Here is a 72,089-nt window from a genome sequence, read left to right on the forward strand (position 1 = left end):
CTAAAAGAATATAATTAAGCTACTTGCCCTTCAATAATTGGTGCCAAATAACAAGGTAATTTAGTGTCTCCAATCGTATTGCCCACATATCTGATTCTTCTATCTAGTGGGTTGTACTTCGTCTGGACACTTGTAGGGCATAAATATTCATACAAATTTCTCTTCTCCATTGATGACATGCATTTGTTATGGAAAAAGCTATCATTGAATTGAAATAAGGTAATTATTAGCATGTGCAAAGTAAGAAATTAAAAGTTTAAGTTAGAAATGAAAAAATAAACTTACATGATTGCTAATTGAAGCCATACTATGTCCAACTCCTTCAAAGATAAGAATTCCCTGATATCTTTGTCAAGTCCAAAGAAATATAATTTTTCTTCACCCATAATCCCTACAGGCATCTTTATGTTGACCTTGTTAAATTTTTTATATTCCTTATATAATTGTGCCAAGCAGGGATATCTATCAACATCTTTCTGGTCCTAATGAAACATCAAATAAACATAATAAGTATTATAAGTATTATGTTAAAAAAATTCACACAATACAGCATGACATTTTCTTATCATCACAGGTATTATCTCCTTATCGACAAGGTGTCGAGGCCAAAGAATGAAAGTTCCAATTGCCTGACCTAACCTCACAACTTCAGTAGTCGGGAATGGCACATCCGTTCCTGTCTCTCCCTCTCGAACAGTCGTAACTGTAACCCTCACTTGGTCCTCTAGAATTTGTTGGTGATGGATGGTGCTCCCGTGATTGTAGAGGAGAGTGTCAGCAACAACACGCATCCTTGGGACCTCTAAATGAAGACAACAAGGTTGTCCAAAGTCTGGCGTAGGACTACTAGGATCATGCTCTCCCAATACCCCTGGTGGATTACAACTGTCTTTAGTGTTAGGAAAGACGGGGGAATCCTAAATGAGAGAAATGCAAGTATTAAATTAAATAAGAAAAACGTTGGTAAAACTCAATATCAATTTAAGTGAAATTGATTACAAACCTGAGGTGTGCATTGTTGTTGAACTGTCCTAAGTTGCATGCTAGAGACCATAGATTTCATCTCATCACGAAGCTCAACCATAAGCTCTTGTCGAAGTGACTGGCGTAACTGGGCCTCAATCTTGACCTCTAGCTCAGATTGGAGCTCATCACGAACTTGGTCTCGAAGTTTAGCTATCATCTCATCAATGGGTTGACTTCGTAGGGAAGCTCGTGAAGTTTGTCCAAAGTATTGGGTAAGACCAATTGTCCTCCCTTCTCCTTTAACACGTCCGGGGTGATCAGGCTTCCCAATCGCCGTCGCTAAAATGTCCATCCTTTCACTTGGATTAAATGAACCTTCACTACTTTGCTCTTCAAGTATCTCCTATAACATTTTAAGTATGATAAAAAATTAATGACAAAGTATAAGGACTATTACTATAAGTTAAAGTTATTTGAATTATAGAACTTACAATTTTTTTAGCAATCTCAGCAACTCTAGATTAATATACTGACCCTTCTTCATCCTTGCTTCCTTCCATTTTCTATGACGTGGAGGAGGAGGTGGGGTTTGAACAACGATGCTAGGATCAGATTTTGTAGCTTCCTGCATCGCCTTCAAGTCATTCTGCATGATCCTCTCCTCAAGCATCTTGTAACCTCCACAAGATAAATAGTGCAGATATAAATTTTTAGCTTGCCTTTCTTTATTCATCGCACTTAATTCCTGTGGAAAAGAAAACAAAGTAAATTGAGTAAGTGAAGTAAATTAAATCAAAATTAAATGTTTTATAAGGCAACGTACCTGAAATTTAGGATCATGTCGTGATGCCACAAACCTCCTCCAATCATCTGGATCAAGGAAGGAGTATTTTTGGCATGGATCATCATCTTTCTTAGGCCCTCGCACATACTGGCTCGTGAGTGTGTGCTTGAAATCTTTCTAGCACTGACGAACTTGCTGCAACAAATGCTTTTTCATTTGCTCAGTACGAGGGATGTCATACGTTTGCTGCAAAAAAAATATATATATATTTGAGTTAAAGATCTCAGTTATAACTATATTTACAAAAAAATAAATCAAATAAAATTAGAAAGTGACAGACCAAAATATATTCCCAAATCATATCCTTCGTTTCCTTAGAAATCGACTTCCAATTAGGCCATAGAATGTTAACTTTGCTTCGAGTAACAGAGCCTATATAGCTAATGAATCTGTCCTTCTCTTCACCAATTGGATTCATATTGACATCAAAATCCACATGCCTCTTCTGAATGCGACCATGACATACTGCTAACTTTGGTAGCCTTGTACTACCTCTACCCTTCCTTCCTTCCTTCCTTCTGGCTCATTGACATCATCGCTGCCACAATCCTCCTCCATATTTCTATTAGAATCATCCTCCATGTGCCTGTTGAAAAACTAAAATTAGATAAATAAGTAAATTATAATGAAATGCATTAACATAAATAATATTAAGTACATTGTAATGAAATAAATGAAAGAAAATAACACAAGGTACATTGCAAAATTACATTACTTAATCTACTTTATGCATTGTCCCATATCCCTTCACAATGATCATCTCTTGCAGCATATTCATCATTATCTACCAATTCTACTTCACTTGGTCTAGGCAGATTTAAAGCAAAAGGTGGTGTCTCCTCAAGATTCATGGTTGGATCACTGTCCTTCTACTTTTTACTTTGAAGGACAATAGACAATTTTTTATTCACTGGATCAGTAACATAAAATACTTGTTTTGCCTGGCTTGCTAAAATGAAGGGCTCATTTGTATAACCAACCTTGCCAAATGTAAATCCAAATTGTTGATCTATTTCAATACCATTGTTGTTGACCCATTTACATTTGAAGACAGGAATCTTGAAATTGGTGTAGTTTACCTCCCATATCTCTTCAATAACTCCATAATAAGCCATAGATGCCAATTTGGGGTTTTTATCTTTCGAACTCAAAAATGCATCGCTTCAGCAACCACCATTACCCCACTATTCTGCACAGTACTTTTGTCATCTTGAGCTTTTGTGTAGAAGGAATATCCATTTATGTCGTATCCACTCCAAGTAATAACTTCAAAACAAGGACCCCAAGCTAACCATTTTATTGTATCAGACACATTGGCCTCTCTCAAAACTTTTTCATTGAACCATGTTATAAATGTTTTGTTATGCTCATTAGCTATCTGCATATCACTTTTCTTTGGATATTTTTCTTTTAAACGTTTTTTGTGATCATCTAAATACGACTGCACTTCTTCCATATTATTCAATATGTATAAGTGTTCTTGTAACACTTCTTCACGACCCATACTCTTTACCTTCAGCCCCCTTATTCCTTTACTTGTACCCTTTTCATATCGAGATGGTGTCTTAGCTATAGATAGATATGTTTTGCAAAATTTCACAACCTCTTCCGCTACATACCTTTCAACAATTGATGCTTCAGGTCGATAAGGATTCTTGGAATAATCTTTTAAGACTTTCATGTATCTCTCAAATGGATACATCCATCTTAGAAAAACAGGGCCGCAAAGCTTTATCTCCCTCACTAAATGAATGATCAAATGCACCATGATATCAAAAAATGCTGGAGGAAAGTGCATTTCTAGTTGAGACAAAATAACATAACCCTCATTTTCCAATTCATCCAATTTCTCTATGTTAATGACTTTGCTACAAATAGCATTGAAGAAGATACATAATCTAGTTATAGTGCTCCTCACATCATCTCTCATTGTGCCTCGAATAGCCACTGGTAATAATTGTTGCATCAATACATGATAATCATGAGACTTCATTCCCACTAACTTCAAATCATGCATTGAGACAAGCCTTTTCACATTAGAAGAATACCCCTGGGGCACCTTGATGTCATGCAAACACCGACACAAGCTTGTCTTTTCGACTTTAGATAATGTGTGGGCCAGGTTCCATATAAGCCCGCTTACCACCCTCTTTCAATTATGGATGTAAGCGCTCTCGTATTCCCATTTCAGCCAGATCAAGTCTTGTGTTAATTCCGTCTTTAGTTTTTCCAGGTATGTGCAAAAGAGTACTGATAAGACTATCACACATATTTTTTTCACATGCATCACATCAATACTGTGTCTTACATCAAGACTGCGCCAATATGGAAGATCAAAGAAAATAGACCTCTTCTTCCATATGTTTTTCTCACTTGCAGCTTTTTGAGTCTTACCAAAGATGACATTGATTCTTTCTACTCACTGGTAAACTTCCTCTCCAGTTAATGCCTTCGGAGCCATGTCATGCTCTGGTGCCATTAAAAACCTTTTTCAATCTCGATATGGGTGGAACTGATCAAGAAAGCTCCTGTGACTGAGGTAAACTGTCTTCCTTCTGTGCTTAAGTTGGTGGAAGTATGTGTCTGCTTCACATATAGGACATGCTTTATGCCCCTTCACACTGTATCCTGATAGATTTCCATATGCAGGAAAGTCATTTATCGTTGTAAAGATCATGGCACGCAACTTAAAGGACTCCTACTTGTATGCATCAAACACATCCATGCCTTCTTCCCACAACATCTTCAAATCTTCAATTAAAGGTGCCAAGTAGATATCAATATTGTTTGCTGGTTGTTTTGGTCCTGAAATCATCATAGAAAGCATCATGTACTTGCGCTTCATACATAACCAGGGAGGTAGGTTGTACATCACCAACAGTACTGGCCATGCACTATGTATGCTATTAAGAGTACCGTAAGGGTTGATTATATCTGTACAAAGCCCAAGGCGAAGATTTCAAGACCAAACTCCGGAAACATTTCATCTATTTTTTGCCATTGAGGAGAATCAGCACGGTGCCAAAGATATCTTCCATCTGATATTCTCTCATCAAAATGCCATCTTAACTTCTTCGCTTCTGTTGCATTAGCAAATAAGCACTTAAATCGTGGTATTATCGAAAGATACCATAACACCTTTAAAGGTTGCCCTTTACTTGTCTCATCACCATCATAGTTACCAGCACAGTCCATGTTCTTTTTCACTTTATATCGTGAAGTTTTACATTTTGGGCACTCACGTAGACCAACATACTCTTTTCTATATAATACACAGTCATTAGGACAAGCACGTATCTTTTCATAGCCCATACCCATCCGAGACAAGATTTTCTTTGCCTCATACACACGATTTGGAAGAACGTTATCAATTGGAAGCATATCACTAATCAATTGAAGCAACTCTGTGAAACTTTTGTCAGTCCACCTATTATTTGCTTTTAAACTGAACAATTTCAATACAGCTGTCAATCGTGTATACTTAGAACACCCAGGGTACAAAGGCATCTCTGCATCACTCTTCAAGTTATCATTTGCATGTGATCGCACAAAGAACTCTACCCCTACATCATGAATCATATCGCTCATTCTATCATTTACATCATCTATAACTTCCTCTTTTTCGAGTATTGAACTTGTTCCTACTTCACCATGCCATATCCATCTTGTATATCAAAGATTTATACCATCACAAAGCAGGTGATCCCTAATATCATCAACACTTAGTCGCCTCTCATTTAAACACTTGACACAGGGGCAAAAATACATTCCGTTATTGCTAGGAGCATTCTTTTTAGCAAATTCAATAAATCGTTCTACTCCGTTCTCATATTCATCACTTGTTCTCAAAGCATTCATCCAACTATGATCCATTCCGTTACTACCTAAGAAATTTTAAACAATTTAATTCCATTCAGCACAGTCCCAATAAACATTAACCAAATTCAAAACTAATGATATCAATTGAATCCGATTCATTCTAATTACAACATAAAACATCTCATAATAACTATATCATCATGCCAATTCCTAAAATTTAAAAAGACATAAAAAATTACTTTTACAAGTAGTGGAGATTCTACATATAACACAACAAAAATCCAAAGATTATGAGAACAAAGCTTTTTAATCTTCAAATCCATTATCCAATTAATAAACATCCAATTTTTAAAGCTTCCTCTTGAATGTAATCAACATCTAATTCAATACATATAGGAAAATTTTCTTTTAGACATTTTGATAAACACTTTTTATGTATTAATTTTCAAACAAGTTAGTTAATAAGGATTTCAAACTTCAAATCCATTACCCAGTCAATGTAAACAAATTTTAACCTATTTAAATGCAATTTTTTCATTAATAATTTAATGTATACCAATCCTTAATCTAAATTCAATACATATAGGAAACTATCTAAATGTAATCCCTCTTAGACATTTTGACAAACACCTTGTATGCATTATTTGTCTAACAAGTATTAACAAGGCTTGAAATCTTTAGATTTTCTATCCAATCAATATATACAAATTTAAAACTATCTAAACACAATTTTCAATAAAAATTTAAACAGTAACCTCAGAAACCAATTCAAAATTCCTCAAGCTACTCAAACCCACGCACAACATACTAAACCCACAATGTAACGGTTGAATGAACTTACCTTCACTGTTCTGGCATGCCTTCGAATCAAAGAGTATCACGACCTAGAGAGAGGAGGAGGACAGTGAGCTGGTATGCGTGTGAACTTCACTGCTTCAGCCTTGGTAATTGACGGCGAGCTGCTGCAACACGAAAAAATCAAGCTGATGCAGAACGCACGACGGCAATGGAGGGAGGGCTATGGCCTTGAGAGAACTAAAATCAGAGGGAAAGTCTTCGAGTAGCTCACGACTGCTGTAGGTAGAAGACGAAAATAAGAGGGAGAGAGCGAAAAATCAGAGTTGCTGCATGAGATAGCTGCATGCTGGAGGTTTGTAGTACTGATGATATGAAGCTGATGCACTAGCTGCGGCCAAATTTTTTTAAAAAATCAAGCCACTTCACGTCTGTTTATTTGAAAACAGACGTGAAGTAACGTCTGTTGCTTCTAAACATATGTGAAGTAACGTCTGTTATGAAACAACAAATGTTAGTTCACGTTTGTTTAGGATCAACAGACATGAATTAATGTTTGTTTTGTTTAAAAGAGACGTGAAGTAACGTCTGTTGTTCCTAAACAGACGGGAACACTAATATTTCTCTTCTGTTTTTTAGAACAGACATAAATGAGGGAGGTAAATAACACATTTTGTTGTAGTGGATGTCACACTCAAAACTACCATGAAACGCTCATTTTAATTGCTATAAAATACCTATTTTGTAGTAGTGTTATAGTGGGTATTACTAATACAGTATATCATGAGAGGTTGCCTAATTAAAAAGCATGTGGAGCAAGTCTAGGATGATCCCAAGATGTTGATTGTAAAATACAAAAAGGAGTACCATCATGTGCAAAGTTGTTCACTATTTGCTTTTACCTTATGTTCTCTTTGGTGTTTGTTTATTATGCGCTTCATGGTCTCTGTCATTTACTTCATTTTGCATCTTCACTAGTTTTTTATTTTTTTTTTCATTTTGTTGTTGAATTTGGGTGACATTTCTCTTTTTTTGATACTTCCTAGGCAACATTGCTCTTCCTTAAAAATGTTTGGAGCAAAAATGCAAAAATGACTAAAGAAGAAATCACAGTCATACTCATGTGGAATCATAAATGGCATAAGATCCAACGTGTTAAATGTGCATTTGGCTAATGTTAAAGTAGGGCTACATTGCTTTTATTTTAATACTTCCAGGATGACATTGAAACTAAAAAGTATTTTTGGATATTCACAAATCGTACGTAAACACTACCAAAGCAAAATTGTACCTTAACCATTTTTTAATTAGTTTAATTTCGTGATTTTTTTTTTTACTTTCATCTTCATGTACGCCTCCAGATTCATTTATATATAAGTATAATTTAATTTTCTTGATTCTTGAATGCATTTTGGCAAGTACTCTTTCATCTAAGCCAAATATGCTCAAGAAGAGCACATTTTGTAATATTCAAATAAATTACACTAGTACAAAATTATTGATATATGTCAATTATTTTTTTCCCATCACGTAGGGACACATAATTTATTCTCGATGAAGAATGCTTGGTGGTTTTAAATCATCATGTATGGAAACAAATACGTGAAGGTTTTTATACCACAATTGTCGCACTAATGAAATAATATGTGATCGCTCTGTAGTTGAGAACCTGTCATGTTTTTGTATTAATACATGATGGTTTGGCATTAGAACCATAACGTATTTTTGAATAATCTTTTTAATCATGGGATACTACTTTTTAAGTAGTCTCTTGCATTACTTACATATATATATGCTGAAGTAACAAATCACAAAATCAATTAATTGACTAAAACAATAGAAACTTATATACACAAGTTTATTTACAATCATTCTCCTAACACATATATACATGCTCATTTGTAGAAGTCCGAACCCATATTATAGGTAGTAAATTGTGTATCTATATATAACATATATATAGCTAAAACAACAAAAACCAAACCCTCTTATGAATTGTATAATTTGTGTATCTATAGCAAATTACTAGAACAACTAAAGCCAAAATTAGCCAAATACCTTTTTTTTTGGCCATCTGGCCAAGTACCTATATAAGAAAATATCAAAACTGAAATTGTCTAATTTAACCAATATATGTACTATACAACTTTCTTTGCATTAGCTACTAATGAAGCATGGCAACAGCCAATTGTTTGAGGACTTATTGCATTTGAGTAGATGAATATTGTTGGCAATACGCATCATCAAAGTACTACATGCAAAAATAAACAAATTCTCAAACTTATAGCTAGATAAATTTTGTAGTATAAATTGAACTTTGAAGATAAGGTTGCCCTTGGTCTCACTGTAAATCTCTTGCTCACACTCCACATTCAAACAATAGTCTTTCCTAATCGCTCTAGTGACCATGGTTGTATGATTCTCAAGATGTTTTAAGACCGTCAAAGACTATGATTTAGACTACTTATTAGTCTTTTAGTCACCTGATACTAAACTGAGATACTTCAATATGCTCTTCTTGGACTTCTTAGTCTAAGCGAACTATCAGTTAGCAAAATAGAATTTGTAGGTATTAACTTATCTTAAATTTTAACTACTATATACCTTTGGTGACTTATTCCAATTGCAACTAGACTGCTAAGCCATGCAACAAAGCTTCCCATAACCTCTCTCACTGTCTTCATCTCCTTGATGGTACCCTCACATACTTGAGAGGAAGAGCCATGCTACGAATCATGGTTTCCCTCGCTAGGTTGTATTAAAGTTTGTTGTAACTGTATGGTGTTGAGGGCTATCAATATGATGTAGGACTCTAATTTGATGTAGGAATTCAAGATAAATTGTGGCTTCTTGGTCTTGGTCTTTCTTAATATGCATAGTTTGAATTCTATAATCACCATACTTTCTAAATCAAGCAAGCTATAACCTGACATGTTATAAACTTCAAGACATCCTCAAGCCACATAAAATCATACTCAACATCAAGCTAGGAAAGGAACACCAACACTCTCACCATAACATAATTCAATGTCTTTGGCTAAAGCATAACCCAAAATCATCCAATCAATCAAGATCACAACACAAGTTCCTCAATCCAAGCAAGTAACAAATCACGTTAAGCAAGCAAGATAAACAATCAAATTATAATTCAATGCTACCTTTTAATACTTGATCGTTTCGATCTCCTCAAGGGATAATGATACTCCTTGATTCCTCCTCACAAAGCCTATTAAATCAAGCATAAATATAGGTCACATTAACCATTAAACAACCCAACACAAAACTTTAACTTCAATCAAACATTCCCCCCCCCTTTTTCTTTGATTTTTAACAAAATGATTCCTCCTTTGGAATCAATAACCTCATGACTCATCACTACACAATTTTTCATGAGGAATCCAAATATGAAATCAGATTTTTAAAAATCAAACTTCTTCCTCTTCAAGTTGAGTTGGTCGAATAGGGGGTATATACTTCCAAAAATTTCATTTTTGATTCTAATAATTTTGAATACTTTCTAATAGTATATCCCTACACAAAAACACATTTTAAACCCATTAGAATCATCAAATCAATGCAAAACAAATTCCTCCAGCATGAACTACCCATGGTCGAATTGAACATATAGAACCTTAGGTGTATTTTCTTCCAAAAATCAATCCATACATCACTTAATCATGCTTATTCCACTTGGTATTTAAGGTTTCTATCCTTCCCTAAGCATCACATGATCTAGTGAAATTTTGGCAGCACTACAACTTGGAATATTCAAGCCAAAACCCTTATTAAACAAGCTTGAAACTTAGGGGTAGGAATGCTTGAACATACGTTAATGTTTCCCTAGTGAAAATTAGATGATTCCTTGCTCAAAACCCTCTAAGTTTTGGTCTCCCTTGGTCTAGAATTGCAGTTACAGCACCTCCCCTCTTTTTCCAATTTTTCCAACATTTTCTTGTATTTTAGGAGGGGGTATTTATAGAAAATTTAATCTGCCTCCTTCTCCCCTCAATTGGCCGAAAATGGGACACCTAATGGGGGGGTTATGTGGCAGCCATTTATAGCAAAATAAATCAGATCAATCCAAGTGGCATATCTAGACTTTTCCAAACATTTATCTCTTAGTTTTGCATTTTTATTTAATTAAATATGGTGGGGTCTGGAAGCTGCACGAAATTGGGCTTGGATTTGGCCTAATGTGGGCCGCACAAATGTTCTAGGCTGGCCTAAAAAGATGGCCCACAATCCAAATCAAAATCCCAAATCGATTTGAAACTTTATCAGTTACTATTCACTGTAACATTCCATAATTTTTCCCAACCTCCAAAAATTCATTTCTCTCTATGATAATTCACTTTTTAATATGAGAACATGATCTAAAAATTTTTAGAATTTTTTGCTTCCTCTTTGGATTTTCTCCGATTAGGCATCTATCAGTGTTACTGCGAAAAAGTAAATTCTCTAAAATTAATTCCTGAGCTTTCAAGGCCTAAAAACAATTTTATAAATTTAAATAAATATTTAAATGATTTTTTCATATTTTTTCCAAATTTATTAACTCCTCAAACCAATTAAAATAATTATTTTCCTCCAATTTCTAATATTTTTTTGAAAAACCTTTGTTTACGGAAAATTTCATAACAATTTATTTTCATAATAATTCCACCTTTCGGGCCTCAACCGAGTTTTCAAATCTTTTGTATTTTTCCCATTTTCTGAAATTTTTCTGAAATTTTTCTGTTTTGCCTTTCCTAGACTGATAATTACAAAAATGCCGGACCGGACCTTATCGGGGTTTCACCTCAAAAGTTGTTTTGTCCTCCCATCTAGTTTATACATTGGTCCTCATCCCAATTTTTAATTCCCTATGTCCAGGTGAGATTTTCTTGGGATGTGACAGAGGATATGAAATTCTTTCATTAAACACACAATATTACAAGATTTTCATCCTTTTCTAGCTCTTAATCATCAAACTAACCTTAAATTATTCTTAGCTTTCTATATGTAAATTTGGACATGATCAAGGCTTAGGATTTCTAAATTCCAAAACTTAATAAAAACCATAATCAAGCTCACCAACAAAAATAACAGCATAAACAACAACTAAGTCCAATCGTTACCTAGAGTTTGAGCTTGATTTACTTGAGGTTCCTAATTCCTTTCCTTTTCTTATTCTTCCTCTTCTCTCTTGGCCAAAAATTCTCAAGTAAATGAAAGAGGAGAGGTATAATATCTTGAAAATTTAACTACATTGGAAGGTTGTCTCAAGTCCACACTTTGCCTCCAAACTTCGTTAAAATTACACAGGTGGGGTGTTATCATCTTAGATTCCACAATTGTCTCTTAATTCCATTGAAATGTGGCTTGAATTCCATTAACTAAATTGTAAGTCATTGGAAATCCAAAATATTATTTTATTCCATTTTCATCACATGTTTCTCTTGAAAAATTCTCACCAATAATCATGCAAAAGGTGGCACCAAGATAAGAAGGAGAAAGGAAGGAAAATAACTTTTTTTGAGCCTCAAGCTATTATACAAAATCAGATAGCAAAATTATCTCGTAATCTTATCTCGTAATCTAAAAATATCTCACCATTAATGAGTTCAAATGGTGTCATAATGAATATTTCTTTATAATAATATAAATTTGACTAATATTTTTTGGATGCTGCCTAAGTCCAAAATTTTATCCCTTTGCTCCATTAATTCTCATTCATTGTGGGAAGTTGTCTAATTTTTTTAAAGTTAAAACTTGGCTAGGAAGTACTACTTTTTAAATTTCTCGAAAATTGCCTCCTTTTGACATAATTAGGCTTTAAATATTTTTTAAAGTCAACCTTCTCATCTCTTGGGGATGGAACAATTTTTATAATCTCATAGAAACTCTATTCTAATTGTTTCCCTTTTTATCCAAATGTCTGAGGCCTACACATATTTAAAACAATTTATTTTGGCTAATTCCTCCTCAAATAACCAAAATTCTCATAATTACATAAATTATTTTCTAAGATATTTTTTAAAACCTTTTAAGCCTCAAATGTTACTTGAGACATCTTTCTCTATTTTTCATAAATTTATGGTACAATTGACAGCACTGTTGGGTGGTGGATGTTTCCTGAAAAAGCATTTTGATGGCTAGAAAAGGGAGTCGAAGTGGTAGGGTTGCCAAGGATTCATGTAAAGACAAAGTCTTGATATGGATTCAAAATGTCAAGAGGTGCCAATTAGCAGGTATTTATAAGACATACATGACAGTTGTGTGCTTAAAACGACATTTATTTTAAAAAAAGATGACATTGTGTTAGCAAAACCATAATTCATGTAACGTAATTAAAATTCTAATACATGATGGTTTGTTTTAAAATAATCGTCATGTATTTTAACTCTTTTCAGCGGCCCCTATTAAAGAATTAAAAAAATGAAAAAAATGAAAAGATAACAACAGAGAATGAAAAGGGAAAAAAAAACCTAAATTTGCTAAACTTCCTTCTTGTCATCATCCTTCTCATCATCGCCAAAAGATGAAAAAAGATCTTAGGAATCATTTTGATCGACTCTAATCTTCTCACTCACTTTTTTCGTCTTCTCGTCTAGAAACTGCACTAACTCGGTGAGTTCATTATGTTTGGCCTTCGTGCATCGAGCCTCTTCATGCACAAACTAATGGACGATCTCATGGAGTTCTCTAATGACATTCACAAGCACCTCGTCATGATGAAGAGTAGTGCTAGTAGTATTGGAAGCCTCATCAGATCTCTAGCATTTGGACAACATGGTTGCTTTGGTGATTGAATGGTAGAAATGAAAATAGACAAAATATAATGAAGAACTGGTCATTAAGATTGGAATCTAAATAGAGTTTTCAAATTCAAAGTAACGATTTCCAAAATTTGAAATTAAAGCAAGGAAGAAGTTTAAGATGCGGGAGCACCAGTCCTTTAAAATGCTATGTATGATAGTTTTATATTGAGAGCCATGATATATTGGTTTCATTTTTCTTTTATTAAAATATGTCAGTGATAAGCAACGGTTGTGTAAGTTAATTGTCATGTACTTGTTCGCACAATCTCCGTCTTACCATATGTGACGGTCCTGTGTTTTAATAACCATGTTTTAGGCATCATATATTTGAAAATATGTAATAATGCTACTAAAGTGGTCTACTAGTTTTAAGAAGCTTATTTATAATGCTTTAAAAGTTAAATTTTCACCAACGGAAGATGAATCTAATGGAAGAGACTCCTTGAGTAGACAATTTCTAATGGCAGAGGAAGTGAATTCTAGGGATACTTAAGTAATTTAAATTTTTCGGATTCCACCTGAGCGTATATTTGATTAGTTTATGATGAACTGAAATAAAATGGAGCCATCATTAACGTGGAATCGGGTAGAATAGAATGGAATGCTTAATTGTTTGGGAGTTTTATTGGGGAAGTGAGCCAAGTAACTTTGAAGTCATCAAGGAAAAGTGATTCTAAAATTCTCAGATTCATGAGTTTACTCATGACAAGCACGTGAACTCAGATCATAACCTAGCAAGAATTTGTTCATTTACCTGTATCAGCAAATAGTTGCTAACAGTATATGATTAAATGATTAAAATACAAAAGAGTAGAGCAATTTGGTTTAAACATATTCCACATTCAAATCATTGAAGAGTAGAGCAATTTGGTTTATAAACATATTCCACATTCAAATCATTGAAATGTTTTTAGATAAAAAAAGCAATTATATTATAAAATAAAAGGTAAAATGTTCAAAATACAAGTTTAATAGGAAAGTCCCATGAAGTGAACCCCTTTAAAAATAAAAAAATATTTTTTTAAAAAATCAAATCATTGAAATGAGATATATTAATATGTTCATAATTTATCATACTCAACATAGAATATTAGCTTCTAAGAAATTCAAAGGTTGTACTAATATTGGTTTCTATTTTTTTATGTTTTTTTACTGCATCCTTAGTTCTACATAGTATATATTTGACTCAATAAAAATGACAAACAAAGTCACTCGCGAATTCAATTGAGTCTGTAATTAGTTTAAGTTAACATGCGAACTGATATGTTTTTTTTTTTTTAAACCAATTGATATACTTTTGTAAGCTTAAAATATTAAAATGGTAAAGTCAAAGAATCAACTCATGAATTTGACTATAATGTTCCATGAACGTTGAAGCTCACTTTCAAATTCTACCCAACCTTTGTTTTTAAAAAAAATTAAAATTTTATATTGCTTCCGTCCTTTATTAGAACTAACCTATCTTTTTTACCCCAAAAAAAAAAAAAAGAACTAACCTATCTTTCTGGTATCAAAGTGTCATTCTGCCTAAGGAAGCGAGACGTTGATAGGAAATCTTTGTTCTTAGACGAAAAATGTAAAGAAGAAGAAACCTTAATTGTAGGTTATATTCATTATTTACTTAGTTTTCCTCTAAATTTGATTTTTTTTTTAAAAAACTCAGTTTACCTTTTAACAATAATCGACACAGTTATGATTCAAACACACCTCTTTTCCAGCATATCAAAAAATGATTCAGACACACCTAGCATGTTTGAAGAGAAAAACACACTCTTTCCAATCCCTTTTATAAGATATGAATAACTAATTTTTAGAGTTCAAAGAATATAATTAAAGATAGTTAAATTAATAAATATGCTAAGAATATAACTTTTTTTTTTAGAAATACCCTCATTTTATAGATGATTTACATATTTTAATAATTGATTTCACTAACAGATTAACAAATACTCTTTTAACGAGGGTGTAACAGGAAAATTTTAATAAATTCTCCGTATAGTAAGTTGTTTCTTATAATTAGAATCAATAGAAATCACAAAAAAATTTCTTAAAAGAAGTAATAAACGTAAAAAAAAAAATGGGAAAAAGATCGTCAGATTTCTCAAAAACCATCTTCAAAATTTGAATGCAACCCAACCACCCCGTCTGTTTTACTCTCTCCTCTCACGCTCAATTCACTTTCATTTTCCATTTCGTTCCCTGACTTGTTAACCATTTCAAAATGCATACAAGTCTTCTATTATATCCAAATTATGTATTCAAATCACTTATCAAATGGGGCATTTCCCCCATTGGTTTCTATTATTCAATTCAAAAAATCAGCAAACGTAGACAATATTCTGTTATATTCTATGGCCACTTTCTTCAGATTTTCTCCCATATTTATTGGCAAATTATATATGTTTTTATATCAAGATAGTGACGTGCGATTATTTTATTTAATTAGAGACACTTGTGTCAATTTTACTTGACGTAATATGAGCTTGACCGTTGACAAGGAACATATTATAAACATTTAGCCAACAAGTTGAGTGCAGCAAAATATATTCATTAAGTGTGCCATCAATAATAAAGACTTTTTCCTGGAAATTACAGCTCAGTAATGGAGGGTATTGTTGAGAAGTTGAAAATGATTGATATAGTTAAGTGAAAAATTTAGGTTTTCTTGACCAAGACGATATGTAGCGTGAAAAATTAGTAACATGTTGGCCACCTTGGAAGATCACGCATATTAGTGGACGGCAGATGGCGGTCAAGGCTGCTATTTGCATTAGATATCCTTTAACTTCCTGACTCTAAGAGATATTATATTATTAATGCATTTTCAAGAAGAGAGATGAAAGAAAAAAGTCAGGTTATTTCCCTTTTCATCATGAAAATAGCAGTCATCGGGAGGCAAGAGACAGACAATGAACCGGTTGAAAAACCAATATATGCTTCATGAACCCGTTTGAAAGGCATAAACCCATGAAGGAAAATTATGACAAGGGAAGAGACAGACAGACAAAATCCTCACTTCATTTCTAACAAAGTACTAATCCAATGGGTGTCACAGTTTATACAGAAGTTTTAGGTATTTTCCTCATATGTGCTTGCTATTTTTCATTTTTAGCCTTTGGCTTAGATACTCTTACAGCATCTGAGAGCATGAGAGATCCCGATACTCTAACCTCTGATAGCACCAACTTTACACTTGGATTTTTTAGCCCTGACAACTCATCCAATCGTTACCTAGGAATTTGGTACATGGTAAAGGCCACAGTGGTATGGGTGGCTAACAGAAACGAACCACTCACAGATTCTTCTGGGATGCTCAAGATATCTGAAAGTGGCAATCTTGTGATACTAGATGGAAAGGAACGTGCTGTTTGGTCATCAGATGGATCAGACAATGACACATCTCATGTCATATTGCAGCTGCAGGATTCTGGAAATCTTGTGCTGCAGAACAATATCACAGGAAAAGTGATATGGCAAAGCTTCCACCATCTTTCTGATACAATGCTGCAACGCACTAATGGTGGTTATAATGCACAAGTAGGTCAGAAATACATGTTGACGTCATGGAAGAGCCCTTCTGATCCATCAATGGGAAGCTTTACAGCTTCTATGGGACCTAGTACAGTTCCTCAAACATTTGTTTGGAACAACAGTCGCCCATATTGGCGTGGAGGTCCGTGGAATGGTCAAATTTTCACTGGCATACCCAATTTGTACGATCAGTATCTCAATGGATTAACTTTGCAAAAAGTAAATGGTACTTTCTATTTATATTTTGTATATATAAACCTCTCTCCTTTATCATTCTATAAGCTGAACTCTGAAGGGAAACTGGTATTTCATAACTGGGATGACAATAAGAAAGAGTGGGTGCCGCAGTGGACAGTGCAGCAATCAGACTGTGACATTTATGGCATTTGTGGATCATTTGGAAGCTGTAATCCACAAAGAAACCCAATTTGTAGCTGTCTGAGAGGTTTTGTTCCAAAAAATGCTGAAGAGTGGAATAAAGGAAACTGGAATAGTGGATGCGCAAGGAGGAAGCCATTGAAGTGTGAAAGACTCAAAAATGAGAACAGAAACGGACATGATGATGATGGGTTTGTGCAGTTAAAGAATACCAAAGTTCCAGACCTACCAAATGGGACTTTCACTGTATCAGCATCACCAGATTGCAGAATCCAGTGCTTGAACAATTGTTCCTGCTTAGCATATGCCCATGATGCGGGCATTGGTTGTATGATGTGGAGTGAAAAACTGATTGACACACAAAGGCTGTCAAGTGGTGGTCTCGACCTGTACATTCGTCTGGCAGATTCAGAACTGAGTAACTTATCAATTTCTTAACTCAATGCTTGAAATCTAATCCCTCAACTTCTCTGCAAAATGAGACTAATGATTTTTGTTTTCATGTGATGCAGAGGAAAAGAGTAGATTAGCAGTGATAATTTTGATTCCATCGGCAGTCGGAATAATTCTAATCGCAGCATGTGCATATGCAATATGGAGACGCTCTGTTAAGCATCAAGGTATTGAGCTCAAGAATCAAGAACAACAAATGATTTGATATAGTAATTTAAACTAAAATGTTGCAGCTCAATCGAAAAAAGTGTCTCTTGTCGATACATTTTATGGTTCAAAACAAGATTAATTCTCATTTGCGTGACATTGCGCAAGGCCCTCAATATGGGATTGACTTCTTATCAATTTAACTATCACTTAAGGATATTTCTCATTTGTATTCTATAACTTAAGCTATGAATGTGGTCTTTCACTTTCAACTATTGAATCTGAAGTAATTTTGGATTCCAAAAGAAAAGCTGATACTATAATATCATAATATGTTATCAAAATGAAACTATGAATGTGGGCTTTCACTTTCAACTACTGAATCTGAAGTAATTTTGGATTCTAAAAGAAAAGCTGATACTATAATATCATAATATGCTATCAAAATGAAACTAAGGATTCACTTAAAAATGACTAAGCAAACACATATTCAAGGTTAATTCAACTTTCAATTTAATTAATTTTGGGTGACATTTTGCTAGGCAAAAAAGGGTGACATTTTGCATTAGTTACTATATTCTCTTTTCATATTGCCATTATATTACATTTCACAGGCCTCCTGCATTTTAATGGGCTTTGCGGGCAAAAATAGTAAAGCCACAAAAAAAGTCATCCAGTAGATATAGATTTTCTGTTTGTTTTTTAAATCTAAAATGAATGCAACTCCTTGTTTTCCCCCATTCTAAATGCAAATGATTATTATTGCCACAAACAGAAGAACCATTGACAATAGCAGAGAACGAAATCAATAGCCAGATGCTGAAGGAACTACAACTGTTTGAATTTGAAAAGCTTGCAGCTGCAACCAACAACTTTCATTCTGCTAATAAGATTGGGCAGGGTGGTTTTGGTCCAGTATACAAAGTATGCCTAGCCTTATAATGCTCATCTTCTATGAACTTTTAAAAGGTTATCAGGAAGTTTTAAAAATATTCCTGCAGGGAAAATTGCAAGACGGACAAGAAGTTGCAGTTAAAAGACTTTCAAGTGTAACAGGACAAGGACGCGAAGAATTTATGACTGAGGTGGTGGTGATTTCTAAACTTCAGCATCGCAATCTCGTGAGACTTCTTGGTTGCTGTGTAGAAGGAGGTGAAAAGATGTTAATTTATGAATACATGCCAAATAAAACTTTGGCTGCCTATCTCTTTGGTTAGTAGGTTTTACCATTTGACTTTTCTCTATTTTTCAAGTGCCCTAAGTTCTATGAAAAAGAGATCTTTGTTAAAAATATGCACATAAATTAGGGAAGCAAGAGCAAATACTTGATTAATCATTGTCGATTCTAGTTTCCTCAACTTCAGCTTTTGGTGATTCAAAAAGCTTTTCTTTCCACTTGGGATATATTGCAGATCCACTCAATGGTGATGTCTTGAATTGGCAAAAGCGTTATCATATAATAGAAGGAACTGCTCGAGGTTTGCTCTATCTTCACAGAGATTCAAGACTAAGAATTATACATAGAGATCTTAAGGCAAGCAACATCTTATTGGATGAAGAGCTAAATCCCAAGATATCAGATTTTGGTACAGCAAGGATCTTTGGAGTTAGCAAAGATGAGGACTATACAAGAAGAGTAGTTGGAACATAGTAAGTTAACATTTTCAATTGTACTTAGTATAAAACTCCAATATTCTCCCAAAGCTAATTGCTTCAATGTTTGAAACTTAAATATGAACGCAGTGGCTATATGCCTCCAGAATATGTAATAGAGGGCATTTTTTCTGAGAAATCAGATGTCTTTAGTTTTGGAGTTTTGCTATTGGAGACAATTAGCGGGAGAAAAAATACAAGCTTCCACAATGATCAGCAACCTTTGAGTCTCCTAGGATTTGTAAGTACTCTGTTTCAAAAATTTAACTTTTCAACATTAGAGTTTGCATCTAAAGATCATGGTTACTTCTGCTTTCAGGCGTGGAAACTATGGAATGAAGAGAATATCAAACCTTTGATAGATCATACGATATATAACCCACAATTTGAAAAGGATATTATGAAATGCATACATATCGGGTTATTGTGTGTGCAAGAACTTGCAAAGGATCGACCTACCATGGATTCTGTGATCTTAATGCTGCAAAGCAAGATTGTCAATTTGCCTTTCCCCAAGCAACCTGCCTTCATCAATTGGCAGGCTGCACTTGCAGAGAGTTCCCAGAATGAACATAAATCTAGCTCGAATAATCATGTCACTATCACAAACATCCAGGGCAGATAGAACTATCCTTTCATTTCATTTCATTTCTAATCATGTTATTGATGACATCTTTTATCATGATTTTATGATGTCTTTAGGACTTGAACAATGTAATGTATGCTCCTGTGCGACACTTTAATTGTAAATGGTGAATTGGCTCCTTGAAATTCACGAACTACCAACTTTTGAAAACTACGGAGGACCAGAGCTGTGTCCTAAAGTTTTTGAGCGCTAGGCGAATTCACTAAAAAAGCCTACGGTGATATTAATTATCAATGACAATATTATTCTTCTAGCTTTTTGAACTGCAAGATCACTTATTAATGATTTATAATCAAGTAATTTAACATCTCATTTTCCAATGATAATACGGCTAATCCACTTAATCTATCTGATCATATAGCTGATTTTAAGTATAATCTAATCAATTTTAATTTTGAAAAACTTCTTTTAGACTTGTTAATAATATTCCTTTTTAATGACCTCTACCCACACCCCACTAATCTAATCTTTTGATATAGTTTAACACTTCTATAAGAGTATCAATTTCTTCTGTTGAATTCTCTCAATACCCTAAAATCAGAAAATAAATCAAGACCATCAATATCGGATCAAAATGTTAACTAAAACTTGAAAACTTCTCAAGATTAATACAATATATATTTTTTCAATTGACCATCATCTAAACTTTAATTTTTATAAAATATTTCTTATATTTATTTTCAATTTATATTGTACTAGCCACTAGTTGTATTAGATATAATCTAACACTTTTTTCTTTTTCCACTAGCTACACACATATATATTCCATGGCACTCCCTTGTACATATGTGATAAGGAGACGTTCTGCTGAACATCAAGGTATTGAACACAAGAATCAAGAGAAATAAATGTTTTGATCATAGTAATTTAAGCTAAAATGTTGCAGCTCAATTGAAACAAAGTGTCTCTTGTCCATACATTTTATGGTTTAAGAGAAGATTTGGTTTCCCTTGAAAGTGCTTTTGAAAAGCACTTTTACGCACGTTGAGATAAAACTTCTCTCCTATATTTGTTTCGTATATTGTAAAATCACTTTTAAAACCATAATTTGGTTTTCAGCCAAACACACCCTAATTCTCAATTGCTCAAACCTGTGACATTGAGCAAGGCACTCAACATGGGATTGACTTGTGAATTTAACTACCACTTCAGGTTAGTTCTCATTTGTATGCTATAAATTAAGTTGTGAATGTGGTCTCACTTTCAACAATTGAATCTGAACTCATTTTGAATTCTAAAAGAAAGATGATACAATAATGCTATCAAAATGAAACTTAAAGATTCATTTGAAAAAAAATTAAGGCAATGGTCATAATCAAGGTTTATTCAACTTTCAGTTGAATTGATTTTGCATGACATTTTGCATTAGTTACTACATTCTATTTTCATATTGCCATTACATTACACCTTAAAGGTCTCCTGCATTTTAATGGTCTTTGGGGGTATAAATAGTAAAGCCACAGAACAAGGCATCCAATAGATACAGATTTTCTTCCCCCCCCCCCCCCCAAAAAAAAAAAACCTTAACCAAATGTGTCTGCTTGTTTTTGCTCATTCTGAATGTAAATAATTATTATTGCCACAAACCAAAGAACCATTGAAATTAACAGAGAACGAAATCTCTAGTGATAAGCTGAAGGAAATACAACTGTTTGAATTTGAAAAGCTTGCAGCTGCGACCAACAACTTTCATTCTGCTAATAGGATTAGACAGGGTGGTTTTAATCCAGTATACAAACTATGGCCAGCCTTATAATGCTCATCTTCTATGAAATTACGAAGGTTATATAAAAGCTTTGCAAATATTCTTGTAGGGAAAGTTTCAAGATGGACAAGAAGTTGCAGTTAAAAGACTTTCAAGTTTAGCAGGACAAGGACGTGAAGAATTTATGACTGAGGTGGTGGTAATTTCTAAACTTCAGCATCACAATCCCATGAGACTTCTTGATTGTTGTGTGGGAGGTGAAAAAATATTAATTTATGAATTCATGCCAAATAGGAGCTTGGCTGCACATCTCTTCGGTTGGTAGGTTTTACTTTCTTTATTTTATAAGTGCCCCAACAATAGTTTTATGAAAAAGAGATCTTTGTTCAAAATATGCACATAAATTAGGGAAGCAAGAGGAAATACTTGATTCATCCTCGTAGATTTTAGTTTCCTCAACTTTAGCTTTTGGAGATTCAATAAGTTTTTCTTTCCACTTGCAATATACTGCAGATCCACTCAATTACGATGTCCTTGATTAGCAAAAGCGTTATCATATAATAGAAGGAACTGCTTGAGGTTTGCCCTACCTTCATAGAGATTCAAGACTGAGAATTATACATAAAGATCTCAAGGCAAGCAACATCTTATCGGATGAAGAGCTAAATCCTAAGATAGATTTCAGTACAGCAAGGATTTTTGGAGTTAGCAAAGATGAGGGCTATACAAGAAGCATAGTTGGAACATAGAAAGTTAACATTTTCAGCTGTAGTAGTATAGAACTCCAAATGTTCTCCTAGAGTTAATTTCTTCAATGTTTACAACTTAATACAAATGCAGTGGCTAGATAGTTCCATCATATGCAACAGAAGATTTCCCCGCCCCCGCCCCCGCCCCCAAAAAAGAAATCAAATATCTTTAGTTTTGGAGTTTTGTTATTGGAGACAATCAGCAGGAGGAAAAATACAAGCTTTGAGCCTCTTAGGATCTATAAGCACTCTATTTCAAAAATTTAACTTTTCAAGTATTAGAGTTCATATCTAAAACTCATGGTTACTTGTGTTCTCAGGTGTGGAAACTATGAAATGAAGAGAATATGATACCTTTGACAGATCATACGATAAATAACCCATATTTTGAAAAGGATATTATGAAATGCATACATATCAAATTATTGTGCGTGCAAGGATTACTGTGCGTGCAAGAACGACCTACCATGGATTCTGTAATCTCAATGCTGCACAACAAGATTGTCAATTTGCCTTCCCCATGCAACCTGCCTTCCTCATTGACAAGCTGCACTTGCATAGAGTTTCCAAAATGTTAGTAAGGATTGGGCTGTGGGGCTCAAAGCTCTAAACCTAATTAGCGTTGCGGCCTAAAACCCTAACCCTAATTTGTGTTAGTTATTGCAATTCAAATTTCAGATGTAACCTTAAGATTTTGGCCTTCTACCCCTCATCTAGATAGGGCTACTGTAACCTATTTAAATTCTACTGCTTCATTCGAATAAAATTAACTCAAAACCACAAGGGTTCTTTATGGTATCAAAGCAACATGATTAGATTTGGTATGGGCCAAATAAAACCTAACCTAGCACCAACAAACCCCACTGGTTTGGCAGCCAATGTGACCAGCAATCCTAGTGCATTTGAGACCCATCCTTCCTCTATTACCATTCATTGCCTCAATGGCGAGAATTATCTCCAATGGGCTGCTAGTGTGAGGCTATTAGTCATAGGTAGAGGCAAGTATGGATACCTTACTGGAACTACAGAAAAACCAACAACCACAGATGAAAAATATGCAAATTGGGAAGCTGAAAACTCAATGGTGCAGGTGTGGCTTATTAACACTGTGACCACAGAAATCAGCGCACACTTCTCTTTCTTTCAAATGCACAAGAAGTATGGGATGCAGCCAGAGATATGTTTGCTGCTGTCAAAAACAAGGCTGCTATCATTGAAATTGAACGATTTCTACATGATTTCAAGAAGGGCAACCTTTCAGTGACTCAATACTACTCTGAATTAGTTGTCAAATGGAAGCAACTTGATTCTTATGAGGCAGCTGCTTGGAAGTGTGTTGGAGATGTTGCAATATATACAAAAATTAAAGAAGGAAAAAGGGTCTTCAAATTTCTTCTTGGATTAGATGCATCTTTTGAAGAAGTTCGTGGGAGAATAACGGGACTTGAAGAATTGCCCTTTCTCCGTGAAGTCTTTTTCATTGTGAGGAGTGAAGAAAGCTGGAAGAAATTAGTGAGTAGTGACAATTCCAATGAAACGAGCCAACCGAGTGCCCTAATATCCAAAGGTGCAACTCATGATGACAATAAGAAACAGAATAGATGGTGTGATTATTGCAGAAAAAAAAGTCACACAAGAGAGATTTGTTGGAAGCTGAATGGAAAACCTCCAAAGAGAGGAAAGCAAGAAGGTCGAGGATATTTAGGAACTACTGATGGGAAAAGTAAATCAGAATTTACCAAAAAAGAACTGGATCTACTTAGAAGATTTCTAGAGAAACATGATTCTCAAGAGAATCCACAATGTTGTGAAGTTTTCTTCATCTTTATCTACTAGATGTGATAATAAAGAGGCACTGTTATGGCACTATAGACTATGTCATTCCGGTTTTCATTACATGTCAAAGTTGTTCCCTCATCTTATGAATAAAAGTGATTAATCTTTCATTTGAGGACCTCCTTGAATTCCCTCTTTATCTCAAGCTAAACGGTTTGTCACGTTTATTGATAACCACACTCACCTCACGTGGGTGTTCCTTACGAAAGAAAAATCTGATTTGCCTTCCATTTTTATCAAATTTCACAAAATGATTACAACATAGTTTCAAACCCAAATTTTAACACTTCGCAGCGACAATGGCCGAGAATACCGAAGCCAAAACCTTCAAAATTATCTCCAAGATCAAGCCATAGTTCACTAGACCAGCTGTGCTAACACCCCCAGTATAATGGAACAACAGAACACAAAAATAGACACATCCTAGAAGTAACTCGAGCCCTTATGTTTATTCATAATGTTCCCAAACAATATTGGGGAGAAGCTGTCCTCACAGCTGGGCATCTTATAAATAGACAACCCCCCCCCCCCAAAACCCTCAATTTTAAGACACTAATGGACCTTCTTACACAAACCTACCAAACACTTTACCTGCCACCAATCTTCCTTTGAAAGTTTTTGGATGCTTAGCCTATGTTTATCACAAAGAGGGAGGCAAATTTGAAACCTGAGCCATTAAATGTCTATTTTTAGGATATTCAACATCACAAAAGGGCTACAATTGCTACTCTCCCTCACTTCGAAAATACTTTGTCACCATGGATGTTAAGTTTGTCGAGGATCAAGCATATTACACTAATTCTCCCATTCAGGGGGAGAATATATGCAAATGGGAGCCTTTACAACATTACCAGCCTAATATTACACCAGAACCCAATCCTATTGAACCTAATCCTAACCTAAGCCTTCTACACCCTGAAATCACAAGCCATACCAAACTTGAATCTGTTTCCATTCCAGAATCTAACCCAAAATTACCATCCCCTCTATTCGAACCTAGAATAGTGCCTAATGATGCCTTGCCGAACACTGTAATGGAGGAATCTGAGGCCGAAATAGATAATGCTGAAGAGGAAGAAGTCATTCCAAACAGTAGGGATCTTCCTGAGTGATGGTAGGGTCAAGACTCAACCTAATCTTTAGTTCCTGATGATCTCGGCTGGCCAATTGCACTTAGAAAAGGGGTAAGACAGTGCAATATGCACCCTATTAGCCATTTTGTTTCTTATGACAAGCTATCTACTTGTATGAAAAGTTTTGTGAGTAAACTTAAAGAAGAGAAAGTTCCTTCTCATTTTGATGAAGTGTCAAAGGTCCAAGGTGGAAAGTTGCTATTGATGAAGAGCTCAAGGCTCTTGAAAAGAATAAGACGTGGACTATAGTTCAAATACCACCAGAAAAGAAGGCTGTAGAATGTAAGTGGGTCTTTACAATAAAATACAATTTAGATGGATCTATAAACAAGTTCAAAGCCAAACTTGTAGCAAAAGGATTCTACCAAACCCAAGGTATTGATTACCAAGAAATATTTGTACCAGTGGCAAAATTGAATACTATTAGAATATTACTATCCCTAGCTAGCTGCCAACCTTGATTGGCCATTGCACCAACTGGATGTGAAAAATGCATTTTTAAATGGAGATCTTGAAGAAGTTATTATGAGGATCCCTGAAGGGCTAGCAGAATATGCGAATCTCAATAAGGCTTGCAGATTATATAAATCTCTTTATGATTTCAAGCAATCACCAAGAGCATGGTTTGAGAGATTTACAAAACTGGTGAAGAGTTCACGTTATATTCAATGTCAATCTGATCATTAACTATTTGTCAAGCACTCAGGTATGAAAGTTGCTATTTTAATTGTAGATGCTGATAATATTATGACAACTAGAGATGTTTTTGGAGAAATATAAAAGTTGAAAAAGACTCTAGCCACTACATTTGAGGTTAAAGACCTTGGACATCTAAGGTACTTTCTTGGAATGAAAATTACCAGATCAAAAGGAGGCATTTCTGTCTCACAAAGAAAGTACACACTTGATTTGCTTAAGGAAATAGGAATGCCAGGAGCTAAACCTTCACCAACTCCTATGGATCCATCTGTTAACCTAGAATTCAAAAAGCATGGTGTGGCAATTGATGCAGAAAGATACAAACGACTAGCGGAAAAACTTATTTATTTGTCCCATACTAGACATGACATAAGCTATGCAGTGGGAGTGGTTTGCCAATTCTTAGCACAACCACAAGAACATCATATGGAAGCCACTTATACAATACTCAAGTATTTAAAGATGACACCAAGAAGAGGAATTTTCTTCAAAAAGGGAGAATCAAGAAATATAGTGGTGTATACCGATGCAAATCATGGAAGAACACGTGTTGACAGAAGATCAATAGGGGGCTACTTTACTTTTGTTTGGGGCAATCTTGTAACTTGGAGAAGTGATAAACAAACTTTAGTCTCAAAAAGCAGCACAGAAGCCAAGTTAAGAGCCCCTTTATGAAGGCATGTGGGTTACCTGAGTATTAAGTGAACTTAAATTCACTATTGATGCACCTATTAAACTATGGTGTGACAGCATGTTTGCAATTCAAATGATTCACAACTCAGTTCATCATGACAAGACTAAACATATGGATATTGATAGACACTTCATAAACGAGAAGATTGAATCAAATATTATTGATCCTTCAGACATAAAAACCTCATTTCAAGTAGATGATATTATTACAAAGCCTCTGGAATAGTCCAAGTTTGAAAACTTCAGAGACAAGCTGGGCACGCTGGGTATCTACTTGCCAGCTTGAGGGGAAGTTTTAGTAAGGATTGGGTTATGGGCCTCAAAGGTCTAACCCTAATTAGTGTTGGAACCTAAAACCCTAACCCTAATTAGTGTTGGTTATTGCAATTCAAATTTCAATTGTAATCTAGGATTGAGGGATATTATTCTGCTTCATCATTCAAACCAGTACCTTTTTTATTTCCTAGGATTTCGGCCTTCTACCCTCAGCTCGATGGAGTTGCTGTAACCTATTTAAATTCTACTGCTTCATTCGAATAAAATTAATTCAGAACCACAAGAGTTCTTCACAAAATGAACATAAATCCAGGTCCAATTATCAAGTCACTATCACAAACGTCTAGGGCAGATAGAAGTATCCTTTTATTTCATTTCTAATCATGTTATTGATGACATCTTTTATCATGATTTTATGGTGTCTTTAGTTAGGACTTGAGCAACTCGTGTGTGAAACTATACTTGTAAATGGTGAATTGGCTCCTTGAAATTCAGGAACTACCAAGTTTTAAAAATTATTGAGGACAAGGGCCGTGTCCTAAAGTTTCTGGGGCTGTAGGTGAAGTGACCAAAGAGGACAAGGGAGATATCAATTATAATATTATTCCTCTAGCTTTTTGAACTTTGAAATCACTCATTAACAATTTATTATCATGTAAGTTAACCTTTCATTTCAAGTGATAATACGGCTAACCAATTAGGAAAAAAGACAATAAAATATTCTAGAAATTGCTAAATGACAAATCAATGTGGGTAAATTTTAAAGTCCTAGGGCAACCCTCTTGTACTATTTTGAAATTTTTAAATCTTGCAAAATGATGCAAATGCCCTTCGCTACTTTTTTGTTTTCTTCTTTTTTTTCTTTTTCAAAGAATGCCACCTTAGCACCCTTAACCGGATTGCGGCTGCCAGAGCTCCATTGACCAGTCACCGAAGCTTTGATGACTATTCTTGCTTAAATATTAACTACTCTTATTTAGCTATTGATTATGTTTGTTTCTAAAATTCTGATAACTACTCTTGTTTAACTATTAACTATTCTAGTATCACAATTGACTACTTTTGTTTTTAAAAATTTAGTTACTACTCTTTGTTCGCTATTAACTACTTTTGTTTTAAAAATTCAAAAAATATATTAAGTACTGTTGAACGTCTGGTTATTACTTTTGTTTAGCTATTTACTACTCTTGTGTAATTAATAGCTATATAAAAATAGTTATCAAAACTCTAAACACAAAAGTAGTCATTAGCAAAACTAAAATAGTCAATAACTAAACAATAATAGTCACTAGTAGTATAAGGGCAATGTTGTTATTTATGAAATTTTAAAATTCTAAAATGGTACGAGGGATCTAATTTGGAATTTTGAAATTCATCTATCATAATTTGTCTTTTAGCATTTTAAGGATATTTTTGTGTCTTTTTCCCATCCATTTAATCTATCTTATAATATAGTTGATTTTAAGTATAATTTAATCAATTTTAGTTTTGAAATACTTCATTTAGCATTAGTGACTACTGTCTACTGCTCGGTATTGTTAATAATATTATTTTTCATAACCTTTACCCACACGTCACTAATCTAATCTTTTGATATAGTTTAACACTTCAATATGAGTATCAATTTCTTCTGTTGAAACTTCTCTCGATACCCTAAAATCAGAAAAACTTCTCTGTTGATATCACTTCAACAGAGGACATTGTATACATCTTCATTCAAATCAAGTATATCGCCTCCATGTTCTTAAAAAGCGATTATAGTATACCTATGCCAGCAAAAAATACAAAAATAGCTGCAGAATCTTCAATTATGGGTTTTCTTTTTTCAATTTTTAACTTCTAGCCAAAATGGGGCTTCCTAGGAGCAGCGGAAGCTTTAGAAATGGAGATTGATCTTGTCTCCTTCAAATCGCAATGCATCTCAAAAGCTATAAAGTACTTTCGAGAAGCAATGTATAGACGAAATATCAATACTATACCCCAAAATAATGCTTGTGTTAGCATAACTTGCGTTCGTCAATCAAAATGTTTTATATATGGGTTAAAAGCTAGAACCAGGAAAGAATGGTAATCAACTCAAACCAAGTAACCGATTGAAGAAATAAAACAGAAAAAGGAAGAACTCACCTAAGAATGGAATAATCGAAGGATGAGTAGGCTTCCGTTTTGGTGTGACGAAAGCTTCTCAAGCCACTCGAATTCAGATGAAGAACAGAGTCGCATGGAACAAAGCAAGCTATTTCCGGCGAGGTGCTTTCGCTGTAATTCTGTAAAGATACTTTTGATTATGACGAAAATGACAAATGAATTCCTGTTAATTGAAATGGCCGATGCCCGATGGAAATGTTGGGCATGCAAGGGGACAGACGGACTGCTTGGGGACGGGAAACGTGGGAGACGGGAATTTCAAGTTTTTTTTTTTTAATGCAGGGATTTTAAGTTTCTAATGATAAATGAATGTTTAATAATATCTTGTTTTGTTTATAGAGAATCAAAGGTCTGGTATGGAAAAGAAGAAGAAGAAGAATTACAATCAGATGCTAAGAAAGAAAATAATTATTAAAAAATCTCAATAACAATTTGAATAGTTTGTAATTATCGATGTTCAAAAAATTGAACCGAATTGACCAATTTAGACCAAAAACTAATAAACCGGCCACTTATCCAATCTAGTTTACCTCTTGAACCAGTAAAAAGTTAAACCAACAGTGAACTGATCAAATTAGTGCAATCCGGTCAAAAGCGAGACAACCCCCGGGATAACCCACTAGTTTGATGGGTCAGTCATACTAGTTTGGAAAAAGAAAATAAAAAGAGCCAAAATAAAGAAATTTCGAGCTAGAAAAAGGAGGAGGGGGAGAGGAGGAAAATAGAGAAGGAAAATAAGACACCGGATCAAGACCTATATAGCCAAGAAGGTGGTACTTCGAGCAAAAGTTGAGGGTCCAAATGATAAAGAAGTCCCATACTGCCATACTGGTTTGAAGAAGAAAATTGCCCCAATACATAAGGAAGCTAGATAGATTAAGAAACAAAGTTACTACTCTGAAGAAGGTAAAGACATAGGTGAGGGTAGCTAAACAGAAGACTAGAATGGAAAAGATGAGCCAGACAAATCTTGAAGATGCAGACCAACATGCTAGTGAGAATGAAATGGGTTCTGGGCTTGAAGGTTAGAGGAAAGAATTGTGTTTAAATGATGTGAACCGGGGAGATGAGACTAGGCAATGATAGGGTAATGATAGAAGAACTAAAGCAATGATAGCTAGTCTTTAGCTCTTACAACATCATTTCAGCTTTTTTTAATTATTATATTGAAAGTTTAGTGTTGCCGATGATCTCTCCTCATTTAATTCTTTACAAATAATAAAATAATATTAACATGACACATTCTTTCATGAGTTTATTAGTTGACGCATTTTTACTGTTTAATAGGGTAATAATAATCCAATACAAATATTTTTGTACATTTTATTTAAATCATGTTTTTTAATTACCACTGGTTTGATTTCTGTAATCCCTTAGTTATAGACCATATTTGAGTTTATTTTACGTCAATTAGAACCACATTGGATGGGTTACAGCACAAGAAAACAAATATGGAATTTTTGTTTTCTCGGGTACTGTTCATTTGGTAAATCCAAATTTTTCGGCCAATTTGAAAATTTATAACTAATTCTAGAAAAATCAAAATAAGGTGGTTCCAAGTTTCACTAAAAGCTTTCAAAGAGATCTACATGAAAAAAAAAATACTTTCAGGGCTAACTCATTATGGAATAGTGCCGGAACTGTACGGAATTTACACTGTTCATATGGTCAAAACTGTTTTCCAAATTTAAAGCACTGACTTTGAAAAATCACCATAATCTGCACACATCTTCAATTCCAGTGAATTGCCCATGGATTTAAAGCTCAAGATGTGTATTTTAAGCATACAAAATTTCATGGCCAAATTCATATAGAAACTACTTCCAAATATTTATCAAAGTTTACAACTCCATAGGCAACAATTTCTAGCATCATTACATACATATATCAAGTTCATGCCATGGAATGTAAAACTGTGAAGCTATTCTTCCATTATGCTCTTCCCTCTTCAAAGTGCCTCTACCCCAACTTGAATCATGGTAAATTTGGGAAGAGTGAGATTTCATAGGAATCCCAATAGCAAGATAAAATCAACTAAGCATTAACAAACATCATGATCACACAACTTTACTAAAAGCCATTGTTAGGGAACTAATACGAGCTCATACCTTGTGAAACTCTAACATGAAATAGCCAAGGTATAACATTGGAAGGAGCAACCACAAGTCATACATAAACTTTCATATAGCTCAACCATCCAAAGGCAATAACATAAGTATAACAACAATGCAATCTTAACAACAAAGTTAATTAAATCTTGCTACCTCAAGTGAACTAAACCTTAACTCTCTCTCTTCTTGTTCTTGGCTCCTTTCTTCACAAATATCAAAGCCTATCTAACAAGGGGCATAACCATTATATTCCATATCATATCAAAACTCAATGTTTAAATTGAATAAAACCCTTAATCTCTTTTTCTTTAATTTTTTAGTTTTGTTTCCATCCATCCATAAATTATTCCCTTAGGCCAATCCTACATGATTTTTCACGTAGAATCCAAATATGACTTTAAAATTATGAAATTCATCTTCCTTCTTCTTGAACCACCCCTTAGTCCGAGACACTCTCTCTTTTTCACCTAAATTTCCAATTTTGATTCTAATGCTTCCAAGACTTGTTCCTTGAGTGTATCTTACATAATTTTTCATTCTAAACATATTGAAAGTATCAAAACAAGCAAAATCCAATCCTAGGTGAAAAGTCCTCTTGGCTATGGGGTATCCTAAATTTTCCAACAACAACAATATCAACCATAATCACATAATACCACTTGATTCAAGTCATAAACAACCTCTTAAACTAATTCCCATCATCAAAATCATCCTCCACCATTCCTATATAATTTCGGCCAGCAAGAGGTGAAGGGAAAATCATGGATTTTCAACCAGAAAACCCAAGATTTCTAAGCATTAAACCAACTAGGATTAACTACTAACCTTGGTTCCAAGTTTGGTTGATTGATTTATTGCTTTGTTCTCCTCTTTAAGCTTCAAGTTTTCAATTGTTGAGAGTTTCCCCTATGAGAACCAAAATGTGAGGGAGATGGGAGAGGAAGATGAGATTTTATAAAGGTCTTTGGACAATTTTGCCCTAAACCCTTTTCAAATTGCCAAAATTATGTGATTGGTTGATAATTGATATATATGACGTCATAATTCCTAAGGGCTTATGTCATGCACATCTTGAAACTTCTCCTTGGTTCTTCCACCTTCCAAGTGGCACCAAGAACAGCTTAGTCAAGAAGGAAGAAGATTTTTCACAATATATGCTGTATAACTTTCTATCAGCTTAAGTAACTTTTGTACTAGCAGCACCATAATTGTCCCTGATATTTTTTACCACTTATCCTCATCTTTTACCATTTACTTTTGAGTCATCACCCCTCATAATGATTGTCAAAAGAATAGAAATTCTAGTAAAAAATAGTAGCTAAAAGTATTACTTTTCCTTTCGAAAATGCTTTCTAGAGTTTCAGGACTTTGAAAATTTCTCTGTTAGTTTTAATATCTCTCTTTAATTCCAAAGAAATTTTGTGAATTTTTCTGGAATTTAACTCCTCCTCTAGATATTTCTTTTTGAATTTCCTAGATAAAAGCCTTAATTGGCCTAAATAAGCTTTAAATATTTTTAAAGCTAATCTGGGGGTAATTTGGGAACAAAATTATCTCTAAAATGTTTTAAACTCTCAAGGTATTTTATCCATATTTTTTCCAATTTTTCTGAGGCCTTGGAGCACATGAAATAATTAAATTTGACTAATTTTTCTTAGTTAGTCAAATAGTGTGAAAATTACTAGAAAATTAATATTAATTAATTTCCTTCATATTTTTGACTTCTGGGACCATCATCCTGTTCCAAAGAATTTTCTCTAATTTTTGGGGTTTTCTAGGAATTTTCATAGCTTTCTGTCATATTTCTGTAATTTATGCTGACTTGCTCAAAATACTGAAAATTCCATTTCGGTCCCTATCCTGATTTCACATTAAAAGTTGTGCAATTTATATTAATACTAATATTCTAGCTCTTAACCATCTTTAGAGTAAGTATACCTTAGTAACAAAATGCTGGATGTGACAATTTCAGTCTGATCCTGATCTGACCTATTAACCCTCAATCTATTGTCTTGACTGGTCTGATTTTTTGAACCTGGGTAATGACAAGTTCTAGAATAGAAAATAACAAAATTTAAGATTTATTTATTATTTTTCTTATTTGAAATCTCACTATAATTCTCCCCGAAAAAAGAGTTTACCAAGGTGAGGAAAGGGAAAATAAATAAATAATTGTGATGAACCTCCTTTTTTTTTAAGGGCAACTCCGGTAGAAATCACTACATTTTAAATTAGAAATTGTTATAAAAATATGTACAAATATAATTAAAACCTATTAAAGTGATTAAAATAATTCTGATTTAAAATTGATTAATTTTAAAGTTCTTTTTATGAAATTCTCCTTTTGTTGTTTGTATTTTTTTGGCCAGAGCATACATGTACCCTTATTTAATATTTTTGTGATTTAGTAAGGAAAATAATTAGAAAATATGGAAGAAAATTATGGACATGTTAGATAGAAAATAACGGGAAGAAGAGGTACTTGTGACCTAACAAAATGTTATCACCCATTCTGTTAGGATAAAAAAAAAACAAGAAAAAAAATAAAAGAACAAATATTTAAATGACTAAAATACTTTTATATGCAAAAATATATCATGTTTAACATCAAATTTAAATATCACAATATAAAAAAATCATACTCCTCCAGCTATTAGTATAAGACCTATTTAACTAATTTGATTAAATTAAGAAAATTAGGTAAGTTAGTTACTTATAAGAAATATGACATATTTTTTTAAAATACCATAACTATCTTCTTTAATATCCTTCCTCTCTTACTTACTTGATTATTGATTGATGGAATATCTATAGGGGTAATTTAGAAAAAAAATTGATAAATATAAAAATAGGTTTATATTTGGACCAAAATTAACTTCACAATTTGGTCCTATATTAAGGATCAGAGGAGTATAACATAAGCATTATCAAATAATTCATGTTGCTACATTTTTTTTTGGTCAACATGTTGCTACATTTTGAAACGAAAAAATTTAGAGAAAAATGTTATTTTGGAAGGTAAAGAAAAATAAAGGTGAATAATTTTTAGAAATTAGAGATAATGAAATGAAATAAATGAATTATGCGTTATTCAATATTATTAATGAATGTTAAAAATATAATATGAAAATGAAAGAGGGAGGGCATGAAGGGAACATGAGTTTTTTTTTTTTGTTTTAATTTTCTCTTCATATAGAGAGCCAAAAGTTAGAAAACAATAAATAAGTTCCACGTCTCATTTTCTCTTCAATTTTTCTTTTCTCTCATTTTTTCTCTCCCATCCAAATGAGGGAAAAAATTACTTCTGTTCTCATTTTTTTTTCCGCCCTAATTTTCTTTCCCTTCTTATTTTCTTTTCATATAAACATGGGGTTAAGTTTAAGCTTGACAAAGGTTGTACTATCTTTTGCTAGGGAAAATAACTCTCAGGTCCCATGCAACAATTCAAAATATAAAAGAACAAAACTGCTTTAAATCATTTAAGGCAAAAGTGTATATTTAATTCTTTAATTTTATATAAGGTTTTAATTTGATTCTTTAACTTTAAAAAATATATTTTTTGTCATTTAATTATGAAGTTATTAGCCTTAAATGACGATGTTAACAATCATGATTATTTTAAAAATAAAACTTAACATCTAGCATTTGAGATTAGCATTTTAAAACGTCCTTCTATCTACCCTCTTTAGTATGCGTCCGGAAGTGTTACAATTTAAGCAGATCACGAAATAAGTACGTAGATTGAAAATTTACATTTAATTTCTTATGTTACTATTCACTGGTAAATTTCAAATTTTTTGTCCAACTTTAAAAATTTATAACTAATTGTAGAAAAATTATATTACGGTGATCTAATTTTCTATTTAAAGTTCTTTTAATTTTCTATAGTGAAAAAAATATAAATATGGACTTGAACATTGTCAATTTGTACAATTAATTTGTCACATCCTATTAATTTTAGGTCAAATGACCACAAAATACCATAAGAAAATCAAAAAGATAAAACAATCATATAAATAAGCAAAATGACCAAATGGGCATGAGATACTAATTTGAAATTTGCACTTTTGGCGTAAAGACTGAAATATCCTGATTGGTTTTGAAAACTGAGGAGTGTATTTGTGCAATGGAGAAGGGGAGAAACTGACTTCCTCCACTCCACGAAACTAAATCCAAGTTCCTCTAGTCACCGAAAAGAGTTCTTCGAAATCACATTGCCACTGTCACAGGAGTAGATTGCCATCGCTGAAGTTGATTACCGTTGTTGAAGTACATTATCCTGTCTGAAATAACTCGTACTCCCTAAGATTGTCGTCGTCAAGGAGGTCGCTGAAGTAACACCAACTGTGATAAACAAATAGGAAGCTTGAATATTATTTTTCATAAAGCATTTTTTATGGGTCCTCAAAGCTTAAAATGTCATTATCTAGCATTCCTCTTTCTGGTTTCGTCTCTATTCTTCGTGTAAAACCCTTAACCTTAAAAACATTATAACGCATCTAAAATCACTACTATGGTAGAAAAGGAAAATCTGATAAAATGAGCTACCATAGTAGAAGGAAAATTTCATATTTTTAGAAATTGACTTTCAAACTCGGGTCAACCCGTAATCTATTGCATGCAACTAAAAATCATTCATTTACATCTACTGGGCCTCCGAGCCTCCGGCCCGGGTAACAACAGACATCACATCAGCCCATCTAAATGATTCCCAACCAAATGATCCAGAGTTCATAAAACACTAGCAATGGCCTCCGGCCAACCAAAATAAGGAGATACATTCTCTCCAGTTTACAACAAAGTCGGGTAATCAAATATATCAAAAAGCAGTCCTAAATGTGGCAATATATACTAGTCATACATATACAAATGCTAGAGGCCTAAAGCTAACCAAGCTCAAGCCTCTGCGTCTCTTCCTGATGGCCCATGCCCGGAACCTTCACCTGAAAACATTGTAAACCACGGGGTGAGACAAAGTCCCAGTAACCAACCTTTCCAATACTAGGTACTACTAAATAGGTGCTTGTGAGGTGTCAAGTGGGGCAGTTCACAAGTAATATAATAACAAGATAGCCACAACAAGTTATGCAAGTGCAATGATGCAATCCCAATAACCAAATCCCTCACTTTGGGGGATTTTCAGGAGTCGAAGCCGGCCTATCCCTCACTATGGGGGACGTAAGGAGCCATAAAAGGCCTATCCCTCACTTTGGGGGATGCAAGGAGCCAAAAGGCCTATCCCTCACTATGGGGGACGTACTAAGCCAACCATCATGCATTAATGGAGGCCTTACCACATGGTAGTAACTATCAAAAACTCTCACCAATTCCCAAATCATGCATTATGCTCAAATCATAATCAAATAGTAATTGAACATCTCATAAGTAACTTCATTCAGTGGCATATCCTTCATAATTTCAAGATTTCATTCATCATCAATCAAAACCCCACAAGACGGTTTTCCCTTTTTATATACAACATATAGTTTGAACACAATTACTACTTGGAGCACAAAACACAAATCTACTCACAATACCATAGAAGCAAGTATTAAGGATTGGAAAGTGGTTACCTCTCGCTTGAGCAAGGAATAACAAACCAACGATGTGGCCCCGTGCACCACCAAGACTCACAACCGGTCTACACAAGCACACAAACACACAACCATCATATATTAGCTTTCAAACTAATAATGTGGCCAAAACAACACTTGGGGACACAAAATTCCTATCTCCCACCAACTCTACCCAACTCAAAGGGTATAACTATCAAGGCAACACTCCAAAGTTATACCAATCCATTAAAACCTTAATTCCTTTCCAAACATCAATTAAAATTCACAACCTCAAGGACCCACTATGGAATTCTACACCCAAACATCCCATTTGAGCAATTAAGGTTCCAACAACAATTCTAAACCGATTAAACATCCAATTTAACCCTCCTTAACATAACCCAATTCACAAAACTCAGAATCAACCTCTACATTGTCATCCTCAAACCCAAATCACCTATTTCCATAAACCCTAACTCCAAAAATTCAATATTCTTTAAATCCAAGGAAACTACACCGATTAAATACTTAAACTAACCCAATGCAATCAATTAAACTCAAGACAATCGGTCAAAAGCCTCAGTTCCATCACAACCTAGAAAATCCTAGGGTTCCACCACAAATCCTCAGAAATTCCAAGAAAGAAAGAAGATTAGAGGTTAAAATCACTTACTTGAGGTAATGGATCCTTAGAAATGTCTTTCCCAAGCCTCAAAACCGAAACCCTAGCAGAGCTCCTCTCTCCTCCTTCAGATTTTCTAATTTTTGCACAACTGAACCCTCCAGCGACTATATAGATTCGGGACCTTTCGCCGCGGCGAACTAATCCCGAGAGGGATTACTCGCCTGAAAACCCGACTTCGCCGCAACAAACTCCAATCTTCGCCGCAGCGAAAGCTTCCTGAGAGTAAACTCTCGCTCGCCTAGAAGAACTTCGCTGCGGCATGCCCTTACCTTCGTCGCGGCGAAACCTTCCCGAAAGGGAAGCCTCGCTCACCTGAACAACTTCGCCGCGGTGTCCCCCTGACTTCGCCGTGGCCAAACCTTCCCGAGAAGACACTCCCCTCTGAGACTCCCGGTAAACTTCGCCGTGGCGAACATACCCTGAGAGGGGTACGTTCACCTATTCCTCCAACAAACCTCAAATTCAACCCAAACACCCAGATCAAGATTAAATTGCTAATCTATCCTCAAAATCAACCCAAAAGAGGCTATTAAAACCCGATAAAACTCAGGATGTTACACTTCGCATAAAACTATTTACAGGGAATGTGAAGCTGCCTGATTTTCTAGTATTATTAAACCATTTGCCTTGAATTTTACAAAACATATACTGGGATTTACAACTTTCGTAGTGAAAGTGACTACTTTGTTAATGAATTTTGCAACCTATTTTCAGGTGATGGACAACTTGTTTCTAAAAACCAATAAAATTCCATGCTAAATTTGACAAAACACACAGTGGGATTTACAACTTTCGTAGTGAAAATAACTACTTCTTCAATGGGTTTTGCAACCTGTTTTCAAGGGGATGGGCAACTTGTTTCTAAAAGCCAATAAAATTCCACGTTGAATTTTACAAAACACATAATGTGATTTACAACTTTCGTAGTGAAAATAACCACTTCTTAAATGGGTTTTGCAACCTGTTTTCAAGGGATGAGCAACTTGTTTCTAAAAATCAATAAAATTCCACACTGAATTTTACAAAACACATAGTGGGATTTACAACTTTCGTAGTGAAAATAACCACTTCTTAAATGGGTTTTGCAACATGTTTTTAAGGGATGGGCAACTTGCTTCTAAAAACCAATAAAATTTCATGCTGAATTTTATATCATAGTGAAAGTGATCGCTTTGTTAATGGGTTTTGCAACCTATTTTTGGGAGATGAGTAACCTGTTTCTAACCACTAATAAAAAATTTCATGTTGAATTTTACAAAATACATAGTGAGATTTACAACTTTTATAGTGAAAGTGATCACTTCTTCAATGGGTTTTGTAAACCTGTTTTCACCAAATGGGCAACTTGTAAGCATAAATAAACCATTTAGTGGACGTGCACCTGAAGTACATCACAGTAAATATTGAACCATTAACTTTCATAATTAACTATATGTGTAATGAAATATACCATTCATGTCATGTATTTACCAAAAACCAGCAGGCATATGACACCATTTTCTGATTTTTGCTACATTATTCACCAAATACTAAATATAAACCCTCAAACCTAATAATCATGTCCCTATTTCACCATGAAGCAGCCACAAAAATGAACAACCTAAACCCCACCATCAACTTCTACTCACTTACATAATCCCACAGGTTCACTCCCTCTCTTACTATAAACCCTCTTACCCACAATCATAATCCACCAAATCAACAATATCTAAAGAATGGTGGTGTGGAGGAGTAAGATAATAGCATTTCTAACATTCTTCTTTCCTTCTTCACGTGTTTCATCAATGTTTTCCTCTGTTTGCTTTCTTTTCACCTTCAGCTTCTTTTTCTCTCACTCCATGGGCAATTCAGTCTTTACACCAAAAGTAAAAATTCCAAATTAATATCTCATGCCCTTTTAGTTATTTTGCTTATTGGGATGCCTATTTTGTCTTTTTTTTATTTTCATATGGTATTTTGTGGTCACTTTCCCTTAATTTTAACCCTGAAAATGAGGAATATAAAATAGACCATGGCACAAATAGGGTAGCCAATAGAGAGACGGTATAACTTTTGAACTAAAACCAGACCAGAAACCAGACTGTCATTTTCAAAATATGTTGTCAATATTGAACAAAGTGGGAAAGTGTACCCAAAATTCTAAAAAAATTTCAAGAAATCATGAAAAATAGAATAAAAAGTACAAAACAATATTTAAGGCTTGAAAAATGAACATAGTATGAAAATAATTTATTTTGGAATTTTCTGTATTTTCTTAGAATTTTCGCTAATTGATAAAAAACTGGCCAAATTGAATTATTTGAAATATATATGGGCCTCAATAATTCATAAAAAAATTAGAAAAATTATTTAAGAGGTTATCATGAATTTTAAAATTGTTCCTAACCACTAGAAATGCAGAGGTTAGCTTTAAATTACTTAAAGTTGGAATTATATTAATAAAGGATTAATTTCGCAAAAAATTTGATTGAAGAAGTTATAAGGCAAAATAAAATTTGAAAAAAATTAGGGAAACCACTCCTCATCAAAATAAAGTTATTAGCACAAGAAAATAATTTTTTGGAGACAATGAATTTAACAGGATCTAGAAAAAACTTAACCGATATCGTGAAATTATACAGTACAATAACTATAAGCTTAACGGGGCCAAATTTTTCCCCATTTTTCTAACCTAAATGGCACCATTTGAGGAGGGTGAGGACCTAGATGGAATAATACAATTTTTTTGAAGAATATAATTGGAATTTTGAATAAAATATGTGGATTTTTATATATAGGAGCTTATGTGTCCCATGAGGTGGCACCTTGATTCAATTTGGAGGACATCGAAGAGGGCATGTGGTGTGCTTGAAGAGGAAGAGGAGAAGAGATGATGTCATGTGTCATATGGTAAAAATCAAGGGTTAAACGAGTTACCACATGACCTAAGACTAAGGTAATTTTATAAATATATAAACTTAATTATTACATTCTTCTCTTCTTTCTTTGTTCTCCATCATGCATTCCTCTTTTTTTGCACATCATACCTATTATGGTTGGTTAAATGAGGGTGAGATTCATAAGGATCTCAGTAACAAACAATAACTACCTAAACATACATGGCAAACTTTGCATTCATAGAATGCTTGCAATTTAACATATTTATAACATAATGACATATTTGAAAATCATCATACATTTATTATAAAACACATATACCTATGGCATACTTTAAACATATTCACATTCACAATATATGAGTTCATAAAATCACATAAACATGCAAACATACCATACATCCAAGTAAATACCAAGCATATAAAAGTTGGGTAAAGTTTACTACTTTTAACTTTCACATTCAACATTTCCCCTTGCTCCTTTTGCTTCCAACTATCAAGGTTGTTTGATCAACCTTTCCATTCATCTTTCTTGATGAATCATAGAATCAATGACATTCATACTTTGCTAATTAACATATTTTAACCTCTAACTTTTGAGTTTTAATTCCAATCTTTCTAGAATTAATTCCACATGCTATTTCTTTATAATGTTGCATGTAGAATTCATTTTCAAGCTCAAAATTATCAAAAACAAACTCCTTGCTAGTCAAACTAATCTGGTCGAAACGGTCTTAGGGCACAAAATTTCATTTTCAATTTCAATGCTTCCAAACTTATTTTCTCATTCTAAACTCAATGGAAGCATCAAAATTATCAAATTATAGTTCTAACTCAAACCCTAGGTCTGGTCAAAAATTACACAAGTTAAGGAGAAGTGAAATTTCTTACAACTTTATCACATAATTACTTGATTCTTGTTCTCTTCTAGCCTTTAATTCTTAAGTTAACTTCAATCAATTCTTTCCTCTACTAATCTAGATTTGGACAGCATCTCATCATGGGTTTTATCCTCTCCAAACTCAACAAAATCCGTAGTCAAGCTTCGAAAGAAGTAGGATAGCATAGACTATAACAAAAATCATGATCATACCTTATTTTGGAGTTTAGACTCGTATGGAACCACTTGTTCTTCCTCTTCTCCCTTCTTTCCTCCATAGTTTAGCCTCCCTCCTCTTCTTTGCTCTCTTGGATGAAATTCTCCACACAAGGAAGGGAGGAGGTATTTCTAATTATTTGCTTGGATTTTGGCCCTTGATCTTGCCTCAAATTACAAGGGTTATGTGGCTCATGATCTAACCATCCATTTTAACTCTCTTCTAAGTGTACAAATCCCATAGCTTCATGCTTAATCCCTTGCCATGTGCACTTGCTCTTCTGCCCTCCATTCTAACTTAATTACTTTCCATATGTGCTTTTAATATTTTCATGTGCTAGTTATAAATAATATTTAATTCTTCTTCTGACTAAGAAATCATCTAATCCCTTCCATGTCCCCTTATCAATTGGCAATAAAATAGGGAGAAAAAATAAAGGAAAAGTTGTGCACAACCAAATCTTTAGCTACTCCTACACTGATCTTGCCATTTTACACTATATCGGGTACTTTTTCAGGTCCTGGCTTACCTAATACCACTGAGACATGTTCTGAAACCCTTTCCTCGTCACAAATAAGTCCACATGGCATTATATAACATGCATAAAGAGGGAGTGATACTCTTCTCTTTATTCTTTCATTAAAATATTTAATAATTTTTATTTTGGAGTAACTTGATTGAATTCTTTCTATCAGTCCATGACTTTGAGAATTTGTTTCTAGGTATCAATACTACCTTTTCATCATGGGAATTTGTCTAATTTTTTTAAGTCAAAAGTCAACTCAGATGGTTTATTTTGACTTTTCTCAGATAATATATAAATAGGCTTTAAATTCTGTTATAGCCAACCTCTTTGCTTTCTAGGGACAAAATCATTTTTAAAACCTATGATAATTCTTCAAGTATTTATTCCCCACTTTTTCTTTAATTATCTGAGGCTTTATCGTATTTTAAATAATTCAATTTTGACTAATATTCATAATTAACCAAAATCTTGGGAATTTAATCAATTTGCTCCAAGGGTATTTTTTATCATTTTTAACCCCTTACGAGCCTCAAAACCTCATTTCCCATTTTTTTTAGAATTTTCTAGAATTTTCTGACATTTTTAGGCATACTTTCAACCTCAAACTTTTCAAATTTACAATTAGGTCCCTGTTCGGGTCTAGCCTCAGGAATCATCTCAATGAGGTTCTTGGCATAATCTTTGGCTCTTAATTATCTCCAATTCTCATACTCAAGCACTATAAACTTTATCAGAGTCTCTAACTTGCCTATCTCGTGGTTCCAAAAAGCTCTTACTTTGCGATTTAGTCCATGTGAATCTTCTCATCCGTCTAGGAAAATTCTGAACTCCTGCCAAAAGAGGTCTAGTAGCCTTCACATTTTAAACTAATTATGATACTTCTAGGCCACAAATTTGGGATGTCACACATTTAACATCTCAATATCATCATTTTTTGCTATAGTTTGTAGGGTTAAATGACTAAAAATATTTTTTTTAAGTTAAAAAAAAACAAATTGAAGCTATAAAATTAATTGGAAATAAATCTAGTGCAAATTTGTTAATGCCCTCAACTTTAAAAATAGGGAGAAATTCCTTTAACCCCCAATATAGACACTTAATTTCTTCTAACCCCATAAAATTCTGAAACATTGCATTCTCTTGAATCAAAATAAAATTAAATTTTTTAACCAAAACATAACTAAACAAATTTTATGAGGTGAAAAAAATGATGCCATTCTTCTTTTTCCTTTAAAAAAGGATCAATCACTTCCAAAGCTTCAACAGCCAGCCGGCTGAAGCTCCAACTTCTAGCACACCAAAATTACCATGACTATTAAGCCATCCAATTCATTTAATTATATAATACAAAAAAATATATGTAACAAAATAAATGCAAGTAGCTCGGAGTGAATGAACAAGTAAAATAAAGGAGATTTACAACATAAATTAAGCAATTTATAAGAAGTATAAAGAAATTCACAACTTCATTTGAGGTTTTTATAGAGAGAAAAATGTCAGAGCCAAAGTTTGGATACCAACTAATTTACAATTAAAAATTAGGTGATTTATAAGAAACACAAAAAAATTAACAAAAAAAAATTAGGCAATTCACAAAAAATATAAAGAAATTAACAACAAAAGTTAGATGATTTGCAAAATACTAAAAAAAATTAACAACAACTAGATGATGTACAGAAAATGTAATATCCTAAATTAATTTTTAGGATTTATGTAAATATTTTCATTTTAATATTAAAAAAATATTTTATTATTATAATAAAATAATAATATTTTAATATATTATATATTATTTTTTAAAAAAATGAAAGCTCACGGCTTTCCACCGTTGAGCGTTGAAAATGAGAGTTGAAAAGGGAAACGTTGAGAAGGGAAGGAAGAAAATGGGGGAGAGGAATTAATGAGGGAAGAAAAACATAAAAGGTAGTTGGAGAAATGAAGGATAAAAGAGAGAGAGGGAGGCTAAAAATGAGAGTGCGCACTACGCAGGAGAGAAAGAAGAAAGAGAGTTTAGTGCGTGCGTGCAAGGGCGACAGGAGCATACCGGTGAAGGAAAGAACGAGTTTTGAAGATATTTTAGGTACATGAAATTATCTCTTTTCATCAAACTTTCTTCATAAATATTTCATATATATTTTATGCTTCATAATAGTAGTATTACCCTAGTGATTAGAGAAAATTTTGAGACTTATATATGATCTAAGTATTGAGTTTTGACAAAAGATGACTATAGAAATTTAGAAGTGAATGAGTTGTTGATTTTAATCGGTTAGATTTGTCCATTTCTTGGTTTTTAGTATTTAAATTAATTTTTCTAGTTGAAAAATCTGTTATATATGATTTATATTATATTTTTACCGATTAAATTCAAGTTAAGTAATTTATTTGGATTGTTTGATATATTATTAAGATTTTAATCGGTCTAGTTTTATTTATTGGGTGACTGAAGGTTTTAAAATAATTATTGTAGCTAAAAAGTCTATTATTTATGGAAATATATATATATATATATATGGTAGTTCTGCCATTAAAGTTTTGATTAGATTATTTAGTTATAAATATTTGAAGTATTATTAAATTTTTGAGAGTTTGATTTTGAGTTTTAAACTGAAAAAGAGTTTTTAGAATTTATAATATAATAATTTTATATTTGGAAATTGTTGAAAATCATTTTTATTAAGATAAATAATTTGGAGGTGGTAAATAAATAATTTGGCTTGTTAGAAATTTTAAGTTGTTTCTAAAATACTTAATAATTTTTGAGTTATGAGAATTGCGGGAATTTAGAGTAAAAATTTAATTAAATTAGAAACTTAAATAATATAGAGAAGTTTAATTAATTAATTTATATTAATATGTGGTTATATTAATTGTGTAGATTAATTATTGGTTGAGCAAAGGATTGACCTTGTGGTAATCCTTAGTATTGCTTTGGCGAGAGGTAACCACTTTCCACTTGTTATATGTGCTAATATGTTGTTTGTGAGTATTTTGCTATTTTGGTATAATGATTTGTTATTTGAAACTCGAGTAGATAAATTATATCTTTTGAGCTATGAAAATTGTCTTGTGGGATTTTTGGAATTGTGATTGAGAAGTTTGGAAAAGATATATGATTTATATCTTATGGATTATACTGGGAAAAGATTGAGACATTTTTGTTATATTGTGAATGGTTGGTTGTTATTTGGATTTTGGATTGAGCGCTATCCTACCACGTGGTAAGGCCGCCATTGGTGCACATTGGTTGGCTTCTTCCTTCGTCCCTAAAGTAAGGGATAGACCTTTGTGGCTTTTTATTCGTCCCCCAAAGTGTGGAATAGGCCCATAATAAGGGATGAACCTTTGTGAATACTTAATCGTCCCCCAAAGTGTGGGATAGGCCTATAGGTCGGTTTGATCCCCTATAGGGAGGGATAGACTTATGTGGCTTGTGTGTTAGCCCCCGTAATGAGGGTTTGGATGATTGAGATTATTTGAGTATACATATTTGTATTTTCATTGATATATATATTGAGATTTAATAATTATCCCACTTGACACCTCACGAGCACATGTTAGTATGTATGATGAGTTGGAAAGTTGGTTACTGAAGCGTTTGTCTCACCCCGTGGTTTAACATTTTCAGGCGATAGTTCAGGTGGTGGCCCATCAGGGAAGGCTCCGGAGGCATAGTGTGCTGTTATAGCTTGTATAGCCTCCCTGCTTTTGTTCTATCTGCTGACTTATTATATATTGCCACATAGGGCCCATATACTCTAATGTTGTAAACTAATACTTTTAATTACTACTATCTGTTATGGGAGGTCATTGGAAGGCTAGAGATATTTAAGACTTTGCGTATTACACTCATTTGATAGTGTTGACTTTTGACTAATGGGCTCTATGACTTATATTAAAATGTTTTATTAGTTCGTGTGTTTGAAAGTGTAAGTTTGGTTTGGGCTAACGGTTGAATGATATTTCTGGACTTTGAAAGTCCAAGGCCCAAGTGAACGATTGATGTGACTCGTAATATAAGTTTATTTCTTTTAACCATGATAGCGATTTTAAAAATTTTTAAGGTTTCTTCTTTTTTATCATGGTTAATCGTTCGAATAAATTGAAAATTTTGGTCTAAATGGGTTTTAAAAGAACGGTTGTCACAATTTGGTATCAGAGCTAAAGATTCTGTGAAGTGGGTTGCATTACATTGCATTTAGTGGCAATATATAATAATCTCACATAACCTTCCCTGTTACTTTGTGTCTGTGTTTGTCCTTACTTTGTGTTTCTTTTGGTGGGTTCCATCCTTAGGTGGGGAGGATGGTACGGACGCGATCCCGACAAACCGATCAAGGTGGAGATGAATCCACAAACCCACCTAATCAACCACCGAATCCTCTGCAGTTTAACCAGGAAACTTTACTGCAACAATTAAGGGAAGTGGTAGTTACGGTGGTAGATGAGAGAGTAAGAAAGATGGAGGAAGATTTGAAAGTCAAGAAAGCTGTGGAAGAGTTTGAAGGGAATGGGCTTCCTGGACCGTCAGTGGGAAATTCTGTCACCCATAGGGGTTCTATTGAAGGAACCAGAGAAGAGAGTAGTTCACAAAGGCGACCAGGAAAAGAAGGAGCGGTGAACCTTAAAAGCATATGGAAGGACATAGAGCGGCATCACCCAAAGACATTTGATGGGGGTATGGATCCTGACAAAGCTGAGGCTTGGATAGATGACATGGAGACAATATTTAAAGCTTGTGGCTGTAATACCTACCAAAAGGTACAAGCAGCGGTAGTTTTACTGAGGGACCGAGCTAAGAGGTGGTGGAGGAGCGTAAGCGGCATAGATGACTCGGGGATTACTTGGAACGAATTCAAACAGATGTTCTTTGATCACTACTTTCCCCCAGCCATGAGACAAGAAAAAGAAACAGCTTTTTATGCTCTTCGACAAGAGAACATGCATGAGGATGAGTTTATTGCCAAGTATATTGACCTCTCCAAGCATGTTACCTATCTGCAGCAGAATGATAACCCAGAGTGGATGGCCCGACAATTAATAGAACGGGCGAGGCTAGAGTTGAAACAGCAAATGGCTTTGTATGAGTTTAAGAGTTTCGAGGATGCTTGCACGAAACTCAGGATGACAACTCGTAGAACCCGAGAGGTAGAGGAGAGCCGACGTCGGGATAATCAGGGCAGATTCTCTGGTTTTATGAGGCCAACGGGAGGAGTCAATAAGAAGGGTAGCTATAGTTATGGGAGCTCAGGGAGCTTCAACAGAGGCAAGAACCAGAATCAGAAGGATTCAGCCTGTAGAGGCTATATGCAGAGGAGACAGGCTCAGGGGAGCTGTATGGGAGGAAATCAGAGCTTCCATCGTGAGCTTACCAGATCCATACCAAGTGTTAGCGGTCCTTGCTCAAGATGTGGGAAGAATCATCCAGGGCAATGTTTGGAATGCTACGGATGCCATAAGTTTGGACATATAGCTCGCAATTGCCCAGAAACACAGCAGTAAACCCCTAGTTTCAGATCCACAGTGCCCAGGAAAGTTTTTGCTTTGACTAGAGAGGAAGCTGGTATGTCTCCTAATCTGATTAGAGGTACTGTCTCTCTTCAAGGACATGATATACCTGTGTTATTTGATTCTGGTGCCACTCATTCTTTTATTGCTGCGAAATGTGCTCGAAAGTTTAAATTTCCAATGCATGATTTGTCTTACATGTTGAAAGTGTCAACTCCAGCAGGAGCCACTGTGTTAACCACACAGGCGTGTTTAAGTCTTGTACTTAAATTTGAGAATCGTGAGTCTGTGATTGATTTGATTTGTCTACCCCTCAAGGGTATTGATGTGATTATTGGCATGGATTGGCTATCAGCAAATAATGCCATTCTGGATTGCAAAAGGAAGATAGTAACTCTTCCTTTGTGCGCTACGATAGTTGAAGCTATTAATGGTCGTTTGTGGTTGTCTGCTACTCAAGCAACTAAGTGTATTCAGAAAGGTTGTCAAGCGTATGCTGTTTTCTTTTCCGTTAGTACGGATAAAGAAGTTGTTATAGACCAAATCGAGGTAGTAAAGGAGTTTCCTGAGGTATTTCCTGAGGAAATATCCGGTTTACCTCCTGAAAGGGAAGTTGAATTCTCCATTAAGCTAGTATTAGGGACAGCTCCAATTTCTAAAGCACCGTACAGAATGTCACCTTCTGAGTTGGCAGAACTGAAAAAGCAAATCGAAGAGTTACTTGAAAAAGGATTTATTAGACCAAGTGTCTCACCGTGGGGATCACTAGTACTGTTTGTGAGAAAGAAGGATGGGAGCCTGAGATTGTGTATAGATTACAGGTAGTTGAACAAAGTGACAATTAAGAACAAATATCCTTTGCCTAGGATTGATGACTTGCTAGATCAATTAATGGGGTCAGCGGTGTTTTCCAAGATTGACTTAAGGTCTGGATATCATCAATTAAGAGTTAGAGCAGAGGACATCCCGAAGACGGCCTTTCGTACCAGATACGAACATTACGAGTTCCTAGTAATGCCTTTTGGTTTGACGAATGCTCCAGCGGTGTTTATGGACTATATGAACAGGATCTTTAGACCGTATTTGGACAAGTTTATTGTGGTGTTCATAGATGATATCCTGATATACTCTAAGAATGAGGAAGAACACCGAGAGCATCTTTACGTTGCATTGCGAATATTGAGGGATCATCAGTTATATGCTAAGTTAAGCAAGTGTGAGTTCTGGCTTAGAGAAGTGAAGTTCTTAGGCCATGTAGTATCTGCCGAGGGAGTAGCTGTTGATCCTAGCAAGGTCGATGCCGTATTGCAATGGCAAACACCAAAATCTGTGACGGAGGTAAGAAGTTTCGTGGGCTTAGCTGGGTATTATCGAAGATTCATCAAGGGATTTTCTCAGATCGCCATGCCTCTAACTAAGTTGACTAAGAAAGACCAACCGTTTATCTGGAGTGAAAAGTGTGAGGCAGCTTTCCAAGAACTGAAAGCTAAGTTGACTACGGCTCCAGTGTTGACTATTCCAGATCCTAGTAAACCGTACACCCTTTACACTTGACACCTCACGAGCACATGTTAGTATGTATGATGAGTTGGAAAGTTGGTTACTGAAGCGTTTGTCTCACCCCGTGGTTTAACATTTTCAGGCGATAGTTCAGGTGGTGGCCTATCAGGGAAGGCTCCGGAGGCATAGTGTGCTGTTATAGCTTGTATAGCCTCCCTGCTTTTGTTCTATGTGCTGACTTGTTATATCTTGCCACATAGGGCCCATATACTCTAATGCTGTAAACTAATACTTTTAATTACTACTATCTGTTACGGGAGGTCATTGGAAGGTCAGAGATATTTAAGACTTTGCGTATTACACTCATTTGATAGTGTTGACTTTTGACTAATGGGCTCTATGACTTATATTAAAATGTTTTATCAGTTCGTGTGTTTGAAAGTGTAAGTTTGGTTTGGGCTAATGGTTGAATGATATTTCTGGACTTTGAAAGTCCAAGGCCCAAGTGAACGATTGATGTGGCTCGTAATATAAGTTTATTTCTTTTAACCATGATAGCGATTTTAAAAATTTTTAAGGTTTCTTCTTTTCTATCATGGTTAATTGTTCGAATAAATTGAAAATTTTGATCTAAATGGGTTTTAAAAGAATGGTTGTCATAGAAAATATAAGAAAAGTTACAGTGAAAATTAAACAATTTACAAGAAATATGAAAAAATTAAAAAGAAAAAGGAAAAAGGAAAAAAGAGATGGAATTAGATTCAAATCTTAGCCCAAATTTTTAGGTTAAGAAATTTTAGCCTAAATTACAAAAGCAGCACATAGGGGTGTTCATGAGGCCTAGATGCCCGCTATGCACGCAGAAAAAATTTTCAACCCAGCTCAATAAAAAGAGGCCCGAACAAAAGTGGGTATTTTTGGCCTAGACTTATCACAGTCATCAGGCAAGGTAAACTGCCCTACCCATTTGACCTTGCACCCAAAAAATATATAATTATATATTATAATATTATTTTTCAACCACAATCCCTTTTAATTCTGGCAAAAAAAAATTGTTCTTTTTTGTTGCTTGCATTCTTCTGTAATATCAAATTTTTGTTTATTTATTTATCTACCTCTACAGTGAATTAATAGCTCTTTTTTCCAAAAAAAATTATGGGAGTGTATTATTCGACCATTACTCATTAATTTAATCAAATTGATTCAACCTTGAGGCCTGGCCATTGGGGCTACAAGTCTCAAACTGTGGGTAAGGATAATCACAACTGAATATTTGTTATTTTCTCCAGAGCCTTAGGAGTTAATAGCTGAAGTAGTATTAATCCACAATTTTAACAATTAATTTTCATATTTTATATTCATACATATAAGGAAATTTTTTAAGAATATATTTTTAAATGCAATGTGATATATATATCATAGTTTATTTGGCCAATACAAGTAGATTCATCATAAACACACGGATAACCTCAATATATAGGTGATAAAATATTTAAACTATACCAATTTTAGCTTACATTATGTTTTATATTTTAAGAAAAAAATGTAGGCTTATTTTGAAATATTTTAAGGTATGAAATTATGAAATGCATTTGAAATTCACAATAGTATTTATAAGATATAATTAGAGTTTTTTAATATATAATATGAGTAGGGTGTTACTATTTGGATAGGGAAGTCTCTCTGCCCAGCCTGCCCTTGTCTTACCCAAAATGGTTAGGCTTTTTACCAGGCAGGGCTGGACAACAAGTTGCAAAACATTCTTCGGGCTGGTTAGCCCATGAACACGCACTCAATGTATTCATTCTTTCAGCTAGTAGTTGTAAGCCCATGATTTTAATTGGGAATAAAATTCAGCCCACATTGTTAAGATTTTACGATATCCACTAAGGGATGATGTCGATATTCATCAAAGACAAGATGGTTATTCGCTAAGAAGAGTTAGTCTAGTTTGTAAGGAATCGGCTCATAACTTAAAAGGTCGTGAATTCGAATCCCGCTCTCGATGTGAGGATGTTGTTAGTGTGCAATCTATAAGTACTTTTGTAAGTACTCTTTGAGCCTGAAAGCATGCCCTGGTCTTGGTGAGTTTCGAGACCCAACTTATCTAAACTTATATCTTTATATATATATATATATATATATATAACAAAATGGTTTTTCTTAGGCATACATTGGATCAATTGTGTGGATAATGCTTTATTTGAAAATTATCTTTTCCGTGTTTACACTATAGATTTGGAGCCTGGAAAGAAGCTTGGAAAGGTAGAAAGCTAGAAAGTGGAGAGGAGGGAAGCTGAGGCCTATTAAGCAACATCGGTCCGCATGGTTCATATGCCTTGCTCGTTGAATTATAAGCATGGTATGCTCATCTCCCAAATGGTGGATGAGGGGCACCCTTTTTTTGTTTTTTCATTAAGCAACATTGGTCCACATTTTTGTTTATTTGTGTTAACTTGTATTTAGCATCTTGAAATATTTTTTAGGAACACTTAATATCTTAAATTAATTAATTTTTAGCATATCTAGTAATCAAAAATATTTTTTAATATCACCTAGTATTCAAAATTGATTAATTTTTAGTGCATTCGATATTTTAAAATATTTTTCAGTAGCACCCAATATCCTAAATTAATTAATTTTTAATGCATTTAGCACGTTAAAGTATTTTTCCAGTAGTACTCATTAACTAAAAAAAAAAACTTAGAATGCACTGAAAATTAATTAATTTATGACACTAATTGTTAGTATAAAAATACTGTACAGTGCTATATACAAGTTAATCGAAATAAAAAAAAATTAAATAAAAAGATGAGTATCTCATTCCCAATTGTTTCCGTACGCGGGATGAGCATCCCTTGCTCATTGATTGGATGTACAGGGAATGGTGATTCATGTAACATCTTTTTTTTTTTTTTAAAAAAAAAAAAGTATTTGTAATCTGCCTTGTTAATATTAGCATGCATGCTTTGGTCATATATGATTTCGGCTTAAAGATTGTTATATAATTTTTTTGTTATCATTTAATTTTATGTTGATGTTATATTATCTCATAAATTTTGTTGTCAATTAACACCATTTGACTTGTTAATAGCTTCCCATTGACTTCTTGATACACACCCATATGCTTGTCAATTAGGGATAGGGATAATGATATAGTTTTTTATTTAGAATATATTATTCTCAGGTCTTGTGGGGTTTCCCATTTATTTTGAGATTTTAAAATACCTTAGATTAATAAATTGTGTTGCTTGAAACTTACGTGTAATTTTTCCATAAAAGGAATCATTACAAAAAAATAAATAAATATTAAATGAAATATCCTACTGAAATAGTTGTGTTAGGTCCATATATGTGTGTATTGTATTAGTTTGGACTTTGGAGAATATTGTATCCGGTAGATAAATAATAATTAGAAAATGTTTAACATCCTAAAATATTGCGGCTAACTTATGAAGCTATTTAGATATTATCTATTTATCTATATCTAATAATATTTTATATTTCGATAACTTTTAAAATAAATGCACTTAAAATTTACTAAAATCATAATATATATCTATATATACTACCTCCAGTTTTTAATATAAAAGTTAGTTAACTAATTTGAGTAGATTAAAAAAACTGGTTAAGTTAGTTATTTGTAATAAATATATATTGTTTTTTTTAAAATATCCATGCTAATCAAGTGTATTGTGTCACGTCCCACTAATTTTAATCCTGGGAGTGTGAATAATAAATTAGTTAAAGGGCTAATTAGTAAAGTAGATTCAGAGCCTGAACAACTTTTAAAGTGAGATCGAACTCCTGACCAAATTGGTATTTTTGAAATTTTCGGTCCAGGAAGGGTTAGATGAAAAAATTCAAAAAAAAATCAAGAAAATTCCTAAAAAATCATAGAAAAATACAAGAAAGAGTTTGGAACCATATTTGAGGCCCTGAAAGTGAAATTAGCCTAAAAATTATTTATTACAAAATTTTATGTAAATAGAGATTTTTCCGATAAAACAGTAGAAAATTGGCAGGAAATAATTATTTAAAATATATAGAGGTCTTAATAATTCCAAAACAAATATGAGAAAATTATTTAAGGTTTATGTGAGATTATAAAATTATTTTGAGGCCTTGAAAGTAAAAGGATTAATTTTAGAATAATTATTACTAAAATCTAATATGTAACACCCGATTTCGGAGAAAGTTCAATTCAGGTAGTTAAAGGGTGAAATAAATTTCAGAAAAATTCAAGGAACCTTCATATATTAAAAGAAGATTTATAATGGGCATAAATGAATTTCTGGATATCTGAAGCTATTATTGAAAATTAGACAAGAATTTTAGTCGATACGGCGAAATCGGATTGAGAAATATTGGGAATTGAAAGGTAACATTTCTTCCTTCTTTTTCCAGCCCATTAGGTGTGAAATTAGGTGAGGAAAGTCTATAAATTTTATGGCCCAAGTGGCCCAAGTGATTTAGGAATAAAATAGTCCATTTGGTCACATGGTTTAGCTTAAGCACATCACCTAGGGATACTTGGCTTGCTTCAAATTTTTGTAGTATTTGAAGGTGTGTTAGATATGATTAGTTTTGATGATATCAAATAATAGAGCAAAAAGTTTGCATAAATTATTTACCTCATATTTTGACTAACTATCATACTTAATATCCTGTGTAGTTTCCTTAAGAAAAGAAAGAAGTTATTATGTTGAACTTTGAGTTGTGGAGAATGATCAAGAGGAAGAAGAAGGAGATTGAGAAAAGAAGGACTTGTAAGACCAAATGAAAATATCAAGATTCAAGTTCATAGATTTGATGTTAAAAGTTGCTATGCTTAATCAGAAGTTTGAATGGCTCAATCGGAAGTTAAAATGCACAAATCGGAAGTTATATAATCATATATTGAGTCACCCTTCATAGAAATATGGAAAATAAGCTTCAGAGGTGATTTTCATGGGCATTTATTGATCACTTGATCGATCATCCACTTATCGATCAAGTTATCGATAAAACACATACTCTGTTATGCTCTGTTCTTCATTTAGTTCTGATATAGGTTCATTATTTCTATAATATCTCTTAAACCACAAGTCTGCTTGAGGTGAAACTTGATTCATATGAAACTAGACTCAGAACATGGTTCATGGACACCAAAATCACCTTCAAAGAGTTTCATATGAGGGAGATATGTCGTTCGAAACATTGCCATAAGGATTAACACCTTGATTCCGACCTTTAGTCACTATGATGAAGATAACTTTGTAATTACAATGAATTTTGGGGTGATTCTTGTTGCATTAGAAAGTAGACTCAAAGAGCTCTCTGGGGATAGGTCATTTGCAAAATTTGGAGTTGAATTGGAAGATTTATGATCACTCAAAGTTGACCTTCGTTTTCCTTGAATCAGAATTCGAATTTATTGAGGCAAAGACCAGAAGTTCTACATTGATTGATTAAGCTCTCGAGCAACATGCTACTCAAATATGTTATTGAGTAAAAGCACTAGAAGAAATGAAGAAATGAAAAGCCATTATCAGATATTACTCGAGCCTGATCAAGCAACTACATACTCGATCACTTTATCGAATTCCTGGTACTATCTCTTCAATTCTTCTCTTTTATCTTCATATGCATTATTGAGGTTTTATAACCTATTGGATAAATGGTTTTCGGATAATGTTATGGATAAATGTATTTATCGATCACTTGATCGATAAACAAGGTTAACGTTATGGATAAATAGGCATTTAACGATAACATGATCGATAAATAGATTATCAATGAGAAGATAGATAAATGGTAATGCGTTTTACTCATTCTATGTTTTGCTTTAGTCTCTATTTGTCGATCACCTTATCGATCAGTCATTTATCGATAATATCATCAAACATTGCTTCATAACTCTACATGCAGGTAATTATTTCAGTAGCTTATCGATCACCTGATCGATCAGCAAATTATCGATCACATGATTGATAATTAGCACATCGCTTTTAAACCATGATTCTTCGATCGCGAGATCGATAATCTCATTATCGATAATATGATCGATCATTGCACTTCATGTTTACCTTGTTTTCACATAACGTGATCGATAAATCAGTTCTTTGATTTTACAAGAATAAACCTCTTTATCGAAAACATGATCGATCATTCATTAATCGATCACCTATTCGATCAACTTACACAGCCTATGTTGTCACTGAACATACTTTTGCTTATTGTTTATCGATAAGATTATCCATCATCTATTTATCGATAATGTGTTTGAAAATTAATGCTTCAAAATCTATTTCTATAACACTTTGTTTATCGATAGCATGATCGATCAACAAGTTTTCGATCACTTGTTCGATCATTGTACAAGTTCATTTCATAACAGCATTTCACGATGATTTCAAAATATTTTATCTTTTTATCTTTAAGCTTTTCTCAGCCTTCTTTTTACACATAACTCTCTATTGAAAGGATACAAAGGCAAATGTAACTTGAAAAAGATTATCCTTGCATAATCCATTTAAAGCTAACTGCATTCATGTTTCATCAGTTATCGATTATTTGTTTGATCATCATATGATCCATAATTTATTCGATAATTGCATATATCTGCTATATCTTTTCTTTATATAATTAATCGATAATATGATCGATCAAAGCTTTATCGATCAAGACATTGATCAAATAAGTTCATCTTACTTTATGAATATCTGATGATTGATTCCATGTTTTCTAGCTTATTGTTTCTAAGATCATCAGATACTTATCACTTGATTTGAGGAAGATTATTTCAGGTAAAGAGCCACAACGAATTTATGATGTGAAGAATCGACTTTCATCAGAAGCTTCCAACGGCTAGTTTCAACGGTCATATTCTTCAAGCGAAACGGGAAAAAAATGCTCAACGATCAAGTACCCAACATCATCTATAAACAGAAGAGCATTCAAAACAAGAAAAAGAAGAAGATTCTGAGCTTACAACATCAAATACTAAAATGCCGAATTAGTATATTCTCATTTAGAGCTCCGAGAGAAAACTCCCTGTCTCTGTACTTCATAGAATAAAACATATGTATTCGTAAGATAGAGAGGAGAGTTTTCCAAACGTGCTTAAAATTCATCTATCACTTCTTTGAGAGAAGAAATATTCAATCTTCATTATCCTTATCAGATTGTATCCTTACGGTGTGTAAGGGGGAGTATTTACCTCAGTGAGAGGTTCCCATAAAATAGACTGTTTAGTCTAAGAATTGTAAGTGGCGTCACAAGTGCCCGAATCAAACTTGTGGTTGTAGTGGTTCTCAAGTACCCATGTTAAACTTGAGGGACATAGTCGATTGAAAATCTCAGGGGGAGCCTGGGGACTGGACGTAGGTCAGTGAGGACCAAACCAGGATAAATCACAGTTTGCATCTTTTCTTCCCTTACCTTTTTATATTTCTCACTACCATTTTACTACTGTGATTATGCTTATGTCGATTCATTTTTTTTATACCCAGAATTTCTTATGAGTTTCATTACTTTGCAAAAAGGTTTTTAATTTTAATTAACACCCAATTTACCCCCTCTTGGGTGATCAACCATTCTTACAAGGTGGACACATTGGAAGGCATGGGAGGCCAAAATTGTGTCTATAAATACCCCTCCCAAACTCTTCAAATTCGGTTATTTTGGCACCTTAAAAGGAGAAAGTTTTGCTGCAAAAAAACTATCTTTAAGATAGTTCTGAAATTATCGGTCCAGGAAGGGTCAAATGAAAAAATTAGAAATTTTTTTAAGAAAATTCCTAGAAAATCATAGAAAAATAAAAGAGAGAGTTTGGAACCATATTTGAGGCCGTGGAAGTGAAATTAGCCTAAAAATGATTTATTATAGAATTTTATGTAAATAGTAATTTTTTCGGTAAAACAATAGAAAATTGGTAGGAAACAATTATTTAAAATATTTAGATTCAATAATTCCAAAACAAATATGAGAAAATTATTTGAAGGTTTATGTGAGATTATAAAATTATTTCCAGGCCTTGAAAGTAAAAAGATTAATTTTAGAATAATTATTATCAAAATCTAATATGTAACACTCGATTTCGGATTCAAGTAGATAAAGGGTGAAATAAATTTCAAAAAATTCAAGGAACCTTCATATATTAAAAGAAGATTTATAATGGGTAGAAATGAATTTTTAGAGATCCAGAACTATTATTGAAAATTAGACAGGAATTTTAGTCAATATGGCGAAATCGGATTGAGAAATATTGGGAATTGAAAGGTAATATTTCTTCATTTTTTCTCCAGCCCATTAGGTGTAAAATTGGGCCAGGAAAGTCTAGAAATTTCATGGCCCAAGTGATTTAGGAATAAAATAGTCCATTTGGTCACATGGTTTAGCCTAAGCACATGATTACCTTGGGATACTTGGCTTGCTTCAAATTGCTATAGCATTTGAAGGTGGACACATGGCTTTTTAATCCAGATTTTTCAAGGACACTTGGAAGGCAAGGGAGGACAAAATTGTGTCTATAAATAACCCTCCCAAGATCTTCAAATTCAATTACTTTGGCACCTTAAAGTTTTGCTGTAGAAAAACTATCTTCAAGAGGGAAGAATATGCAAAAAATACCAAGGATTTATCAAGCAAAGGTTAAGGATTAATCAAGGTGTGTAATAGCTTTCATTTGACTATGTTTCTAGCTAGTTTCAAGTAGAGTTTCGTGGCTAAAAATCATGAGTGTGATGCTGTCCAGATTTCAAATTCAATGAGGAATGATTAGGGAAGGATAGAAACCATGATTAAGAGCTTGGATCAGCTTGGTTGATTGATGTTTTGATTGATTTTGGAAGAAACTCCAAATTCCTTAATTTAGGGAACCTATTCAGCCAAGCTTGGTACAAGGGGTTAGAGATTGTTTTAGATTAATTTGATGATTCCAATAAGTTTAAAATGTGATTTTGCATGGGAATATATCAAGAGAAAGTGTTTGAAAGCATTGGAATCAAAAATAAAAATTTGAACCCTAATATGTATACTATTTGGCCAATGGCAGTTTTATAGGGAGGAGTTTGATTTTGATAAAACCAAGTTGATATTTGAATTCTATATGAAAAATTGTGTAGGAATGGACCTTGAGACTTGTCAAAATAAAGGTGGAATATTGAAGTCAAAAGTCAAAGAAAAAGAGGGTTTATGGAATTATTTTGATACCTAATGGTATTTGATGTGACATTATAGGTAATGTGGTATATATTTGTGCATGAATTGGTAGGCTTTGAGCAAAGAAACAAAGAGGAGCAAAAAAAAAGGAGGAGGCCAAAAGCTTTGAATATCAAAGAGGTAGCAATGAACTTGTAATTTGAATGCTAACCTGCTTTACTTCTCTTGCTATATGGTGTTTGATTTTTCTACGCCATGATGTGGTAGAGCTAGATGGATGATAATGTGATTAACTCTATACATAATGTGCCTTGGCTTAATGCAATGTTGAGTGGTTTGATGTGTTAGATTTACGGTTTTGATGATAACAAATCAAGTATATTCTGGTTTACTATGTTGATCGATCACTTGATCAATCAAAAGATAATTGATCAAGTGTCAGATAAATTGTCTCTATTTGCTTAGAAGTTGGTACTAAGTTTGATCAATAAATTGATAGATAATTCAAGTTTTATGTGTTGATCGATCAATTGATCGAATCATTGTTAACACTGTTTGGTATAGAAGTCTGTAGAAAATTATCAATCACTTGATCAATAATTAGATGATCAAACAACTGACAGATAAAGAGACATAATTCTGGTAAGAGTTTATCAATCACATGATCGATAAATAAATTACCGATGAGAAGACAGATAAATGGTAAAGCTTTTCCACTTAAGTTATATTCTGTTTCAATCACCATTTATCAATCACTTTATCGATCAGAGATTTATTAACAACCTGATCGAACTTTGCTTAATAAATCACTGGATTAAGTTGGTACTTGTCTTGCTATGTGGTGCTTGATTTTTCTATGCCATAATGTGGTAGAGCTAGATGGATGATAATGTGATTAACTCCATATATAATATGCCTTGGCTTAATGCAATGTTAAGTGGCTTGATGGTATGTTTAAGTACTCCCTTTCCATGGCAAAAGAGCATGATAGTATGGATGATGTTTAGTTATGTTAGGGATATATGGTATTCTTGCATAGCATGTTTAGCATGATTATTGTAGTTCTTGCTACTAGGATTTCTTTGAAATCTCACTCCTTGCTATGTCTAAATAATCAACAATCTAGGAGTTGGACCATCTAAGGAAAAGCACAAAGAGATTATATTGGGATGAAGTTGTCAATGTTTGAAATGTTCAAGATTTCATGTAAACTTTTGTTTATGCAAAATTGTAATATTTATGTATAAAGTTTGGAGACTTGTATTAAGGACTTTGATGACTTTAAATGATGGATAATATTGTGGCCGAATGTGTTTTATATATGTGGAAGTGATATATGATGCCAAGGAAAAAAATTAATCAAGAAAAGGCATGAAAACGGTATTATATAACCTTAATAATGTCTAATTTTCATAGCAACGTAATTCTAGTCAATTGAATGAGCTTTGAGCTGAAAATTGGAATACTTATAGATCATAGTTTTGGCTTTAAAAGAAGTGGTAATTCATCAAAATTAGAGTTTTGTGCAAAATATTATGCCTATCTAAATTCTGAAAAATTAGAAATTTACTATATGAACAGTGCTTCTTTGCGTGAATTTTGGGAATGAATGATAAAGGCTTGATAACAGAGAGAATTTTTTCTCAAAAGATCATGTTAAGAGTTTTAAGTAGAACTTAGAACCACTTCATTCTGATTTTTTTATAATTATTTAAGATTTTTCAAAGTTTGACCTTGGTTTAGGATTACATGAATAGTAACCTGATTTAAAGAATTTTTAAGTTTGACTTTTTTCAAATTAAGGCCATGAAAAGTGGTTTCAATTAGTTCTATTTAAAAGGTTATGTGATCTAAATGGAAGGTGTTATATTTTTGGCATTAGAGCTAGGTTATGGACTACTGTTTGATGACTGAATTATTGTGATAGAATTGTATTATATTTGTTTGTTTGGTTTGCTATAAAATAAGGAAAGTATAAGGAATAGACATTATGGCATGCTATGAAAGTGATCATTCAGAGGATGCTGTTAATCAGCGGATTCCTGGAGAGCCCTATCCAGATTGGTACTATGGGATAGAGGACAGAGTTTGTGCTTTGCCTCTAAGATATTACATGAGCTATGAAGAGATGTTGGGTTGGCCAGATCATCAGTGTTTGAATGTGGCGTCCAACCAAATTAGGGAGGTAGATTTGCGTGATGATTGTCACACCTTACTATTATATTGACTTAGATTCCTTTCAACACCATTTTAGAACATATTAGGTGGTCTTGGGCTAACTTTTTACCACAAAACACTAAATTTCGGATTTTTACTATTCATTAGGTAAAAAATCTAGTTTTTCTGGCCCAACTTCAAAAATTCATAACTTCTTCCAAAAAAATCCAATTGGGGTGGTTCAAAATTCTACTTAAAGCCCTTTAAGTCCTCTTTCAAGGAAAAATAATCTCATTATCTAATTCCTTATGAAAAAGCATCATGTTTTTGAGAAATGCAACACTGTCCATTTGCCAAAAACCCTTTTTCCCAGATTTTGACCTTTAACTTTGAAAAATCATTATAAATCGTATACTTAGTAATTTTTAATGTATTAGCTATCAAATTGAAGCTTAGGAAATTATATATAATCATGCCAAATTTCGTGACTAAACGTGTTCAGGATCATAATCAAAAAGTCATGTGAATCAGACAGTGTCAGTGTGCTTACAGCACTGTTAGTATAATATGTACATAACCAAAATGAGTTCAAGAGATTTTTGTGGCTAAACCCCACAAATTAGCCTTCAATCTACAGCTTTTCCTTGGAGGATTCAAGCCCTAAAATGTTAGATTGCATTTGGGGAATGAGATTTCATTGAAATCCCAATAGCAAATTAACCAACTATAGCACCAACAAGTATCATCAACATGCACAATTATATTAACTACTATTAGTGAACTAGCATGCTTATCATTTGGCACACTCAAACATGCAAGAAAGTACAAAGAACAGCCACATTATAATCAAGAAAGTACAACCACATAATAGCAATTAATCATGCAATAAGCAATAATGCTAAGTTAGTATTAGTAGCTAGGTTTAACTTGCTACCTTGCTCCAAAAGCTTTAGCTTTCTTTCCTTCTCCTCTTTTCCTTCACAAATATCAAACCCTAAAAATGAAATCCATCAAAAAGGGCAGCAAGAATCATTAACTAACCAAGAAAAAGAAAGAACATAAATAAAAAATGATTCTTGATCCATAAAGCTCCCTCCTTTATTCACCATTTTTGGACTTGTTTCTCTTTAACCCTAAAAATCACTTCTTGACTTATTCCTACATGGTTTTTCATGTAGATTCCAAATATGTGCTTAGATATAGGAAAATAAAACTGCTTCTTTTAGCTACCCTTTGACCAAACCACTAGAGGACTTGAACCAAAAATCACAACTTTGCTTTAAAGCTTCCAACACTTGTTCCTTTTGGTTTACCCTACACCATTTCTTATTTTAAGCACCATGAAAGCCTTAAAAAATTGAAAAAATCATCCTAGGGTTCAGTCATCAACTTGGCCGAAAAGAGTACTCAAAGAAACAACCATGAAAAATGCTTTAAAACAACCTATAATCACTTGCAAACACTAGAAACTAGCTTGTGTTGTTGTGTCTTAACAAGTGTGATGAACAAAACTCCCTTCCCCTCTAAACCTCCAGTTCGGCCAGCCATCAAAAGAGAGAGGAGACAAATTTTTCAACCATAGAAGAGAAAGAAAACAAGGCAAGAACACATATATAACCAAGAACTCACCTTAAATCCTTGATTGTATGACCAAAGGTGCTTGCTTTCCCTTGCTTTTCCCTCAAAACTCTCTCTTTTCTCTCCTTTCCTCCCTTGGCCAAAACATGCATATGAAAATGGGGAGAGATGAACTTGTTTAATGGTCCAAAATATCTCAACTACCATCTTTAATGAGAGTCCAAGTGTCATTACCCTCTTTAATCTTGTTTTCTCTTTCTTAATTAACAAAATCCAAAAGAAATTAATTACCAAAGTCATGATCCTCTCCATTTGAGGAGTGACATTTGGTAAATTCAAATCCTCTCCTTCAAGAGCATGACACATGGCTCAATATGATCCCTTTGATTTGCAAGACACTAGTCTTGCTTTATCAGTATACTTTGGCTCTGAGTTTAGCTTCTTTTCTATAATTACAGTAGCTTGGCCTCTGTAATTATTTTTTATCAGATCCTTGATTTATTCTCTTCATTTTTATCTTCCCAAATTGCCCTCTTTGCCTCAAAATTAATTTCCTAATAATTAAATAAAAAGAAAAATTAATTTCCTTCTCTTTAGGTATTTTTCCACTTTTCACCATTATTTAGAAAAATCTTGGATAGTTGAGGGTCTTCATTTAATTCCATAATTCCTTATAATCCCTTGGGGTCTCATAGGAATTTTCTTGGAATTTTATTCCCCTTAAAAATATTTATTTGGAATTTTCCAAATAAAATCCCTTAATTAGCCTAAATCACCCTTAAATTCTCTCTTATAAATTATCTAAGGGTAATTTGGTCATAAAACCAACTTTATAATTTCATATAACTCTCAAAGGATATTATCCTCATTTTTCCTTAATTTTCCAAGGCTTGGAAATATTTTTCCTTATTTATATTTGACCAATTTTCCTTAATTAGTCAATTTCTATGGTTGGCTTGGAAAATTACTGAAATTATTTTCCACCAAAATTCTCCTTATTATTTTTAATCCTCAATAATTTGAGAATATTTCTTATTTCTAATTATCATAATGCTGGATTTGACAATGATACACTGAGTAAACCACTTAGACATTGTGAGGTAGGACCTAGTACACAGTCAGTCCCTAGACCAGGAAACAATGACAATGAAGCAGGCCTTAGTAGGATAAGGATACTACCTCCAAAGAAGAGGTTATTACCAGTGCCTAAAGAATTCAATACAATGAAGGACTTGATTAAGGAATTCAGGTTCTAGGGCAGACATATTAAGAGAAATGAGAATCAACATGCTATAGTCTACCTTGATTTCTTTCATCAGATCAGGCTGTTATATGCAGCTATGACTAAGGTGAGCCAAACCCTGGATGCTGACATATGGGGTGCAGCACTGTTATCTACTCTCCCGGACACCTGGATTTGGCAGGACACCATATCAGTTATTTGCAAAAGTGTGAATGGATATACTTTTGAATAGTTAATACATGTTTTAGAGAATTTTGTTATTTCTACTTTTCCTTTTCCTGGTCAATTCTAGATGACTGTATTATAGATGTGACTTTTGGAATGACTGGTTGTGACTGGTTGAATTGTGCTGCTGTTATGTATGTAAATATAAAGGTTATATATAAAGGTTAAAAGTTATATATACATAATGATATTGTTCCTTTTGTAGTTAAGAAAAAATAACAAGTATGGTGAGAACAAGACATAATGCTCAAGCAGTGCAAGAACAAAACAGACCCCCTATTGATCCAATTCAAATAATAATGAATAGATTATATGAACAACAGAAGATGATGCAAGAGATACAAGCAACCTAAGCTTGGCATGAACAAGAAAGGGATGCTACAATAGTAACAGTAGTGACAATAGTTGTGGCATAGTTACAACAACTAGGGCCAGAAGTAGCCGGGATGGCTCAACTAGTCCCACCCCAACCAATTCAACCCCAAGAACCAGTAATAGAGTAGGGGAGGCTTGCAGGACAACTAGATAATTTGTAACAGTAGATTACGCATTTTTGCAAGCATAATCCACCAGTATTTGAGGGCACATTAGAAATGCAAGTGGGCAAGGATTAGATTGCTTGGCTAGAAAAGATCTTCAATGTTATAAATTGCTCCTCAAAGACTAAAGCCCAGATGGCAATATACAAGCTATAAGTAGAAGTAGACAAGTAGTGAACGAACACCGAGATAGTCCTCTAAGCTGATGAAACCCCTATTTTATGGGAACTATTTAAGGACCAATTTTTCCAAAAATATTTCTCAAGATCGGTGAGGGATGAGAAGGAAGCAGAATTCTTGATGGTAAGGCAAGGTGAGAATGAATCTTTTGATGAGTACCTCACTAGGTACATCAAGTTGTCTCATTATTCTACCTATTTGTAGCATATGAACGATGAGTGTTGGTATACTGAGAAGATGATCAGGGGCTTAAGGCCTGAATAAGAGAGAAGGTAGCCCTGAGACAGATTGAGTTTTTCAAGAAGGCAGTAGAAGCTTGCTGTATTACTGAGAGTAGCCAAAATCATTATGATCTGGCAAGGGCCACCCCTAGAGTCGAGAAACCCTCAGTAAGGGCAAGTTAGGAAGGAACATCCTATGGTAATAGCAGAAAATGAAGAAGGCCAAATCCTAACAAGAAGCTGAGGAGAGGAGCTAGACGAGGAGGATTCAATACTTATCAAAAAGGGAAATAATGCGAGGTGTGTGGTAGGAGTCATAGAGATCAACCATGCATAATAGGCTAGAATGTGTGCTACATACATGGCAAGTCGGGACATTTCACTAAGGAGTGCCTGCAAAGTGCTGATAGTTTGAGGCCAGTGTCTTAAGGCAAAGTATTCACCCTCAATAGGAAAGAGGCTCGTAAGTCACTTAAGATGATACAAGGTACAATTAGTGTCAATGATTCCCTTGTGCATGCTATGTTTGATTCAAGTGGCAGCCACTCCTTTATCCTGTATGACTGTGTTGGCTATTTAGGCCTTACTGTTGATGCTTTGCCATATGATCTTTATGTTTCTACTCCCACTGGTGCTAAAGTTTTAACTTCTAGTATGTGCTTAAATTGCACTGTCTGGTATGCATATTGTTGCACTACGTTAGACCTTATATACATGCTATTCCGTGATATTGATGTTATTATTAGATTGAAATGGTTATTCTCGCATAATGTACTCCTTGATTATAAGAACAAAAACCCTAATCCTTCTTGCACAAGAAACAACCCCTTGCATAGAGGTAAAACTAAATTATTTTGTGACTGAGGCACAAGCAAACAGATATTTGAGGCAGGATTGCTAAGGGTATATGGTATTCTTCTCAATACAGGCATAAATTAAAGAAGGAATTGATGAAATTCCAGTGGTATGTGATGATGTTTTTCCGAAAGAAATAAGTGGAATACCACCAGAGAGAGAAGTGGATTTGCTATTGATCTAATACTGGGAATACAACCAATTTCCAAAGCCCCCTATCATATGGCTCCGAATGAGATGGTAGAGTTAAAGAAGAAAATAGAAGAACTACTAGAAAAGGATTTCATCTGACTTAGTGTATCTCCATGAGACACACCAGTGTTGTTTATAAAGAAGAAATATAGTAGCTTGAGGTTGTGTATTGATTATCAGGAACTGAATAAAATAACGATAAAAAACAAGTATCCATTTCCCCAAATTAATGACTTGCTGGATCAGTTGGCTGGAGCAATGATATTTTCTAAAACTGATTTGAGATCAAGCTACCACCAGCTAAGAATCAAAACAGAGGATATTTCAAAGATGGCTTTTGGGACCTGATACAGACACTATGAATTTCTAGTGATGCCATTTGGATTGACGAATACACTTGCAAATTTCATGGATTATACAAACAGAATTTTCTGGCCTTACCTAGATCAATTTGTTGTAGTCTTTATTGATGACATCCTAGTATACTTAAAGTCACTAGAAAGTATGAGCAGCATCTGCAAGTCATTTTAAACACACTAAAAGAGAAATGCCAACCTCAGTAAATGCGAGTTTTGGCTAAAGGAAGTAAGATTATTAGGCCATGTGATTACCCAAGAAGGAGTAGATGTGGAGCTAAGCAAAGTGGAAGCAATATTAAGCTAGGAATAGCCCAAGATAGTTATAGAGGTTAGAATTTTCTTAGGGATGGAAGGATAGTATAGAATATTCATTCAGGACTTTTCCAAGACTTCCCTATCTGACCAAGCTCACAAGAAAGAGTCAACCCTTCATGTGGGACGAGAAGTGAGGCTAGCTTTTAAGAGCTAAAGAGAAGGCTGACCTGTGCTAGTTATTCCTGCTTTTACACTACCTTGTGTAGTGTACCTAGATGCGAGTAAGTAAGGATTGGAATGTGTGTTGATGTAGCAAGGTCGAGTAGCCGCCTAAGCTTCACGACAACTTAAATCGCATGAAGAAAATTACCCCACATATGATCTTGAGCTGGCAGCGATAGTATATACCTTGAAAATCTGGAGGCATTACCTGTATAGGACAACCATTGAGCTGTACTGTGATCATAAAAGTCTTAAATACCTGCAAGATCAGAAGGAATTGAATATAAGACAAAGGAGATGGATGGAGCTGCTCAAAGACTACGACTACTAAATAAAGCTAATGTGGTCATAGATATGTCAAGCCGGAAGGTAGTGCAGGTGGTATCACTAATGATTAAAGAGTAGGAACATTTAGAAGGTATTCAAGATTGGGGTCCAATTTTCTAGATACAGTAAACGACAGAAGGACCTAGAGTGTTAAAGATATAAGCACAACTAATGAAGTAGATAGAGGAAGCTCAAAGGAAAGATCAATTACCAAATAACCTCAGAACCAAAATACTGAGAAACAAAACTAGAGATTTTGAGGTTTCAGCAGAAGGGTTATTAAAGTACAAAGGAAGAACATATATCCCTCCTATTGATGGCCTAAGGTAACAAATTCTAAATGAGACACATAAGAACAAATATACAGTTCATCTGGGTATGACAAAGTTGTACTGAGACGTTAAAGAATTATTTTGGTGGCTCGATATAAAAGGAGATATAACAAAATATGTATCTAGATACATGTCAGCAGATTAAGGCAGAACATTAGAAACCGTTAGGACAGTTAAAGCCTTTAGATATACCTGAATGGAAATGGGACAATATCTCCATGGGCTTTATTATGGGATTACCTCGTATCTTATTAGGATACAATGCAGTATAGGTGATAGTAGATCGAATGATGAAATTAGCTCATTTTCTAGCTATGAAAAAGAAGTGCTTGCTAGAAAAATTAGAGAGATTATACATTAAGGAGATAATGAGACTACACAGGGTACTAAAAACAATCATATCAGACAAATACCCCTGATTTATTTCTAGATTTTGGAAGGTAATGCAACAAGCCATGGGTACAACTTTGAGTTTTAGTATGACCTATCATCCATAGACGGATAGATAGATGGAGTGAACTATCCAGATACTAGAAGATATGTTGAGAACATGTGTCTTAGATTTCAAGGGTAACTGGGATGAGTACTTTCCATTGGCAGAGTTCACCTACAACAATAGTTACCATTCCAATATTCAGATGGCTCCATATGAGGCACTATACGAGAGAAAGTGTAGATCCCCGTTATGCTGGATAGAATTGGGAGAAAGAAAGGTTTATGGTCCTGATATAGTAGATCAGACATTTGAGCAGATCAAGTTGATAAAGTAAAGATTACTTACGGCTTATAGTAGGCAAAAGATCTAGGCTGATGTCAAGCAGAAGCCTTTGAAATTTGAGGTTGGAGACTATGTGTTACTAAAGGTATCTCCAACTATGGGCATAGGATGATCTCTAAAGGCAAGAAAACTAACAACTAAGTATCTAGGATCTTTCCAAATTCTCTCAAGAGTTTGACCAGTAGCTTATAAGTTAGCCCTACCCCCTAATCTCAACCAACTACATAACGTCTTCCACATTTCCTAGTTAAAGAAGTACCAACCAGATCCTAATCATATCATAGAATATGATGACATCGCACTACAAGACAACTTGACATTCGAAGTATGACCATAACGGATTGTGGATTGAAAGATTAAGCAGTTGTGAAACAAGTCAATTCTACTAATCAAGGTGATCTGGAGGGAGCTGACATGAGAAGAAGCAACCTGGGAAAAGGAAGATGAGATGAAGAGCAGTGATCCAAAGCTCTTCACATGAGGTATGTTTTAAATTTCAAGGACGAAATTTTAATGGGGAGAAATGTCATATCCCACTAATTTTAATCCTGGGAGTGTGAATAGTAAATTAGATAGAGAATCAAGTAGTAAATTAGATTCAGAGTCTAAACAACTTTTGAAGTGAGATCTGACTCCTAACTGGATTGATATTTTTGAAATTATCGGTCTAGGAAGGGCAAATAAGAAAATTGGATAAAAATTCCAAAAAATTCCCAAAAAATCATAGAAAAATAAAATAGAGAGTTTAGAACCATATTTGAGGTACTGGAAGTGAAATTAGCCTAAAAAGAATTTATTACAGGATTTTTTGTAAACAAAAGTTTTTCCAGTAAAATAGTGAAAGATTGATCGAAAACAATTATTTAAAATATGTAGAGGCCTCAATAATTTTAAGAAAAATATGAGAAAATTAAAATTTGAGATTATAAAATTATTTTGAGGCTCTGGAAGTGAAAGGATTAATTTTAGAATAATTATTGCTGAAATCCTATTGATAAAACCCGATTTTAGAGAAAATTCAATACAAGTAGTTAGTGTAACAGCCGAAATTTTGGGTGTAGAAGTACAAAAATTAGTCTAAAATAGGTAGTCTACCAGACACCTTATGGCAAGAGTCTCAGAAGTTCCCTAAAAGGATAGAAAAATTCTAAGGGACCAAATTGTAAAGCAAAAGTTTTCTAGGATTGAGAAAAGAGGAAGTTAGAGACTTGGATGAAATCTTAGGGCCCAAGGTTGAGAAATGAAGATGAATTTAGACCAAAGGTTATGATAGAGTGAGGTGAATTATGGGGTTAAACCAAACCAAGGGCAAAATTATAATTTTGTAAAGTTTCAAGCTAAAAAGGGCAAAAATGGAAATTATGCCTAAAAATTCTAGAAAAAACTCAAAAATGAGAAATGTTATGTTAAGGCCTGTATGTGAAGAAAAATTACAAAAATACCCTTGAATTAACTTTAAATGAATTTTAAAGATTATAGCTCATTTTAAGATATACAGTCAGATTTAATTATTTGAGCCATAAGGAGGCCTCAGAAAAGTAAGTAAAAATGGGCATTCAAGATTTAAGAGTCTACAAAAAATTATAAAATTAGTTTTATCCTCAGAAGGCCAGCAGAATGGCTTTGAGAATATTTAAAAGCCAGTTATGCTATTTTGGGGCATTTTACGGGAAATTTAAAAAGAAATATGTACGGATTGAGTTATAGTCTAACAAAATTCATAGATTTTTTTTAGAATTTAAAGAATTTTATGGTATAGACAGATAAATTTTTGGAGCTCTGGATTGCATAAAATACTCCATTCAAATATTAAATAATTTTTCTCCTTTAAATAGGAGACAAAATCAAAGAAAATATCTAAAGGCAATCGTGAGGGCGCTGAGTCAGCATGCTAAGTCATTAGGGTGCAATCATGAGACTATTAATGAGGCCACGAGTCATCATACTGAGTCACCAAGGGATATTTATGGACAGTAAAAAAATCAGAACGCAGTACGGGTACGTTTTAGACAGTCCTCTGTTTACCCGATACGACGAAATCTCTATTACGTGACTCAATAAGGCTAAGTACCCTGTTAGTGGAGCTAACTATTTTTTTTCTATGTTCCTCTGAGATAGCACCATATGTTGACTTACTTGAGATAAGAAAAAGGTTCTAGAACATGTCCTAGTGGTACTGAGTAAGTAAGGACTAAAAAAAGTACCCAATATGGTGCAAAATAGCAAGATAGGTGGAGGAAGGGGCTGAATTTTGCTCAAATTTTCTATTAGTTTCCTCAATATATTAATTCCAAAATGATAGAGGGACATGTAAAGGATTATGTGTACGATTAGATAGAAAGAGAAAGTATTATGTGTACGGTTGGATGGAAGACACATGGCTTAATGATGTAAGAGGTGTGATGTCAGAAAGAGTAAGCAATCTAGCAGCTTGGACACTTGGCTTGATCAAGATAAAAGATAAGAGACAAGGGACACTTGGCAAGATCATAAGGAAAGGTAAAATGGAAGGCCAAGATTAGATCTTGTAATTTCTTGATCAATAGCTAGGATTTTATATTGGTGTTTATAGATAAGCCCCTCCCTTTCCATTTGGCCAAAGTTTTGTCCAGTATGAAGAAGGAGAGAGGGAGGCCATGCTGCTCAAGAGGAGAAGGAGAAGTGGAAGCCAAGTGATTCTATGCAAGTTCAAGCTCTAAAACAAGGTATTATTATGGTCTTTGATGTAGTTTTTGCTACCCTTATTGTTGGTGAGCTTGGCTTTGGATTTTGTTGAGTTTAAGAGGATGAAAACCCTTGTTGAGCTTGCTACTCAAATCTGTTAGGAAAAGAAGGTATTTATGTTAGCTTAATGATCAAGAGGTAGAAAAAAGTTTGAATCAAATGGTTTTTTGATGAGTTTGTAAGAAATCCAACTTCCCCTTGACTTTGGGTGAATTTTTCCTAGATTTAGAGTTTGAGATGGGGTTGGATTTTAATGATTTTGGTGCTTCCAATATGTCTAGAATGAAAAATTATGTGAGGTAAGGATGAGAAAGCAAGTTTAGAGGTATTAGAATTGAAAATAGAATTTTTGCCCTAAAACCCTACGTGTTTGGCCAAAGTTGGTTCTAGGGGAAGGAGTTGGATTCTGATCATTTTAAGCTTAGAAATGGATTCTACATACAAAATTGTGTGGGAATAGAATGTGCAATTAATTTTAGAAAGGTTGGAAATCAAGTTTAAAAGTTAGGAGACATTATGGCTTTAAGGGAGCAAAGTTCTATGTTACTTGTGATCATGGCTCTAACGAGTGATTGGAATTATGCGGTGATGTTAATTAGGGCTATGATACATTAAAAGAGATGAATGACAAGGTTGATCAAGCAATCTTGGTGGTTGGGAGGTAAGGGGAGTAGGAAGAAAGCGTAAAGATAAAAGGTAGTGAACGTACCCTAATTTATGCTTGATATGTATGCTTGTGTGTTGAAATTGCTTGATGATGAATGAAAGCATGATTGATGAAATATTGCTCTATTTCTTGTTTAATTCATGGTCATGTGTGTGTTTAAAATATTGAGCATATGAATATCACATTTTAAAGCATGAAAGTATGTGATACCAAGCATGCCATACACTTGCATTTATCTTGCATACATGAACGGTAATATTTGCTACTGTGATTCTATTGAATCTCACCCTCCCTTAACCAACCTTAATAAAGTGATAATGATCAAGCAAAGGATGCATGAGGTGGAAGCAAGGAAAAGAGGAAAAGAATTGAAAGAATTTATTATATTACATTGTATAATTTGCATACCAATATATGTTATAGATGTGCCATTGATATTATGTGATGACAAATGATAATAATGGCTTGTGTAATTGACTATGATGATGTGTAGGAATGGTTAGTGCATTGATGGAATGGAAATATGCATAAAAGGAATTAATTATGAATTATTAATACAAGTAAGAGAGATAAGTTATCCCTAAATGAGCTATGAATTTGTGACAGAATGGAAGTGAGACAAATGAATGAATATGCCTATGAAATTTTTTATGTTTAAAATAAACATCCTAAGGTTTAAAAGGTAGAGAAACTGGAAAGTACAGTTTTTTACCAAATGAACAATAAATTAATGCAATAAACTATACAAATTGACAAGAATTAGGCCTAGTTTTATATTTTTTCCCTGTAGAAAATTGAAAGATCCTCAAATAGATTTTTGAACTACCTCAATATGATTTTTCTATGATTAGTTATGATTTTTCAAATTTTTTATGAAAATCTTGAATTAACTAGTGAATAGTTACTCGAAAAAGCAAAATTTAAATTTCAGTCTACGGGCTTGTTTTGTGAATGGCTTGAAC

General features: G+C 33.9%; 2 protein-coding genes and 1 long non-coding RNA gene across 9 annotated transcripts; 2 read left to right on the top strand and 1 right to left on the bottom strand.

Moving 5' to 3' along the window:
- The first annotated feature begins 16,141 nt into the window (after nt 1–16,141).
- LOC114759406 (G-type lectin S-receptor-like serine/threonine-protein kinase At1g11330) lies at nt 16,142–22,605 on the top strand. Of its 5 annotated transcripts, none has more exons than XM_028948581.1 (8): nt 16,142–17,551; nt 17,646–17,753; nt 18,509–18,657; nt 18,735–18,945; nt 19,146–19,383; nt 19,477–19,627; nt 21,847–22,058; nt 22,251–22,605. In XM_028948581.1, coding segments are annotated over exons 1-8 (2,355 nt in total). In that variant the 5' UTR covers nt 16,142–16,266; the 3' UTR covers nt 22,252–22,605. The 5 variants fall into 5 exon arrangements, with proteins under 5 accessions (XP_028804414.1, XP_028804415.1, XP_028804416.1 ...); XM_028948582.1 differs by having other exon boundaries at nt 21,847–21,936; XM_028948583.1 differs by having other exon boundaries at nt 21,847–21,930.
- Nucleotides 16,849–29,470, bottom strand: LOC114759408 (uncharacterized). 3 transcript variants are annotated; one of them, XR_003741914.1, is made up of 3 exons: nt 29,251–29,470; nt 22,953–23,033; nt 16,849–16,921 (listed from the first exon to the last, which is right to left on the bottom strand). It is a non-coding gene; the product is annotated as an uncharacterized LOC114759408 (long non-coding RNA). The 3 variants fall into 3 exon arrangements; XR_003741915.1 differs by lacking the exon at nt 16,849–16,921 and adding an exon at nt 17,443–17,520; XR_003741916.1 differs by lacking the exon at nt 16,849–16,921 and adding an exon at nt 17,534–17,603.
- A 19,173-nt stretch (nt 29,471–48,643) lies between these two features.
- LOC114759399 (uncharacterized mitochondrial protein AtMg00860-like) lies at nt 48,644–49,183 on the top strand. Its single transcript, XM_028948568.1, has one exon. The coding sequence runs from the start codon at nt 48,644–48,646 to the stop codon at nt 49,181–49,183; it is 540 nt and encodes a 179-aa protein (XP_028804401.1).
- The last annotated feature ends 22,906 nt before the right edge of the window (nt 49,184–72,089 follow it).

The sequence above is a fragment of the Neltuma alba genome, unplaced genomic scaffold, assembly GCF_004799145.2.
Source record: "Neltuma alba isolate B1F8T4 unplaced genomic scaffold, ASM479914v2 tig00010840_pilon, whole genome shotgun sequence".
NCBI lineage: Eukaryota > Viridiplantae > Streptophyta > Magnoliopsida > Fabales > Fabaceae > Neltuma > Neltuma alba.

Excerpts from the sequence above, each read along its gene's own strand:
- LOC114759399 (XM_028948568.1), top strand. The coding sequence starts at position 48,644 with ATGCCTTTTGGTTTGACGAATGCTCCAGCGGTGTTTATGGACTATATG.
- LOC114759406 (XM_028948580.1), top strand. The coding sequence starts at position 16,267 with ATGGGTGTCACAGTTTATACAGAAGTTTTAGGTATTTTCCTCATATGT. Across the intron at positions 17,754-18,508 it reads ACGCTCTGTTAAGCATCAAG|AAGAACCATTGACAATAGCA; the intron begins GTATTGAGCTCA and ends TGCCACAAACAG. Across the intron at positions 19,384-19,476 it reads AGAAGAGTAGTTGGAACATA|TGGCTATATGCCTCCAGAAT; the intron begins GTAAGTTAACAT and ends ATATGAACGCAG.